General features: G+C 39.2%; 1 protein-coding gene across 1 annotated transcript; it reads left to right on the top strand.

Moving 5' to 3' along the window:
* Positions 1 to 7,007: 7,007 nt before the first annotated feature.
* kcnk3a (potassium channel, subfamily K, member 3a) lies at positions 7,008 to 37,913 on the top strand (the record flags this gene model as incomplete). Its single annotated transcript, XM_079179810.1, has 2 exons — positions 7,008 to 7,290; positions 37,006 to 37,913. 2 exons carry the CDS (start codon positions 7,008 to 7,010, stop codon positions 37,911 to 37,913), a joined length of 1,191 nt encoding a protein of 396 aa, XP_079035936.1.
* Between the last annotated feature and the right edge of the window lie 14,847 nt (positions 37,914 to 52,760).

Below are 52,760 nucleotides of genomic sequence, written 5' to 3'. Positions count from 1 at the left end.
ATATGTTGAACTTATTTGCCTTGAGAGGGAAAACAGGACAGCAGTGCAATCAGTTGCAGACAGAAATCAAGCCAACAAATGTGGCTCACTCATGCGGTCCCCTATGACCATGCATGTGGAGTATCTAAAAGTAAAGAACATGGAAGAAGATTGACAGCCAGGCTGTGGGAGAGGTCAATACAAAAGAGAAATCCTACCTCTAAACACAAGCGAGTATCATATAACTCCCAGATTGAGATTTTATTATTATATGTCTATGTGTATTTTCTTATTGTATATATGTTTTCCTAAACCCAACAGAGTAGTTGTGTTGCCTGAACCAAACTGCTACTGAAAAGAGAAAAAATATATTTAAAAAACCTCCCAGAAAATAATAAATGTAAAAATATGTCTTAGTCTCTTCGGTAAAAGTCCAGCATTTGTCCCATTCATCCACCACTACTCCCTACATATACTTTGTTATTTTTTATACTACTACTACTATTACTATTACTACTAAATCCAGTAGTAATAGTAACTAAATCTACTAAATTTCTTCAGTTAGCTAACTATTGCTAAATTAAGTAGCATATTCAACTTGGGGTGTAGATAGCCGTGTGACTCATCTCACGCAGTTCAAATAGAAACTCAATATTCAACATTGATTATCTAAATTAAAAGAAAGCAATACTCAATATTCAATTTCACATTCATTGGAAAAATAAAGACATGTTTTGTGTGTGACGGAGACAGAAGTGACAGTATAATGCATTTTCTATACAGCACTGTACTGTCATACTTTTTACAGTATGAAACCGTTGTTGCAAATTACAGTAGGTACGTTGTAGAATTACAGTAAAGAGCTGGAGCCTGTAGCTGCCAGCTCTTTACTGTAATTTAACGGGGCAATTTGTTACAGTGTATGTAGGTTCAATATGTGGTGGTTAGATCAGAAATGAATATACTCCCCCAGTTCAAGATGAGCCATCAAAATATCTGAATGCTTTACGAAAAAAGAAAGAAGAGGTATTTTGCTATAAACCTACAAAGAATATATATAAAAAATGTATTCATTTTTGTTTTGGCATATTTGGCATAAACCATGACAAAACAGAACAACAAGGAAACAGGATTGGAGCAAGTTTAAATATATTTATTTTGGTAGAATTAACAGTAGGATTGAGATTATTAAAAAAAACACTTCATCAACTTCTCAACAGCAACACTTGGGATTTGAGCCAAGACAAAGAAAAGTTATTGCCTTAATTGATCTGAAATATTTCATGAATTGCATCGATAACCTCTTTACAAGAAATGTCTGAGGGACATCTAAAGAACAATTAACGTTGTTGTTAGTTAGAACGATATAGACCTGAGAGACATTCAGACGGTCTCATGTCTGAAGAGAAACCCAGCTCGAAATCTAAGGAGCTGTTTCGTGTCTCATTACCATGTATCACCTAGTGGGAAACTGAACGGCAACAAGAACCCCAAATTTACTCTCTTAATCATTAGCATCCATCAATATAACAGGAGGGCTTAAGTGTCAACAGGTTTAAGAGGGGATATAAACAGGAGATAATGGCTTCCTCACATGTATGACAAATGAGTACAAGTGTACTTTCACCATATATAGCTTTTCCTTGCCAAACTGAAACTTTAATTCAACAGTCATATACATACATACATGAAGTATGAACTTTGCATTTAACCCATCATAAGCCATCAGGAGCAGTCACCTGGGGAGCAAGTTGGGGTTCAGTGTCTCACTCAAGGGCATTTTGATATACAGATATAGAGTAGGAGCCGGAGATCGAACTGCCAGCCTCGTGGTTAAAGGACGACCAGCTTTACCCATAATTCTCATATCTTACATCGAAATGAAAGGAAAGCAATAAGCCTTGCAGTTCTATTTGCATAATGAGTTATGTTAATTATAGTATTTTCTTTACACCCACATGAGTTTATTTTTGGCCTCCTGAAGGTGTCCTAATTTCCCCATGATTTCTAAATATGTCCGTGGTATTTTATGTACCATTGATCCGTAACTCAGAGTCAATCCGTAACCTCTCTCCCATTAGGTTTAATGAAGGTCATGCTGTCAATGTTGATTCCGGATCTATGGGAAGAAAAGCTGGTGACAGGGCAGGTAATCACTGCTGAAATATTCATATACAGAGACAAGTGTTATGTAATATCACAACAGCCATGTGACAGCGATCATTAGAGTGGATGGTGTTATTGCAGGCAGCAGGGTGACAGAGACTGAGACAGACTGTGGATGACAGGTCACAAGTAGATGTATTCTTCTAACTGTATAAAACAAGTGTGTCCTTGGAGCAGCAGAGGAGTGGATGTTGACGAAATTCAATCCGCAATTATTTTGATAATCAATCGTTTAAGGGATTTAAAAAAAAGCAAAACTGCGTCACATTCTCTTGTGTCGCTCCTCAATTGTGAGGATTTTCACCTTCTGTTTGTTTTATGTGATAATTAACACTATATCTTTGGATATTAGATTGTTTGGATTGTTGATCAGACCAAACAAGACTTTTAAAGATGTAATCTTGGGCTCTGTGCGATAGAAAACATGCAATTTTCTGAAAATGTATAATTGTAAGCCACTTGCTCATTAATACTGGAAATATACACTGTTTGCAACTGTATAGATTGCAAGTGTACCTTTTATTTTTATTGTGCACATTGGGACCCAGCCTTACTCTAACAATGGGCGTTGCTTTCTTTTAATTTTTCAAATTTGTTTATTTGACAATAGCTCTATTGACATCTATCCATCGACATTTCCCATTAGAATGAAAGTAATATTGGACAACTTTATTGTCTGTTGCCTGTTATACTGCATGTTTTTTTACTGTTAGCATACAATATATTACATTATAGCATCAGAACTGTGATACTATGATGTTAGCCATCCATATTTGGCAGGTCTATCATTTCCCTAATTAGACAGAAAAGTATTTGTAACCTCTCAGATACAGATAATCAATTCTGAAATTAACCAATGTCATGCATAATGATTTTAGGTTTGACCCACAGTGGCATCTTCTCATCCTGGAGCAGGTGTATGGCACTCACTGGGGTGCCGAAGCAAAGAAACAGATTCGCCACTAATTGGAGGGATGTTTGGAATAATTATCAAATGACAGCAGGAACAGCGGCAGAGTCACAGAGGCAAATAATGTGAAAATGAAAGACTTTAATTGAATGTCAGCAGGATTCTGCAGGCCACATTGAACTTCATGTAATGAGATGTAGGCAGCTGAAGGGCACCCCTCTCAGGATGCAGAGGGTGGGGTGCGGACTGGCCAAAGGGGTGATGGGATGGCCCCTGTCTCCTTGGAATTGCCTTAATGATGTCCTCATATTATGGCATTATGTAATGTGCTCTCCAGTAATGTTTAGTCAGCCTTAAACACCTCAAGCCCCGCCAACGGTACGAGCCATGACATGAAACTGTGTGTGTGTGTGTGTGTGAGTGTGTGTACTTTGTATACTGTATATTGTTTCTACAGGAGCTATAGATGTTACTTTCAGTTTGCTTTTCAAAGGAAAGTGAACTGGGAATTTGTAAACGGGACATTCATGACAGAGCATGTCACGATAGGGCTTTCATCAGTGAAATGTTCAAAGATGCTGAATTATTCTGCAGAAATTCTGTTTTGTACTATAGTATTTGAGGACACACCTGCGTATTGTTCCTTTTTTTTCAGCTCAGTTAGAGTCACACATGGTGCCCGGTGACCTGCTTGTCTGTATTGAATCTCTCCTCTTATTACCTGACTGTCTTTGCGTATCACAGAGGACACATTTCAGAAGAGTGCGTCATAAAACCGAAGGCCTGTTCATATGAGAGGCAATGAATCACAACAAAAATCACAGTTTAGAGATGCATAACAAATACACAATGACACTTATTATGTCTGCTGGGGTTTCCTGTCTTCTTGAATCATGTAGTCTCAGATAAAAGTCTCAAATAAATCAAATAAATATTGCAAAGGAATTTACTTTAACAACAAGTAAATACAACGTTGCAGTGTCACATGACATTTACAGTTCTCTGGAGATTCCCTTATTGAAAATGGATGTTTAGTTTTTAGACACCTATTTTGAAGCCACAGAGCATGAATAAAACAACAATAACATCAATATCTAACCAACTTAGTTGTTGTTTTTCCTCAGTGGATAGTCACTATTGGGAACTTTAGCTTTGCAGCGGTGTACTTTTTGGAGGTTTCAAATCTGAACACCCACTAGGTTCAAAGTACATCAAAGCTCTGACTTCAGTGTGGACTTACCAGGCTCTCCAAAATTGCAGTAATGAGGGTCTAGGCTGGATCCCCAGCTCAAACCGCCGGGGGTCAGAACCTGCTACCGGAAAATGTTGTCTAATGGGCCAGTGGCTGCAGGAAGTGATTGCGCTCGTGAGGATGTATTCGTGATTACACAACGGAGGATACTCAAAGAACTGACCGGCCTGCAGCTGATGCCCTGCAGACCAAGGGCCAACATGAGAAACACACATGTTGGTCCTGGCTTTGCTTCGATGCACAGGGGAAAGAGCGATCACTTGAGAGTTCCATGGAGCCAAAGTAACAGCTGTATTCTGTTTCTGTTCACTTTCACACACAAAACCGAGCAAAATGCTAAAACATTTTTCTCATAGAGTGTCCTCCTTTAACATATATTATGCTTAATAATTAATGAATATATATATATATATATACTGTATACAATCAAAAAGCCTTGCATGAGATGTGGTATTAATGCTATTTACAATGCCCTCTTTACCTTCCAAAGAGAATTTTATGAAAGGCCACATTTTTGATCAAAGTGTCATGGATTAATTGATGTATTGATCTGGCCGAGGCTTGCAGCACTCCCGTTAGTGAAGGCAGGATTTATGCGGGCTCAGTCACAGTTGACTTGACTCACCTGGTTATTGAAGCTAGAGCTATTTTTGGCCTGTCTCCCAGTGTGGAACAATTGAAAAGATTGGCCATCAATCAGTCAAAGATTGTGCAGGTGAGGTGCAGTGGAGATGTCATCGTCTGTCACAGGGTGGTAGAACTATGGTTATAGATTTGTGTAATATTAGCTCTTTTATTACTCAAGAAAAAAACATCTGGAGGTTTCAGCAGAGCAACGCTATGGAAATAAGGTCTATGACTCTATGTGTGCAGAAGAAAGCATTTGTTTGGGAGGATAAATCTACAATATTGAAAGAAAAAAAGCACTCAAATCTTATCGGGATTGCCTTGACCTCTTCATAGTCTCCTTGTCAAGCAGTGTCTCCGTCTCTTACTGACATACAACGCATCAGGGAGCCATGACTGGAAACCAGTGACACTGAAGGTCTTGAAATTTGGCCCCAGTTTGACTTTCACTTGACATTTTTGACTCTCTGAGTCATCATCATGTGTTTCTCTTTCAGCTTAGACACACATTAGATTCACTCCACACATACAACACACAAAAAACATACAATATGTGTTTGTTTGACTTTTTTTTACTCTCAAGTTTAAAAAATGGCTTCTGGTTTTGCCTCGATGCACAGGGGAAAGATAAGTCCAAAGAGCGGACATTTGAGAGTTCAATGTAGCTGAAAGTAACAGCTGGGTTCTGTATAAATAGTGGGGAGTCATGTTGAGAGCATCCCTCATAGAGGGAGAACGTTTTTTTTTTATTTGAACAAAAAACAAAAAACCTTCTTACAGCAGTGAATGTGAATGGATATTTGGGCTTTTTACCCCCAGCTGCTCTGCTCAAGTAGCTCAGCGGTCACCAAAACAAAGCTGCTGTATTCTGACATCACTTTGGAATTTATATGATTTTACTCCAAAAAGCAACGAAGTTAATGTTATATCCACTGAGAAGTGACCTCCCTGCCATGTAATACTTTTTTTGGGGTCAGGTTTTAGGGAGTCACAATTATTCACGAGTCGTTTTAGTCAGAAAATATATGTAAATATTGATTGCATAGCTCAAGTTAATACCTTAAATGCCCTTTTTGTGTCATACATTTATTAATTAATGGATAATTATGTAAAACAAGGGAAAAAAGCAAATCCTCACATTTGAATGTTTGGCATGAAAAATTACTTCAGTAATTAATTGACATATATACAATAATATACAGATGCACTAGAGGTAATAAAGGTAATACAAGGGAATTTAATATACCTTAAGACTGTTACTGAGGGTGTAACAAAGAGAGTAAGTAGCAATAATACATTTTTAATTGACTGTTTTAAGGTCATCGTCATTGGATGAACAGTTTTTTGTTGATCAGTTTGTTTGTTGATTGTATGTTAAGGAATTGAGTTGGTTAAAGAATGATCGAGGGATTACACATTTTGGAGGATTTCAAACTTGTTTTAATTGCTGTCTAATTTATGTATTAAAAGATGATGAAAGAGCAGATATACTGTATATACATAGTGCAACATGCTGATATTGTTAAAGTTCACATTCATGCCCGGCCAAACCCCCCAACCAAGAGTACGAATAAATAATCTCCATACCACTGCAGCTAAAATACAACACAATTAAAATGTGCACTTAGTTCACACAGTGGTAGAAGTATTCAGAACTTTAAAGATCTTTAAGTAAAAAGTACAATATATTTGCCTCCAAAATGTAGTGGAGTAGAAGTATTAAGTATAGCATAAAATGAACATACTGCAGGCTACTTGAGTAAATGTACTTCGTAACAACCCAAAGCTGGTCCAATCAGTATTTTAGGGGTTAAACTGTGATTCACACAATTTGAAATGGGAGTGCAGCCAAAGATGGGGTGATGGAGGGGTGGAGGGGGAGGATTCAGCCAGTGGGAGGGAGGGAGGTAAGGAAGGGGGGCGTGGTGCTGAATGAACAGCTCCTCGGCGCATAAAGTAATCAGAGAGCTTCTCTGCTCCGTCAGAGCAGCGGAGCCATGAGCCAGCCGAGCTCCCCGTCCTCCAGACCCGCGCTGACACTCCGCCCGTCCCCCTGACACGCACCACACCACCATGAAGAGGCAAAACGTGAGGACCCTCGCCCTCATCATCTGCACCTTCACCTATTTGATAGTCGGCGCCGCGATCTTCGACGTGCTGGAATCCCGGAAGGAGACGACCCAGAAGGGGGATCTGGACCAGGAGAAAGAGGTTCTGCTCAAGACCTTCAACCTGTCCTCGAAGGACTTTGACATACTGGAGAAGGTGGTGCTGGATTTGAAGCCGCACAAAGCTGGGGTGCAGTGGAAATTCGCCGGCTCGTTTTACTTCGCCATCACAGTGATCACCACCATAGGTAAGACACTGACATTATGTCTCGGAACTTTGGCTTTTATTTTACTGCAACAAAAAAAAAAAAGTTGATATATTTGGTCAAACATCAGTTGCTGATTCATTTGAGGCCAGATGCATGACTGTAAGACCAGATGGCGTAAGCTGTTAGCCAGCTGTTTTAACATCACATCAAGACTAAATCCTGAAAGGAACATCGTAGCAGATACCGCAAACATTTACAATGAATACTTATGGGATCGTTATATTACAATGAGTAATACAGGTTGAGGATATTCATAAACTCAGTGCTCAGTAGCGCACAACAGGTGGAAAGTGGTAGAAATGCCCATATGCTGAAATCAGATATCCTTTCTTGATGAATGGATATTCAGAAAAGTAAAAATAGCAATACTGCAACGTAAATACAAATTCTGCATTTAAAAATAATTATTAATTACTCTAAGTATATAAATAAAAGTACTCATGGTGCAGAACAAATGGCGTCCGTGAGTGTTTTATTATTCTACATTAGCCTATATTGTTGTAAAGCTACATATAATGTTGCTGTTGCAGTTTGTTTGCTTATAGTTTTGTAGGCCTGCTGTGTAGCCTGATCAATAACAATGCATCTTATTTTATAAGAGCATCCTATTGTTTTGTGTAAAATCTGAACGTGCAGAAACTAGCATCTGTAGCTGTCTGACATATGTTTCAAAATGTATAAAAAGTGGAGAAGTAAACATAGAATTAGATGGAAATACTTGAACAAAGTACACAAACCAATGATACTTACTTCAGTACAGCAGCTGGAGACATAGAAAACACGCGGTACGTAACACAATATGACATGCTATAATGATAGCATAGATAGAGGTAATACCATACAATTCCTTATTATTTATAAACTCAACAGTTGCACTATAAATCCCCTACAGCTGTATTTTAATAATATATCATAAAACGATTACACTCTAAAGTCTGATAACATGGCATTAAACTTCCTCTTTACAGGATGATTATATGAGCGACAGCAAAGAAGGTTAAAAATACCATAAATAAAACCATTTTACATAATCTGAGTTAAGTTTATCACATCAGTTTGAAACCCCTGTATTGCAGTGTTAACATGTGTATTGCTTCATGCATACTCCAGAGATATGAGACCTTTTTAAAAAATTGAACCCAGACAAACAGGTTATCATCAGAGCCTTTTATAAGAGGGCATTTTATGGAATTGTGGCATTGAAAGGGGTTGCATCAAAGTCAAAATTGCAGCAGCAAATTAAAGGGCTCATTGAGGACAAGCGTCTCTCCAAGCTCATAACTAAAGGTTGTTTTTGTTGAAGATGTTCCAGGAAACTTAAGTTATGAGACATTCATTTGCCTCTTCTCTTGTGCTCTTACTCATTATTCCTGCTCCAAAAGGTCCTGCAACACCACAAAGCTCCCAGCTCTTTACTCACTTTATCACACAGCGTTTAATCTGAGCCTGTGTGTTATTTAATTTTAACTGCACTCTGCTCTTTGCATAACACTCTGCTTGTAGCTATAACTCCAGAATAGACTTAGTCAGACATGTTAAATATTGGAAAACAAGAGCAACCCAAAAAAAGTATGCATTGTTTTCCTTTGTCTGATAATTTGTCATCTTTAAGTTTCCACCTTTTAAAGCAGCTATATGTAGGTTTTGTAACAGCGACCACTGAGGCCACAGGTGGTAATTACAGGCATTGAATTTGCCTTAATTTCTCTTAAATAAGTTGCTTTGAAGACATCATGTTTACCTGTGACATACTAGAACACAGTGTAACAGGAGCACAAGTAGAAAAAGGGCCATGAAGTCAGCATCTATCTAAAGTTTGCTCACATTAGCCATCATAAACTACTGATCATACCAAACCAAGTAAGACTGAAGTGGCAAAATACTTTGATAAATATGGCATTTTACTGCTTATGAATTCAGCTATTTATTTATTAAAGGGAGATTGTGTTTTTATTCTTATTTAAGTCCCATTGTCTCGCTTTAACATCTCCTTTTCATCCCCTAAAAAGCCGTCCAAACTACCTCCTATCTGAGTCTTCCACCTGTGTTGAGTGGCCGGGGTAGTTGTCAGTAGTGACCTGTGACTTGTAACCCTATCAGATGGAGGCCACTAATTGTTCTCTAACCCAAGCCCGGGTGTCTGTAACCGCATTTTGTAATTGTGAGCCCAGAGGCTGCTACAAACACAGTAATTGGCGTCTCAGCCTGCCATTACGTATTAATGACAACACCAGACCCTCGCTGTTCCGTTGTCCTCCTGGCACACAACATTAACACTGTAGATACTGTACTGTACACTCAATATCATGCAGCCATGACTTGAAGTGAGGTCCAAATGCTGAGCCACGATACTAGGGTGAACCTTTTGAAGCTTTTATTTGAAGCTAAATCTGAGCCACAGATGTGATTTGTTAAAATTGTTCTCATGATAAAAGAAAGGACGAAACTATGTATGTCACCAACCAAAATACAAGAATAGACATGAACCTCTTATTTCCTGTCATATTCTTTGAGATTATTCATAAAGTCATTTTAAAAATGAGGCCTCAGGACATTCAGATCCAACACAGGACACCCCTAGGGACCAGAGTGCTAGAGATGATGTAAAAACATGACATGATGTTCTCTGTATGAAAAATCTAGTAAAACAGGTAACAAGTCAGTCTGAAGCCGACTATTCTGAAATTCATATTGTAACACATTGGGTACCCACATGAGAACACATCATTTCCTGGGAAGCTATGACCACATTTTAATATTTCTAAAATGCACAACCGCCAGTGAACCAACTTACACATGACAAGATCTGGCCCAAGCATGCTCTACTAATAATTTAACATAAGTAATGGAGGGAGGAGAAGTCATCACTTTCCACAGAGGAAAGAGGAGGCAGAGGGCAGGGTGTCTATTTACTCTCCAAGTGTGGAGGGGGGGGAGGATGTGATGTTTGTGAGAAACATCACAAGGGGAGAATAAATGAGAAAGCGCTTTCCAGGTGGAAGGAGTGGATAAAAGTCTGGCGCTCAGGAAAGGTGTCCTCTTGGGTACAAACTCAGTGAACCACTTCCAGGCGTGCACATCTCGTCATCGCTACATATGCGGATGACACGTTGAACTCACCGCCCAGGCTGCTGTTCAAGGTTAGCTACAGACCACATAGAGGACACATGGCACACTGTCTTACAAATATGACATGGCTCATATCTTCTGTGTGCTATCGGATATGAAGTATGACGTCTGATAAGGGCAGGATCATGTTGTGTTATTCTTCTTGGGCAGCTGGCTTGTGTTTGTTTTTGTTCATCACACGCTGACATACATGCCATTTTGTGTAACACACAATATCATATAACAGTATGTTTACACAAACCTATGCAAATCTAATTACACACACACACAAAACAATTTTTTTTTCACTTACTTAGGGTAGTATCAAGTCATGCAGAAGGTTTTGAGTGACAGTGACATTTCTTCTTCCAACCCCAACTCAATGGAGGTGAATGGAATTCTAGTATTGAAAAATGACGTACATAACACGATCTCCTTCCAGAAACAGACCTCTCTATTAACAGTATTGATTGGAACAACTGTCTTGCAAAGGAATTGTTGCAGCGTATTGCATAGCATACTGGATGATGATGCGCCTCACAATCACCGGGTCGAACACCAACGTTCAGTGCTAAGAAGTAAGAAGTAGTTTTTCTAGAGAGGCAGAAAGTAAGGGTGTAGCGGTGAGGGTGGTGGATGGGGGAGTAGCACGTCAGACTTTGAAAAACCTGCAGTTCACATTTAGTTAACTTTATAGTTTAGTCTAGTTAATCTTTAGTAACCTTGCCGTTACTTACCTTACTAAACATTGCCATATATCTTTAAATACATTTTTTCTAGAACCACAATCTTTCCTTTAGCTTAACTATACCGTGGTTGTGCAGGTATTGCAGTAAACACATCGTCCAGTATTGATGTTTTTGTATTTTTTTAACTCATGTTCACACAGTTGTGTTTATTACAGTATTTTAGCAGCAAATTTTAAAGGGTCGGTTCACACAAATTTAAAAGAAAGTTATCTCTAGCTGTGTCTAGCTAAGCAGCTTTCATTTTGTCTGTCCAAGATTTTAGATATCTGTCTCTGCGGTTTCTGCCAAATTCAATGGAGGTGGATAGAATTTAGTTTTGTAATTACGCTCTAGTCTTTTAAAAAAAGCATGTGTTCTGTGGATTATCCAGATTAATAAGGACAATGATTATTGATGTTAACATTTTTTAAATAATAGTCATTTTTTAAAGGAACAACCAAAACAGTTACAAATCACCAGGAGCAAGTGATACACTATGTTTCTTCGTAAGTTGGGTGAACTGACCCTTTAACTACTAACTGATCGAGTTCTTTAAAGTTGTGGAGAATAAATCTAACAAAAGGTTACTTTTTGACTTCTGACCTCTAATATCTACTCTCTGAAGTCATCATCCTTCCTCTTGGCTCATAAACAAAACGTGTTTCTTTTCTTTTTTAGGAAGGACCCTTTAAAGTCACCATATGGTTGTGGTTAGAAAAACAAATCCCTCCTGGATTTTTATTATTGTGAATCACCTCTTGTTAAATACATGATGTTCAAAGATCATTTGGCATCTTTCAGATTAGGTAGACATGACCTCAGTGTTTTCCATAGAAGAGCTCATCGCTTGTAGTCTGTGAGACTTCATAATTGTAGAGAGAGGAAGTAAGTACAGATGCATTCAGGGCATGCAATCCATACGAGTCGCTATACTCCCAACAGGTAGCATCCAGTCACTGTTAAAGCCTTGGACTCTGTGAGGAAAATCTGCTGGTTGGTTTGCGGGCAACACTCCTTTTTATCATTTTAAAAGTGGCTTGGATCAGAGAGCTGAAGCCCTTCCAGCTCTGGTTTAGTTGCTCCGTCACCAGCAGTGCATCCGTTGTTGATGTACTGGAAAGCTACCAAGTGTGGAAGCACATTAGTGTGTGAACGTGTAGCAGGCTGTCGCTGAAAAAGCGCCGCAAATCCCCTCTGGGTCTGTGCATTTAACGTTGCTATATGTGGACTTGCAATGAATAAAATATCTGATCATTTTTCTATTTTTACATTGACTTTGATTTGGCACCAGCCGTTTGAATCATTGACAGCCGTTGAATAATTAGAGGTCATATCCTGAATTATTGATGGTAATTACTTACATTAGTCTCATCATTATTATTCAGTCAGCTTAAGTAAGTGGTTGAGTGCACAGAGAATATAACTCTTACCAGCTATATTCCACACGGACCCCTATCAGCACCAGACAGACAGACAGAGGGAGATACGTACGTCAGCACTTCTCAGAGAGCGTCGGGCAAGGTGACGATACAAATAAATATACAGCTGCATTGCACTCAGTCATCTAGTGATATATTGGTGTCATTAGTGAGACAATAGAGATGCTTCTATGGGGTTTCTCTGTATGAAGGTATGGGGGGAAAGTGCTTCAATCAAAAGCTTTTCATTCAACATATATAAACATAAACGTGCTGTAGCTTTTTTCAAGTATAATCACATCAAACAGAATGAAGACCATTCTTAGACTTTTCTCATCTGTCTGTAATGGAAGTGGATTGTAACACATTTTTTCTACCCAGACAGCGAACCCTTCAAACTTTTGCGATCCTCTGACTTTTCCTCTGGCGCTACCATGAGTTTCACATTTGTGGTTCAGAGAGAAATGTCTCGACAACTTCATTCATGCGCCACTCAGGATTAATTGCAATCATTTTGGTAATCCTTTAACGTTCATCAAGCGCCACAATCAGGTCAAAATTTGAATTGGTCCACCTCTTTTGTTTATGACCAAATACCTGCAAAACTATTCACATTATTGTGCTAATAATATAGTAAATGGCATAGAGATGGTAACATGCTCACCATTACATCTACTAAACACCAGCATGTTTGCATTCTCATTGTTAGCATGTTGCTAGTGTTACCATTTAGTTTAAAGCACCACTGGGCCTTACAGCCACACAGTTGTTCCCAGTGCAGTTTTTTTGTGTGTTGTTTTATGATAAAGACCAGAGCTCAGCTACTTATTGAAGTTCTTCTATTCAGATGAACAAGCCAAGAAATACCGTAGAGGCTTTTTTTCTTTCATGGAACATTTTTTTTTTTTATGTGTGTGTGAGAAAGTGACAACAAAAAAAGTACAGACAAGAACATGAACTCACAAACAGCTATGGGGATAATACAAAGTAAAACAGATGACAAAAACAAACTGGGGCAAAAGCAATTCATGGCACATCTTGGAACAACAGCGTTCTCAGTAGTCGTGTTTCCATTCACATGTTCTCTTGTGCATTTTGAAGTATTGCATTAGAAATGCTGAATGGAAACTGCAAAAATCTACAACACTTTTTGCCTTTGTCCAAAAACAGTTGATGCGCTAAGTGGATTATGGAAACGCCTTTGCTGAATAAGTTCTGACGTAGTGAACGAATGACTCACAGGACTGATCAGCGGCTTCTGCTGTCTGCGTCTTCTTGGATATTCTCATAATGTGCAAATGCTTGTCTTCATCTCCTGACAGCATGACACTTGGCCAACAGTAGCTGACATGAAAGGACTATGTAAATTTGCCCAATTGAATCCAATTCCTGAGGACTCTCTCCATATTGTTCTCGTAGATGAGTAGATGACTTGTTTTGTTTCCAGATGGCAACTGCTACTTCTTCTACTCTGTTTGGCGGATTACAGACATGCCTAGCCTAGCCTAGCCTAGCCTAACTTCTGACCAGTTTATTTGCTCCAAACTAGATGATGGAAAGGTTCCTTATTCCCACTTCTTTTTTTTGCAATATTTCCAAAAGCTCATCAAAATTCGCTTGACAATTGATTGGAAACATGGCTACTGACACCTCTAAAAACTCAGTATTTAGAATTGTTTAAAAATTGCAAAAAATTAAATTAAATTGGAAGTGCTTCATGCAGCCTATCTTTAATGAATAAATTGAGAAGTAATGGTATATAATCAACCAGAGCCGTTTCAGTTTACAGTTTAATTGGATTAAGGAATTGATCCCGGCACTGCTGTGTAGCTGCTGCTGTGTTTTAGGGGATTTGGGAGATAAGGTAACTGTAACTCTCTCTGGTGCTTGCTTACAAGGGCCCTAAAATTACCTTGCATAACCCAATGTTGTGCTCTGCAGTGAACCGCTGTCCTCCTCAATTATCATGCAGACACACTGAGATGTAATGTGACATAAAGCTGTTGTTGTAAAAATTCAAAATGTTCACGAAAGAAAAGGATAGCTCTGTTTTTTGTTTTTGTTCTTTTTATTACAAAACAGACTTTAACCAGGTTGTAAGATCACAAATTACACAGGATGAACGGTATGACATTTATGTGCATGTTAGCAATATGTTAATTAAGAAAGAAAAGTGGACAGTCATTGACTCAGTGTTGCCTCGAGCTGACGGGATGACTAATGTTTGATTGACTCTTTGTGGGATTTGCCCGTCTTACAGTTTGTGTCACTAAGGTTACAAGAAGATCACAGACTGCATAATAAAGACGGCTATAACTGTCCAGCCGAGTTAGACACACTGGTCACGATAGGTGAAGGGGTAAGGAACAAAGGTAACGTCCATTCAGACGTAATTTAAAACAGTGCTGAGCAAGTTGACATGCTGGCAGGTGTGGAAATTGAAATCTACTGTAATGATTATAAATGTCATGGAGGTAAGATGTGTCAAGTCGGCTTCTCTGGATGGAGCGCTCATCCACTGCTGATTAGGATCATTGTTTACAACCTTTTTGGCTCCTTACCCTGTGGAATGATACGTGGTGTTACCATATGGCAACAGTAGCTTTATCTCAATTCTACTAAAAGTTATTAAATAAAATACACATTTTACTGTTGTAGAAAGGGGGCCTTCTACTTTGACATGACAAATACTTGATTACATCACATGATCTTCTCTGCACTTCCTTTTTCTGTGGACACGTGACACTGGGAAGGTTAATGATCTAAAGCACCCAAAGTTGACTAATTGTTCAATATTTATGCAAATTTCCCCCAAGAAAAGAAATGATTGGGGGTAAGTTGACTTTGAATTTTCATAATTAAAACCAGTTTAGATGTGGTCATTTTTTATTAATTATTAATTTGTTTCTATATAGCAACTATGTTATATGGGAATATGTAAGTGAACTGTGTGCATTCAGCCTGTTGAACTGCATAGGACTAGGCTACTCTGAGATGTTTCTTCAAATAACATTTTGCAATTTCAGTCATTTTGTAAGTGTACCTTATTATCTGGATTATAAATTATATCACTGGGTATTTTAAACAGAGGGATCAAGGTGTACAACACAATAAAGGGGAGACCAACATGAGCTGTTGTCCATGGGGAAACCACAGCTTTGTGCCACCTGATCCGGTCAGAAGAGACAACTCAGACCACGGGCCATGCAAGCTAACGAGAAGGGAAGATGTAAAATGCCGGGATGCAAGGCATTGTGAGGAGCAGGTGCTGCAAGGGTGCCGTTTTTCTTTGCTTCACTCGAGAGAGGAATTGTGTCTTCGACTTGGAAATTGGGTTAACATGGAAAAGGTTATGTAAATTTGACTGAAAAACACGTTGAAGATGACTGAATGAAGTGAATGATTTTGAATGAAAATTATTAAATTAAATTTGATGGGACTTTCCACAATTGCGCATTGTTGCAATATGGCAACATCCTTATTTATTAATGACCTTGCAACCCCTAATATCTATCTTGTGACCCCTTGAACTCTCACTCTTTTACGGTGGATAACCGTCCATCTTCCCGCTGTGATCAATGAAAATTGACTGTGATTACGTAAGACAATAGAATACCGCTACTAGCGATGGCACCGAGACAAACACATTGTGATCTCACAGAAATACGTGAAATGACCACGATCTCTACAGCACATTACCTGGTGGTGGTACAGATTGTGTTTAGACTCATTGTTTCGCACGGAACATGAACACCAGTCTTCAGGTGAGAAAACTGAGCTTGACCCACCCATCCACACTCACATACACCAACCTCCTCTCTACAGGGACTTTGTTTAAAAATGTATTTCTGTTGAACCTGTGAATTCACACCATGAAGAAGGATCCTGATTGATTTTCCATTGGCATTGTTTCCATGGTGCCGGCATGTAATTTCAACGCATTCCGTGCCACAGCCACGTAATGTGTTGTTAACGTGTCATGGTCATTTCGCGTATCTCTGTGAGATCAGATTGAACAGGTTTGAAGCCTGTCCTCTCACCATGTGCTGGTTCAGGTTACCAACTGGCCAAAATCCCATGATTTATTTTTGTTTACACCTGAAACCAGACAATAATTATAAAGGAGATGAATGCAACTTTTGACTTTGTTGATTTGTTTAACATAGTTTACTACAGTTTCTGAGTTTACTAAGTGGACCTGAATGAGCAATAAACTTAAATAAAGACGGCAGCGCTCCAGTAAAGTGTATTCGTGATCATATTTATTGTTCTGGAGTTATTGAATAGGATAAATATTACAGAGCTACCAAGTAAAACACACCGACACCTCCATCAGCGAACAGTTGTATAAATAATTAGACAGAAAGCAAACAAATCCCTGTGTGACAAAGTGTTTAATGGATATTGCATGTTATTTCCAGTGCTTGCAACATTCAGTCTCTTTAATTAAAAGCGCCTTAACAGTATTGCTTAGATTTTAGCATCAAAGGACCCAATTTCACTGAGCTGTGGGTCCAAAGTGAGTGTTCAGAGAGAAATGTTGAAACAGCTATTATTGGCTGAGAAAGCTTGCTGCTGTTCTGGATCAGAAGGAGTAACGTCTGAGAAAGTTGACAGAAGTGACTCTCATTGCTGCTGCTGCTCCGTTCACATGACCAGCGAATGTTTACCTATTGTACGTCTGCTTTATGCTCCGCTGCCTCAATGGAAAGTTGAACGCTTGCCTGACTCACTAAACAAAACACGACTTTGTATTTATTAGACTTCATAATCCAGCGGGGGCTGACTGGAGTTTAACCAAATAAAATAGTAAACAGTAGTGAGATCTGGAACTCTTTCACTTGAAGTCTCCTACTGATTTTCTTCCAAAGTATAAATATACACTGAATGACATGTAAAGTCTCTGCTATACTGTGGCAAACTGACTCCTGTGAGGATTATTTGACCAGAAATGAGAACCCCTTTCTCTGAATAGCCTATAATCTCATATCCCGGAATATTGAATTATGTGGGACTCTACAACACAGAGCTTTCAGTGTTGGCTGGACACAGTTGCTTGATTTAATAGGACCATTTGTTTCCTACTGATGGAGTAAATCTTTAAAAATGTATTCATTATATGTATTTTTAAAGCTAAACAATTGCACAAAAATCAGCTTGCACTGTTGTTTCTAGCAAACGTTACTGAAACCCGAGTAAATAGTGTTTTGTTTGGGGACTATTTTTAGCAGCGGATTAACACACATTTAATCAGCTCCAATTAAAGTAGAGTGCCCATGTGCATTGGAAGGTGTGATGTGATGATGTAAGATATCATAAATCTTGTTAGGAGGATCAATTCATTGTTGGTCTTTTCACCAGACTGATGCTGGAATGTATTTCCATGGTCTACATTTGTGCGCATGATATATCATTTTGGTGTTTTTCCATGAACAATAGCAAAGATCAGAAGTGACTGACTGAAGGCCAAAGGAAAAAGTGTTTCAGTGCACCGTGAGACTGAGTGGCTGTGGAAGTGCCATGGGGCTGTGTCACTGTGTTTCTTCTCTTGACCTGAAAAGGAAAGGTATTGGAAACGTGTTCAGTGTGCAGACAGTTCAGCTGGGATATGATTCCAGGAACAATGCTGGTAACAAGTCATTGTTGCTCTTTGCTTCTGCAGCAGAGTATGACGCAGAGAGAGAGAGGCTTTACAAGGAAAGTTCAGGATCAAACAAACCTTTCGCTCAGTGTTGCTTATTAGGAAGGTTTCCACCAAAATGGGAAACTTGTCCTTTGATTTGGCAGGTTGTGATAATTTGGGCTATTTATCAGGCCCCCTTTTCTCCTATAATGAAGCCCCATTCAGACATTCACCCTTTTGTGTAAATCTGATGGAGCATTAACATGTTGGTCTGATGTCTGAATAAGCACCCTGCACACTTATTGACAGGAAGAGTGGAACAGGTGGACTTGCAGGTCACCAAAAATTGAGGAAATTCATCTTTATTCATGAATCATCACAGAACAACAACAAAGATCCAGTAAGAGTGGACTGAAAACCAGGACTTAAATACAAACTAATCTAACGAGGGTATGACGTGCAGGTGGAGAGATTTGCGGGGAAGCCCAGGTGAGGGGAATGAGGTTATCAAGGAGAAACACACTGGGAACAGAGCAGGACTAAGCAGGCTGATTCAGAGGAGGTGTTTATGGAGTAAAAGGCAGTGAAGAAACACAGCATACAGAAAATCAAGGAAGGGAATTGCGCTACTATAATGGATATAGTTGGGTCAGGTGGGTGTGGGTCTTAAAAAAACCCTGACCTGAGCATCACAGGGAGTGTGAACATATCAGAATTCCCATATTTGAATATGTTTGGTTCAATGAATAGCCTAATTGTTTTGTATGAATTATAACTGCAGGCGCAGCCCCTTGCGACGGCTTGACGGCTCTTTCTTTTAATTAATTGATATGCTGCAAATAGCTTCTTATGTTTATTTACAATTCATTTAGGCTACCAGGTAGAGGGCACTCTGTTGTGGCCATTTAATGTACAGATTTGCTTTTCCCCCCTAACATCTACCAATCGATTGGCTGAAGTAGGTAAAACTTTAGTCGACCAAGATTTTCTTTGGTTGACTACAGCCCTACTATGTAAATGTCCCGACAGTAGTCTTACTGTCAGACATAGTAACATTTTCGTGTGACATGAATGATGTCAGAATATTATTTGTTGTTTTCTACTGTTAAGTTGACCTTGTTTGAGGCTCTGATTGTCTATTTTCAGTCAAATCTGGCAACACTGCCTACAGGTCACTGATCAAACTCACACTTACAGTATGACTCTCAACAATAAGTCTTCCTAGAGATTTAGTCGCTCAGATATTGAATGTTTTTGTTCTCCACACTGCTTCAGTTCATTGGCTATGAAAGCATTAATCAAAAAAATCCATGCAAACCATTTCATATGAACTGACTGAAAGGACATTGCGTTGTGTTTATGCACAAATGTGGGAGAAGGCACCGACAAAAGCATCTAGACGTCAATGATGCTTAGGAGACACAATGTTATGGCCCTCACTGAGCCGCAAATTGTCTGTTTATTTCCTCGAGAACTGTCTGAACGCGGATGGGAACACGAAGCTCATTATATGTACATTGGTGTGCGTGTGGTGTGTATCTGTGTGTCCTTGTATGTTTTACTGCGTTACAGTAGTGATCTATTTATATTCTCCCAGCACACCAACACACACAAACAGCTCAGTGCAAGCCAAGTGTCCGAGAACCAATATCTGAAAAATGGTCAACTGACAAATAACACACAAATGATAGCCTGCTGATTAAAGTTGCAAATTCAATCATAAAACCAGTTAAAGCTGCATTGCAGGGGGAACAAAAAAAACAAAAAACTAGCCTCTGCTGCTATAAAAAGACAAAACACAGCTAGTCACACAACCACACCAAAGAAACTCTCCCTGAGGAACTCACAATGTCATGAAACACAGCTCTCGCACACATTTCTCCCAGACAGAAGGGGGTTTATACCAGCGTTGATTATGTGCCCAAAGCACTGAGCTGTCTCCCTCCCCAGCACACAGAGATGGTGGAGGAGCCTCTGTGGCATTTTCTGCCTCACTGAGCCAAATGAAAAATCTTTCCACATCAAGCATGTAGGTTCCTCAGCAGCGTGGAAATCTTCTAAACACGGAGGTGAGAGGCGAGGAGCTAATACTGTATGTTTATGGTTCACACACAAAACAGAGCGCTTTCATTGCTGTCCTTATCATAACAACCTGAAGTGATTTTCTCACAACTCACTGGCTCCTGACGGCTACAACCTTCTCCTTGTGTTGAATGCTTTGGTAACCCGGGTGTTGTATTAGCTTTACGCTACTCCAACTGGCTCGGAGCAGTGGAACGATTCGGTCGGACAGTGCCAAGCCACAGTAGCTCGCCTGGCATATATATATATATATATATATATATATATATATATATATATATATATATATACTGTCTCCTAGGGGAATTTGTTTTCCAATTTGTTTCCAGCATCTGCTTAATCTCTCAACAAGCCAACCTGGATGAAGTGGACTGTCACACACTGGGGCCTAATGATAATAACAATAACAGTGATAGGTGAGTTGTGTTTACCCCCGAGGGCTGCTATCGGAGTGCGAGCTTATGAGTACACATTTAATATCCATACAAAAAAAACACAAGCACCCTATGATAACCTTGGGCTAAAACAACAGGCTGCTAACCTGTTTTCTGTGTAACAATCCTAATATCACAGCTGTCAGTGTTATGTGTCTGCTACTCATTCACATGCTGGTTGTGTGGTGGAAAACAGTGCCAGAGTATTTATTGTTCTTGGCAATTTGTTCCAGTGGGTACTGAAGAGCAATCTGATTGGTCAAAGATGCATTTCAAGCAACTGGGTTGACCAATAATGACACTGGCTGCCATGTTTTTTGTTTTTTTTAATATAGGAACCACAATAGAAAAAATCTTTCAGAAAGAATCAGCTCAGTATTCCCAGACATGTTGTGGATACTGGAAAATTCTGCACCTTACAATTTAAGCCTAATACCAACATGTGTTGGCAATGAAGGAAATAGTTATGACCCAGGAAGTCCAGTTTGAGTAACAGATCCATTCATTTGAAGGCTTATTTAATTTTTTATAAAATTAAATAAGACAATTGGTAAACAGTAGAAATGCAGCGTTAATGTTAGAGTAGCAAGTAAACAGGGTTTGAACTTCTTTCTCAGCTCACATTTTGTATTTGTTTCACTACTTTCACGACTAAATTTTATACAAACCAGTGAAACAATGTTAAGAAAGAAAATGTGTGCTGCTATTCTCATATTTAAACTATTACCACACCTCCCCTGTCTCTATGAAGGCTGTCTCTTCCCCCACGCTTTTGAGTGTGGCCAATTATAACAGCAATAACAATGTTTGCCTTCTGCCATGGTTGGATAAGACGTTGTATAATCAAGACTCAACCCGAAGGGTGTGGAGTTGAATTCAAGTTTTATGCAGAAGGCTAAAGTTGTATCACGGTCCAGAAACGTTGCTATTTTATTAATTATAACCATAATCTTTTCCTTGACTTTAACCAAGTGTTTTACTCACCTTAAACTTGCCTTATTGATAGTTTATTTCAACCCTGTCTCCAACAAAAGTACGTTCTTGTACAACTAAATTAATATTCTTAATTACACTTTATGTGTATTTCCTCTTGGATAACGGCCGCAGTTTAAAACATGTGGTTAATGTTGTAAATTGAAACAAAACAGAACAAAACAGAAACATAAAAAATTGCTTGGTTAGGTTCAGTCAAAAAATCGTGGTTTGACTTAAAAGAAGTTTTTTTGTTCTATAACTTTAATTACAGACATAAATTAACGAAAGTCAAACCTTTGGTTTCTCACAGGACACAAGCAGCGGTCTCCTGGGTGACAGTCTTTGTTTCACTCATCCGTCCATCTTGACCTCCTACATAAACGCACCTCTGCCGACAACAATTAGAAATGTATTTGTGATACGGGAATAAGTTTCCCTCGAAACGTAATTTACAATGCAGTTTCATTGTATGGAAACATAATTTAACCAGGCTGTTTACATACCATAACCAAGATGTTCCCTAACCCTAAGCATGCCATAGTTGCCATATCCAGATACTGAAAATGTAAAAACACTGACATCTAAACATACATGAAACATTGTTATCTCTGCCCAACGTTGGTTCACTATGTCTGTTCCTGTAAGCTGCATAGTACTTAATTGACTAAGACGAGGGCTTTTTACTGTGAAAACTGTTAAAGGGACACTCAATATTTTTTCCTTTATCCAATTTTGGCCATATTCAATTGATAAAGCCTCTGAATAATCCTATGTATTTGTTTTTACTACACTAATGAGGCAGCACTTCTCACTTTATAGTAATCCAAATACAAAGCAGGGAGCTTTTGAACTCCTTCTTTGGTGTTTGAACAAAAAGACATCTACACTAGCTTGCCAGTAATCCTACCGGCTATCATTGCAGCATTAAAGAGTAATGATATTCCTGGTCTTTGGTTACTGTACTCTGTGTAACCCTTCAGTAAGAAAACAAAACAGTAAATGTACTCTAGTTTTAGAATGAAAAGATGCCGATGTATGAAATGTAACCCACTGTACACACTGGATGTCCCCGCACACACTCGTATTTTTGCCTCAGAGAAACAGAAAACGGCAAATAATAACTGCGGTGTGCCACAAGATGAATTTCAACACTATCCTTTGTTGAATTCATATTAGACACATTATTACTGTGTCATGATCTAATAAATCAGTGGGACAGTCTGGCTGTTTGGGCTCCTAATGAATATCAGGCTGGGACATTGAGCGAAGTGACATTTGCGTGTCCTTATTATAGTGGTTTTATCCTCCAGACTGTCTGAGTTTGCCACTTAAGAAATACCACCAAATAACTCAAAGTTAAGACACCTTTGGAAAAAAAAAAGCCAATTACAAACATTTTTCTGACGCTTCAGTGTGCACACGATTCATGACAAAAGATTTTACTTGACCTGCTTGGTATTTAAATGAATTAAAATAACAATGGCACTGATGTAATAAACCTTATCTGTCCACTTCTCCAAGTAGGTTAAAACAAATGCTAGGGGTGGATTTGCAGATACTGTGTGACCCGGTCTGGTAAGGTGAACCTGCAGATGGAGCGGAGGTGGAGCAGACGCTCCCCGTCTGTCTGCTCCTGCCATATGGGCAGCCTGAGGCACTGGTTACCTCACCAAGGTGACAAGAAGACCCGACAGTTATAAAACTGGACGGTCATTCACACTGAGTTTGGACAAAGTTATACAACTCTACGTGGTTCAATTTGAAGTTTGTCCGCAGCAAATGCTAGCATGTATAATAATGCGGTGAGAAGAAACAGCACTCAGGGCTTTAAGGTCATGTCAACAAGGATGAACAGTCACTCTCTGCTTGTAATGGAGATTAAAACTTTGACCTTACAAATACACAACATTGTATGTAAGCTACTGGCATCGTCTTTACCTCTTACCATTGTAACACTTTACTTAAAGGTGCAATGTGGAATTTCTGCCCACCTGCTCCAAACAAATAGGGGGCAGCATTTCCTCCCAATGTTGGATCCACACAATCTAAATTCAGTACTCTGATACAAAAAAAGATAGCCAACCACTAACTAACAGCAGGTCAAGAATACGCAAAATTCGACCAATGCACGGAAACTATGAATAAAATAAGTGCTTTATAATCTTAACATGTGACGTTAGCAAATAGTTTACGTTAGCCATTTGTGTGTTTATGCCACTAATATGGAGCTGCACAGTGTAAGAACGCTTTGATATTTTGTTTAAACTACTTCAATAGGAAGAGAGTGGGTTGCTCCAGAGACAGACCTCCAGTTAGTAGCTGCGACTGGAAGTCAGCAACTACAAACCCCAGCGCCGGGAGTCACAGCGGTTTGGTGTCGCTGGCTCTAAACTGTGTAACTGCAGAAACAGTTGAGGAGTTGGGGCGTCCAGGTCCGTGATCAGATCCCCAGTGCTAGCGTTTGCACCGGCTGGATTAGAGCTAATTGCAAACCGCTAACTGAAGGAGGCTGACACCAAGATAAGAGTGGTTTCTGCCACTTTGGCTTTATTCCAATAAACTAACCATCAAAACGTACACAGAGCCTGTACCTTAAACGTGGTTGACAAGCCCTCTGGGTATCTCTACTTCTTGGTCCTCTCATGTTGGACTGAGGACAGACTGGACGTTACAAAGACTCACTATCGTCTCTCAAGGTAAGTTGCAAGAGAGTTCTGTTACAACAGAACGGACCGCAGCTAGTCAGCATGCTCTTTCAGTAGCTTTACAACACATTACATAGAGATGACATAATGTCAACACTGCAACCTCTTCACATTCTATTGATAACGTTAGCCCTTTTTTAATGTTTAAAACTAAAATTCTGGCCAGATCTTACACATTGCATCTTTTAAAGAGTGCATGCAAGTTTAAGAAAATTTAATAAATATGTTGCACTTGAAAAATAAATTTGGTATTAAGTCCATGCTGTGAAATACAGCAGAGGCTCTCTTGCATTAGGTCAACTAGCGTTCATTGTTTGATATTTTATCAGTTTTGCAGCAGAACAATGAAATAATCTGAAAATAAACAACAGACAACGTTACGTCAGCAGTGCAGTTATGGGGTTCATATAACACCTTTATAGGATCCATTACTTAATTTGATTGCATTTGGTCATTAAGCCAGGTGCCAGCATTAGCCTCAGGCATGACGTGACATATGATATCTTTACAATGTGGCAACGAGCCCAGTCAGGCCGCTCAGCCTGGACATTGATGGGCACACATGTCACCAGTAAAAAGCCATTGTCAAAGGACCACACACACTCTTTGTGAGAGTGCTGATGTGTGCACCGTGTGTGCAAAGCACACAGAATTTCCTCATATGGGTTTGTGCATGTGTGTGTACCTTCAGTGAGAGTTATTATCAGCCTCCTTTTCTGTTAATTACAATTTATGTAAAGCCATTGGACTCGACTCGACTAATATTGAAGTCAAAACAAAAAGAAAAAATTAAAATGAATTATTTCAGTCAAACCAGGAATGTGTGGAGAGTTAAAGCGTTTCCTACTAGCTCCCTACCCACATGTAATTGGCTTCAATAAATATTATTTGTCTTATATTTCATGGTCACGGTTTCTTAAATTTAGGAGGTCAGCTAGAAGTTGGAACAAAATATCGTTTGTAAAAATAAAACTATCTACCATATTGCACTATAAAAACATCTTAAATGAAATAGTTTGTATTGTAACATGAGACCTGAAATAGAGCTTAGCTAATTAGCCAAGTTTTTAACAGTAGGCTACAGCTAGCCAGGCTCTGCCCAAAGGTAAATATAAAAAATCCACCTACCAGCACCTCTGAGTTCATTCAATAATGGTATCATGCTTCTCAATTAACTGTCTAGAAGAAATGTACCAAAATGTCTCAATATTCTTTTAAAGTAGCCACTCATGGGTCATAAATATGTCCTTTTTTATTGTAAATACATCACAGAAGTGAGCATTTCTTTGATAAGGATATCTTAAATGGGGTAATTTATTGTGAAGGACATAGGCCTATGTGCTGAGTGGGATATAATAGAGGCAGAGCACAAAGTGTCACTCTGAAAACCACGCCCACTGGAGGGAAAACAACCCACACCACAACCAACGGCTGAAACGCTAACAACATGCCTGTAGCTAAAAACATCAGATTTCAGAATGTCTACCAAGGATGCGGTTAATAACTGAATTGATAGATCAGACAGGTTAGCTATTAGCAAGCTACTGTAGTTAGCTAAATGTATGGCACTTGCAAGTTGCTCGTATAATACTGCATAGCTTTCTGATTTACCCTTTTCTGTTTTTTTCTAACAGACGAAAGAGACAAGAAGGCACCTTCATGCAATCCAAAGTTAATGGAAAGCGCTGAATTGTTCTCCCCTCCGGTGTGGGCGCTCTGACTCTAGTTGTAAAATAATAAAAAAAAGAAGTCGGTTCTCTTTGGTGGACAAAGCACGTCATGTAAACACTGTTTTCTAATTCTCCTCAAACATTGGCATTGCATTCTCTCTAATGGCTCTAGTCTAAAAGAACAACATACGAATGACAAGGATACCCTGCGATATGTACAGGATGTAATTTCTGTTTGCATTTTTCAATTAAAATGCTTTGTGTTACTAGACACTGGTGTTTATCATTGTGCCTACGTGTGTTCCTCTAATTTAATCCAGAGTTTTTTCCATACTGTCTTCCTTTTGCTGTGTAAACTGATCTGTGTGTGTTATGTGGTGCCTCCCCTTTAGCCAACACATGTCAGTTTAGGACAGCATCTGTTCCCTGAGAGCAGCTGAACGAGCTAAACTGGGGCCAGAGCGTGTACGCATATCAGAGGAATCAGGTGTCAGAGCCAGGTGACTGTGCTGCAGAGGCTGTGAAGAAAGAGCAAATTTTAGACTGATGGGACAGAGAAATATATAAAGAAAGGAGGGTGGGAAGTCTGGAAGGAATATAAATGTGGCTGAGGGAAAAGAAGCAGCAGACATAGCAAGACAAGCAGCATCTATTTTTAAAAAGAGCATTCAACTGAATAAAACATGATGGCGCTGCAGTCTAAATTAACAGAAATCACAAGGCAGGCGTGAAATAACCATGTCAAACAGCAGGCTTGTCACATATGCTTTGTTTTTTAATGACACCAAGCTGAATGATTTCCACATCTATTTCCACATGTGATTTCTCACACCCTGCAGTGTGTCAGGAATAACTACCATCACATTTTGTTTATGCTCTACAGTATCAGCTCTCTTCACCGTCTCGTGTGTGCAAAGACAAAACGCTTGTTTGGAGTGCAGAATGCTCAGAGGCAGTTAATAATGTGTGAACCACACTTGGCTCAGTTCCTAGCCTTCATGTAAGTGCGTCTCTGCTCTTTTTATAATCCACTGAAAATTATCGTCATCATCCTCACCATCATCATCAGCAGTGACATCTGTGACTAATTATGCCCACTGTAGTCTGGGCAAGGGCTTCCCAAACGTCTCTGTCTGACGTACTCCGACAGCCCTGTCAGATTAACTCCTTCATCAACATGCATGTCCCGAATTTGTTCGTGGTGATTGATTTTAAACTGAATGATTATTTTCAATCGATTACACAGAACTCTCAATATTTAGTTCATTTTGGTCAAGTTTGCAGTTGTAGGACAGTGAAAGAACCAGGATGTATCCAGTACTTTTAGCTAAATTTGGCAATATAAAACATTTATCCATTTGATATTTCAACACTTTATCCATTACTGTTAGCTAACCATAGAGCAGGGTATGATTTAGGGTGTGGCTACCTTGTGATTGACAGGTCGGTACCACGACTGTCTGGGAGTTGTCTCTGTTTTCGTCTGACAACTTTTGTGTTTTTAGTTCATAAAAGTTAATTGTAACATTAAGGTCGCCTAAAAATGTCTCTACAATCTCGTATCACTTTTGGTGATAAAACTAAGATGGTGACGACCAAAACGTCGAAGTTAAGGGTTAAAAAGGTTAATCTAAAAGGCAATGGGTTTGTCTATGACCAAGTCCAGTTTTTATATACGGTCTATGGTCCATCCCAACCACCTCCAAACACAGACGTTGTCCTTATAATACATCACCTAACTTACTTAGCAGCAGACCTGTACGTCCTGTCTCACAACTATGTGGGTTATATGACTAATCAAATTAAAGTGCATTACTTAAGTACGAACAGTGAACGAGAACAAACTGATCTATGCCAATGGTTTATCTATTACTATTACTATCTATAATATGTATTTGAATCATCTACCCATAACTTTTAGCTGTCTATTTAAACCATTTAATGAATATTAACTATTTCAATATCTCTGCTCTCTTGCGAACTCACATTTGAATTGCAGCGGTGTTAAGCTACATTATTGTGGATCTATTAGGAATAGTAATTTTATTCTCCATTTGTTGGAGAAGTGGAGCTATTCCACAATCTTTCCACGTACCCTCTAGGGTACAAGTATCTCTGGATGGGAATCACTGTCCAGGCTCATTATGGAGTCAGTAGACAGACAATAGGGCACATTGCCTCAGCAATCATGTCGTTATTCTGTGTATTTCTACTCGTTTTGACTTCACATTGTGAAGGACGGTATATTTTGCCCTCTTGACAGCTGTTTACAACATGGGTTTTAGCATCTATTCCAAAAAGAAACTATTTCATATTCTAGTATTGCATTGCACAACATGTTCTCGCTTTCTCTCGCTCTCTTTTTCTCTACTTGCCCACACAGGCACACTTTTCAAGCAGATAGCCCAAATGGAGCACTTGAAACTGATACGTCTGTTATTTGAGTTGCCCTCCTAAAAGCCTGGAAAGAAATTGGAGTTCCTACATTAGCAATGACTACAAATTAAAGACTTCCTACCATCCAAATTACATTTTAAAGCTTTAAATGTGCCTTCTATAATGGATCTTTTTTTATGGACAGTGTAGAGCATAAGTTATGTATTCAAAAACTGTTTCCCTTTATTTCCTTTTATATTTCATCCTCCTTTCCTCTCCTACCCTTACCTCCTCCTCCTCCTCCTCCTCCCTCTGCTCCCCCGTTGTGTATAGTATCTGTGTATGTGAACCCCATTTTAGTCCAGCTGTGTTGTGAGTTTTAAAACAAGTCCATATCAACTGTGTATCAGGTACATAAATCATGTGATTATTTAATTAGTTAACTCCCACAAGGATCTCACACTCTGCATGGAATGCCTTGCTTACTGACCTCATGGAAAACTGTAGCCTGCCAAGGTTTCCTTTCATATCCCCTAAAAAGGAACCTTAGGAGTACTGTTGGAAATAAACCATAATAGGGATTTTCTTTTTTTTTTTTACAGTGAATGCAAAACATAAGACTAAGATGGTCTGACACACACTGATTGTTGCTTTTGATTTTCAGATAACGTGTGAATACATGTGAGTGAATTGCGTGTGATGATTGGAGGGGTTTTATTACAACACTGGTACATTCGGGAACAGAGTTACAGCTCTCTGACGTCTGGTCGCTTTGGTCTTCAGGCTTGCGATGCTTTAATGTTTGGGCCTCAGCTGTGAGCTGGACGAGAGCACATGCTCCCAGGCCCGATTTGGAGCCCACACAGGGGTAACCGAGTTAAAGTGAACCCAGACAGACGCTTATCCCGTATCCCCCGCTTTCTCTCGCTCTCTTGTACTGGCTGGACAGGTTCATCGTTCACTGTCGGGGCTTATAATGAAAGTTTGATTAGAGAGATTATTCTTACTATTTTACAGTCTGCCGACAGCAACAACAGAGTGGTGTCATGTTGACACAGCTGACATCATTGCAATTCCATAAGTATACCCCTGCAAATATTCTGATCCAAGTTAAAAAGTATAGTGTACAAATGACTGATGTCTGAAGTCATTTAAAGGTACAGCCATTGATTTATTTATCTTAATTGTGTACATGATGAATGAACTGCATTTATATAGCCTCTTGCCTTATTCACCCATTCACACACACACACACACACACACTCACAAACTGACAACAGTGAGCTACCCTAACTTTAGCCAATTAGTTCTAGTTGTATAAACCTAACCAAACATAAAATAGCAGATCAGAAACAGGTCATATGAATGATATGCAGTGGTTTTGGGGGCTGACAACCAGTTTTGTCATTTATGTTAGATATGAAAGTCTGGTGCATTGAGGCCTAATGTTAAAAAATATGTCTGTTTTTATTGTTGCAGGACAAATAAACTTGATTAACTGATGGCCCTTATATATAGGCTGCCATATCTTACTATTCAGTTTTGTACCTTTGCTGCCTGACTGAATAATACAGCTTTAAAATTTAAAAAAATAGTCGAAAAGGCTTCTTTTATAATCCATTGAAAACAAATGAAGCAACTAGGGCTTTTTTTCTAGATTAATAATTTCACTCATTGACTTTAAATATGAATAATGTTTCCCCAATAAAGCATATCCCTGGAGTTCTCACAGACATTACACAGACGCTGTCAGCAAAACCTTGTGGGTCAAAAGCCGGACGGAGTAATGGACAGAGGCGGGAGGACCGGAGTTTGTGTTTGAGTGCCTGAATAAACAATCACGGGGTCGTCTGGAGTTTGAGGTGTCTGTGAGTGAGAATTGATGGAGGTGAGGGGGTTCACATTCTAGATAGAGATGGGACATCATTTCGTGGGAAATACAGGATCACAGTCGACTTTGATGAAACATCTTTTGGTGTTTTTTGTGGAAATCCCTAATGCTAACAAGTGGACAAGAGTTACAGTGTGTCGGGTCGTGTAATGATGTCTTTGGCCAGACGCAGCTGGAGATGAAACGGAGCTGCGGAAACAGCATGCTGGGAAGCAAAGTGGGCCTGTGCCAAACGGATGACATGATGGGTGTTTATTTGCACGGTTGTACAGAACATTCCTCAATCTGCGCAGCATTTTAGGGATGGCGTAAACGCAGATAAAATGACGTCATGCCAGGATTGCTGCTCGGGCCACCTGTACTGTGAAGAGCTAGACTGGCCATATACGGCTGAATATTTAGATTCTGCGTAACACCTCTGAGCACACTTCAGCAATGCAGAACAAATTTGTTTACTGACAGTCGTGTCCTTTTTAGTAGAGCTGTAAATTAACTACTGCAGTTACTCAGCTTCAATAGGAGTTTTTAGCTAACTGCTGACATGGGAACTTTCAAAAGTTTGTGCTTGTATTTCAAATATCAGTTGTTTTTGACATTGAAATGTAGGGTTTTAGTTTGAATTACTCCCATGAATCTCTGTAAACAGTGTCTTTACAGTATATACCTTCCATAATCAACATGAGAGTCGATCAAAATCTTGAAACGATCATCAGTCACCTTCGGTTATCACCATATACTCACAGCAGTAAGCTTTACAAGCAGCAGCAGATGCTTTGTGTGAACCAAAAGCACAGCAAACTATTTCATCACAATTTGTTATATGCTAGATCATAAGATCTTGTTATTCTGCACTGTCTGACCGCATCATATACGTGTTTATCAGCTTATTCAGCTCTTCACAGAAGCTTCATGATGTTCATTCAATGACATATTTCAGACTCAAGACATGCTGCGCCGTTCAAAACATTGCTCATCATGTATACACATTTCCCCATAATTCACATATATTACAAAGATTTAGACCAAACCTCATCACTTTTATGGATGACAGTGAAGACTTTGTGAGTTTATCCGAAAGTAATTAACAACATGAGATGGTATCCGATCGTTACAAAAAGACAACAGTATCCAGTCGGCTACTGTTTTCACCTTCACCTCTGAGTCTGCAGTGAAACCCTGCACCACACACTCAACACGCACGCACACACACACACACACACTGATAAGTGTGTTATACAGCGTGACACTGTTTGGTCTCCAGGGTGCAGAGATGTCTGAGGACATTATCAGTCACCACTGAACCCCAGAGAACTGCGCTGCCACCAGCATGTCTGTTGCTGAGTCCACATCCTGAAGTCTCCTCTCCAGAGACTCTGTGGAGACTTTTTGTTCGAGGTATATAACATGCAATGTTTCATAATTTGATTTGTAATCCCGATTTGTAAGCCCTCTGGTGTGCACATATTTATATTTCATGTTATATTTGTACCATCTGAAAACACATATTTCACCTTTGTTGTTTTTGTTTGTATGCTGATGTTTCTTATTATTCTGATAAATTAGCTCGGATAAATGTGCCGCCTCTTTGAGATTCCTGCCCCATTAGCTGAGGTGATGTGCTTGATGAATAGGTTGTGCTCCTCATCTTGTTGGCGAGAACAGATTGTTCCTGGTAATCAATGAAAATGTAATTGAGTGACAGAGAGCTGGAGACCTGACAGACCCATTATGCCATTCTTTGATGTATTTTCAAAGCCTGCCTCATTAATCAGTATAATGAAGACTGTGGATGCAGTGGGTGATGCTGTGTTTTAGAGGTAGATACCACGAGGAAGCAACTATACACACTGAGCCGTCATCTTTGCAGGTAAACTAGGAATCACAGCACCAAAAGGTGAAACAACAGCCGGCATCTATGATATTATTTGCATTGCTACAGATGAGCAGTGTTGTAAGATAACATGTATTTAGTAAATCTGAATGAAGGTGAATGTGGCACATCATTGAATAAAGAAGTGTGTCCATCTGCTGAGATGAATGAGAGGATTCAACATTGTGAAATTAGAGGGGAAAAGATATATTAAAGACTTTGAACAATAAATCTTCAAATTTCATTGGCAAAGATATTGCATGGGGATATTTCTGCTCTCTGTGAAATTATTTGTTTTGAAGCCTTTAGTATAGTCTGTTGCTAGAGGCTTTAAAGTAAAAGATTGGCTGTAAATTATGATTTTGTAATGAGAGGCAGCAGAGAGGAGGGAATTAGAGTTCAGAGTATGGTGCACCTGTGTTCTGCTGACATGCCCAAGCCTCGTCTGCTTGTCAGTTTTGCCTAATAGGTCTTTCAAAAGCTCTTATCGCTTTTCAATGTTGTGCAATTTTCATATTTCCTTTCACATGATAATTACAGAAATTAGGTTATGAGACAATCAGCCTCGGGTTGCGGCAAAGTCTTTGATTTTCCTTTTGTATGTTGCAACAATTCTTACACAAATTGAGAAACGGAGCTAAATTTAGAGGGAATTACTGTTTCCATAGGAAAAACCTGATAGCCTATAATTTCCCAGATGTCTCCTCTGTGGGTTTTTTCCCCGTCTCTCCACTAAATATGTGCAAATAGTTGCAGCCAATGTATTGAGTGTTAATGCTTTAGCTTCAGCCGGTGCAAGAGTCTGGGGTTCTCCAGATTCAATCAAACCTCTTTGTTAGGTCCATTGTTTTTTTCACCTTTCAGAGCAGTTGTAGCTGCACTTTTCCTCTGCCAGTGATAATGACTGTAATCCGTGTAAACAGAGCGAGTGGCCCTGATGGCATTTCCCCGCGTGCCAGGACAAGCCGTGGAGACGTCCTGTCTCATGATAACTTTGTCACTGCTGCGGGGGAGGCAAGGGGAGGAGAGGGGAGGAGAGGGGAGGAAGAGCTTGTCACGCGGGCCTCTCCCCTCTCTCACACGGCGGCCGGAGCGCTGGGCTTGTCGCCTCCAGCTCCTGCGTCTGCTGTTGACGAGCACTGCTGTCACTCCAGTCGTCCCCGCATCTCGATAAGCTGCTGCCTGCTGCTGACAGCTACTGACAGGCCTGCAGCTCATCCTGTGTGCTCACCTGAACACAATGTCCTGCTCTTTCTGTAATTAATGAATGGTCAACAAGTGGATTTACCTTATTTACTTACACTTATAATATATTATACTTCTTAGAGATAGACTGCTAGAGTAACATTTTAAACGGGAAATAACACAATCTTCCTCTAACCATTTTAAAATACACTCAGGGGTTTTGCTTCTACAGTGTTTGATATGACCAGTAGGTAAAGGTAGCCATAATTAACCAATGTTATTGATATTGCTGTGCCACTGACAATCATAGGTCAGTCTTCTATCTGTAATTCTACAACTCTTCTGTCTGCCCAGTCGGCGAGAAAAAATGGCGACATTGTACGAATCTGCAAACCACAGCTATGTTGAGCGACACACATCGCATTAAGCAACTGTTATTGAAACTAACGTGGTATAATAGCAAGTATTACAAGCGAGTGGAGAGGTGGTGATGTCAGTCAAAACATAGGACCTTCACAGACGAGGCCGCTGTTCGTGTCCCATGTAAAACACTTGTTGCATAACATTACGTAAGAAAGTGCGCTTAGGATGGTTGTCATTTATTTACGCTGGTCACGTTGTTATGGTCGCCACGTTACTTTATAACGTTATTATTTAAACACAAACCATCATCTTTTTCAAACCTTTCCCAATTTGTTTTGTTGCCTAAACCTACACAATTGTTTCACAATGTTAACCGTGTGGCATTGGGCGTTTCAGCAAGCGTGATACGAGTCTGATATAATGTGTTATGAAACATATTTTTGATTCATAAACTTTGACTGTGGTTTGCAGACATGTACAACGCCAACATTTTGTTCTGGCAACTGGGTTGCTTATGTACTTGCTATGCTATGTTTAGGCATGTCAGATAACAAATATGTGTTTTTTTTCTCAGACCTTCATCAGGTAAACTTCATGTAGACAAACCAGAAAGTGATGAACAATGTGTTGGGTGTTTTTGAACTGTCTTATACAAAAGAAGCATGTTTGTATGTGATTTGTATTAAAAGATCTTAACCTACCTAAATATGCCCTGGCCTTGACCAAAATGCATCCTCACTGAATCTTCATCAACTATACTAATTTACACTAAACACACCAAAAATGTAATCTAAACAGTACTGTCATTTTGTATGGGATGTGATATGAAAAGGATTATTGTTCTGTTATGGATAAATGGGACTTCTATGATGGGCAAAACATGTAGTACTTCATACACTGGGGGTCAATTCTGTGTACCTGTTGGCTGCTTGTCAACACATTGGACAAGTTCCCTGATGAGAGGCAAATGACACAAATCAAGATGCTGAAAATTTGTTTTCATATCAAACAGTATTTCCATTGGATTCAGCCACGAGTTAAGTCAGAAATAAATACTTGTGCGAGGTTGAAGTAAATGCAATTTGGAATTATGATATTTTCTGAAGCAGTGCTTGAGGGGAGCAAGTAGAAGTAATAATGCAAATTTTCCTCAGAGGGTTGTGATTTTAATATATATTAATGATGGATCAATAGAACGCGTGGATATTTACAGACCTGTGCTGTAATGTTGGAGAGCAGACCTACCATATAGAATAATGCATTTCTGATTAGCAGTATCCACTGGAGTCACTTATAATACAGGCCAAAGGAACATCATTTATGTTGTTGTTGTTATGTTGTAAGAATTGAACAAATTATACAGCAGTGATTCACACCTAGGGGTACATGTACCTCTGGAGGAAATGCATCTGCAGTTGCAGCAGAGGGGTGATTGAAATATTGTGCAGTAGGTCAACTCATTTAAAAAAATGGGAATTTCAAATGATGGAAATTAGTAAGCAAGTGAGAAGAGACGTTGAAACGGTAAACTTGAAGTAATGGATGAATGTTATTTACAGTTAGGTCAAATTAATGCTACCAATAAGTATTTAGAAGAAAGCAATTACCCGTTGGGGTAATTATATGTAATGCATAAATGGTCCGCTCGCTAAAAGTAACAAATGAATGGATGCGGCTAAGACGGTTGACAGTTAGCAAATGATGAATGCTTGAAATAGATAAAAGTATTGAATAATAACTTGAAATTGTTAGCTAGATAATTGGTTAATGGTCAGTAAAAGTAATAAAAAATGGTTGAAGCGAATAGAAGTAACGGATAAATTGCTAAAAGTATTGACCAAACTTTTGATATAACTATCTTAATGGTTGATCCAAGCTAAAAGTACAGAAACCTTAATGGATAAATGGTTGAAATGTTCAGTTGTCTTTGGTCATCAGAGAATCAGTCTCCTTGGTAAAATGGTTTTAATAAATCTACTACTCATCAGTCATCGCTCTGTCATCAGAAAATGGGATGAGTGTCTTTGTGGGAATGAGATGAAAAATAGGCAACGCTTCTAAGAAGCAAAATGTCTTTTTGCGCCTGTCAGGTTTTTCCTTCCACAAGGAGATACATCAGTTGTAATGGCTCTCATGTTGGCAGCCCAACTGGGAAAGCTTTAAACAGATTTGGCACCAGACAGACAGATGGCTCAACCGCACGGATCAGTGTGACAATAAAACCAGAGCCCAAAGAATTAAATCAACCCCTGGAGTAATTACATTCAAACTATTGGTCAACCTTTTCCATTTGCTGATCCCATCGTTATCGGGGACATCATCTGTCGGCTCCTGTGTGCAACAGGTCCCCATGTGGGGAATATATCTCAGCCGGTAATGATGTTGCATGCAAGGGGTGCCGTATATAGGAGTGAGAGGATGACGTCATAAGACAAAAGGTTGAGGCTTAACCTGAAATGTACCGGAAGGAAGCACAAATCCATCCTGAAATTCATGAGCTCTACAGTTTGAGTGCATACAGAATCAATCGGAGTCAGTGTGAGTCAGTCAGCGTGAGTCATTCCTACTTTGAAATTGGCTGGTGGTGAGCAGTCGACAGTATTCTCCACCCGGCCATTTCAGTCACTGACAACACAATAGATCTATAGAGTAAATGGTTTATTAGTCAGTCACGGTTTAGTGGGAAATACATTGTTGAAAAGCTCCTTCAAACTTTGCCATGTTCTGCATTAAGCTGCTTAACTAACTCAGAATTTGTATATCATTTTTGGGGGCTGAAGACTCAGTGGAGCGCACACACACACCACGCTGCTGACTCATTCTATTCTGCCACAGGGCTGTTATAATCCAAAGATTCAAACAACTGCAGGACAAAGAGTGATTTTACTAAATAAACAAAATAAGGTCCAATATTTGCAATGTATCCTGTAGTGTCCTGTTTGTTTGATCCGGAAAAATGTAGAGGCCTAATTAGGTGCAAATGTACTCATTAGCTGAAGTCACTCTGCAGAGACCAATCGTCAATGAATTATTCAGGTCCTTTCTCCCATACAAGACATCAATACTTGGCCATTCCCGCCACGCTGCTGTTCATTCTCATCTTCAATTGCATCCTGCCTCTGTCAAATGAAGAGTCTTTGAATTTATGAGATGTGCTGCTCAAAGAATACAAATCGTTTGTATCTGTCTACTCCCCTGTCTGCTGCTCTGCAGATTTTATTAGTTCTGCCCTAGTAACCCTGCTCCTTTCTTCTTCTCTCCCCCAGGATATGGCCATGCAGCCCCCAGCACATATGGAGGGAAGGTGTTCTGCATGCTTTACGCCCTCCTGGGCATCCCTCTCACCTTGGTCATGTTCCAGAGCGTAGGTGAGCGTATCAACACCTTCGTCAGGTACCTGCTCCACCGCCTGAAGAAGTGGATTGGCATGAGGCACACTGAGGTCTCCATGGTCAACATGGTGATCTTCGGCTTCATATCCTGCACGACCACGCTGTGCGTGGGGGCACTGGCCTTCTCATACTTTGAGGACTGGACCTTCTTTCATGCTTACTACTACTGCTTCATCACGCTCACCACCATCGGCTTCGGGGACTATGTAGCGCTGCAGAGTAAGCACGCTCTGCAGAACAAGCCGGAGTACGTGGCCTTCAGCTTCATCTACATCCTGACGGGCCTGGCTGTGATCGGAGCCTTCCTCAACTTAGCAGTTCTGCGGTTCATGACCATGAACGCCGAGGACGAGAAGAGGGATGCCGAGCAGAGGGCTCTTCTCGCTCACAACGGTCAGGCAGGTGGACACATCCACTGTTCCGCAGACCAGGCCTCCTCCTCCTCCACGCCATCTGGGTGTGGCGGAGGAAATGGAGTTGGAGGTAGTGGAGGAGGGACGGCAAGCCGGGGTCTACGTAACGTTTACGCTGAAGTGCTCCACTTCCAATCTATGTGCTCCTGCCTTTGGTACAAGAGTAGAGAGAAGCTGCAATACTCCATACCCATGATCATCCCACGTGACCTCTCCAGCTCGGACACCTACATGGAGCAGGGGGAGGCTTTTTCCAACCCCCTGCACTCTAACGGCTGCGTGTGCAACTCGGGCATCAGCTCAGTTTCCACTGGTCTACACAGCATCAACAACTACAGAAGACTCAATAAACGCCGAAGCTCCATCTAAACCCGGAGGATTTCATGCTTTAAGGTCAAGTCCCACTAAGGGGCCCTTCTACTGTGGTAATAAATGAGCTGCAGACATCAGGAGGACTGAACTCCAGTCCTAAAGAGATGTTTGCTTCTTTCTGGCACTGAAGAGCCTAGTGCTGCAGCATCCAGACTCCATGTTTTGAACCTCCATTAGCTAACCACAAACCATTTAGGACTAACATCGTTACTGATGTCACTGAGAAATAATGCTTATGGTTGTTTAAGACGCATTCGTTACACAAACTCTGGAACTGTTGCTGTCAGAAGACAGAAAAACATGTGCAGCTCTCTCTGCGCCTCTGAATTCTAACATGAACTATCATGAGATTGAATTCAGTATTTTCTTTGTTCATAAGATATAATTTCATGGTCTGATGTGAAAAAGGACAAATTACACTGTGAGACATGTTTTTAAGAGGGATTGTGCATTATGTCCCGAAATGAAGAAATATTTTATTGAATAATCTTAAATACACTTTTTCCAAAAGGAGTCTTTGGTTGTAAGTAATATACTCACTGCAGTGAAATGAAATAATGTATATGTTTGGACACTTCACTAGTTCTGTAGGTGTTAGTGAGGAAAAGCATATTTTTTTAGTGAAAGATTTCAGAAATATTGTCAGTGTCTTCTCCTGTGTGTCTGTAACTGAAATTCAGGTTCAAACCAAACATTCTTGTCTGTTTCATCTTCTTTCCCTCCACGAGAAAACTCACATTGACGGCATTTAAATGACGGTTTTGATGGAGGGTGATCGAGCATGTTTGGCTTAAATGTCTTGCTGAAGGTTTGGACACTTGTAGCTGTCGTGGGAATCAAACCTGTGACAATGTCTCTAACCACTTAGGCCTCCCTGCCGACCCTTTCAGACCTCATCACTATGAATTGGTTTTTCATAGTTTCTTCCTGCACATCAAACTATTTAATGTACTTGTTGCTCGTCATATGTTTTCATATAGCACAACTATATTCTGATAGTTTATCTTAGAGCATGTAAGCTCACTTTGTGCAAAGTCGAGATATGTTATTCACTGCTGCACCTTAGAAGACAGTTGTATATGCTTTTGGGCATTCAGCGCACTATTTTATTTTTTTATTTAATGGAATCACATTATGTTTTGTTATGAGAATGATACGCCCTAATTCATTATTTCTTGTGTTATCAGTCTGCAATGTTTGACTCGATACTCTTGTGTTATTAATGATTGAGAATAAAAGCTAATCTCACTTGTAAAAGTTTGCACCTCATGCACTTAGGGGGTCTTTGCTCCAGCCCACCTAAACAAACTTGATTCAGCCAAATGAGGTCTTTATGCAGTGTTTCGTTTTGTCTTTTCTTGCATAATCATGATTATTATTTCTGTCTTTTTTTATGTAGTTTTACTTTACAATTTCTCAATATTTTAGTCATATCACATTCATTTCAGTCACATTTTCAGCTTTTCTTTGTCTACTGGAACAGTCTTATCAACATTGTTATTGTGGTTCATCCCTCATGAACTGAAAGAAGGACTGCAGTTGGCTCTTTGTGTGGCTATACATTTACCATGTGTTTTTTTTGTTCAGTCATAATAAAATATTATTTAAATTAAAACAACTGTTTATTCATTTGAGTGTCAACTGATCTAATAACTGTTATCTTGTCATTCTTTTTTTATTTTGCCCATTGTTATGTGATATCATCAGTGTTAACTCCTCATCAAGGCTTACTAAAGGTGTAATGAATATGGCTGTTAATCATTTACTTTGTTGAGAAATCTACTGCAATGAGTGTTCAAATAGAGTCAACTCCTACTGAAAACAACATAAAAATTCAGGGGACACCAGAATAATTCACTAGAATGACATTTGGCTAAATGCTTGTTGCACACGTAACAAGTGTTAGGATCACAGTTTTACCCGTCTTCCTGCTTCATCCTCAGTTTTTCAGTTCGGCAGCTTATCAACACTCAGTTCTGGGTTCTTCACCCTGCATCTCACCACATAGCAGCTTTTAGGCATTTTTCTGTGGTTTTCTAGCTGACTAAAGAGACAAGGAGGCACCTTCACCACAAAGTCAATGAAGAGCGCTGAATAGTTTTCCCCTCCGCTGTGGGTGGGACTCAGTTGTGCTCAGTTTCCAGAGCAGACAGTATTAAAGACAGCTGTTTACAGTGTAGCCTGTGTCATTCTATATACATTCAACATTCAATGCTGTACATATTGCAGGTGAACTGGGCCATCTCAGCCCTTTGTACCACCAGGGAATAAGTACTGGACAAACAGAGATGCTATCAACAACCATACAGAGCCAGCATTCATCTTTCAGAAAACATTGTTGGTCCTGTTTATGTCGAAGGAGTCATAATTTTGCTAATATTATTGTTTTTCACTGATCTTGTGCCTTGTTTTATTTTGCCGGACATGTTTCTGTTTCTGTTTCTACTTCCTGTTTTCACTCAAGATTGGTTTTGTGCTCAGGAAGTTGCTTTTTATTTTATAAAACATGTGGTGTATACTGAAACATAACATTTTAGGGAAATCCATCTTGTCAAATGAAGTACAGCACACACCTACCATGTGGCTATGGTCTGTTCGGACACAGTTGCAGCAAAACTTGCTCATCGCTGCTTTTATCATGACTAACTTTTCAGCGAGGCTTTGGTGCCACGTTACATAACCAAACCATGAACTCTTCCACTCCACTTACAAGGAGAAACGATCAGCTGAGATCTCGATGTCCTTACCTTTCATCCTTCACCAAGCGAGCCCTGACATAAGGCCTGACATGCTCTACAGCTCATCTTCATCTTCACATCATCTGTCGTTCTGATTTAATACGACACCAGCACACATATAAGAAGGCGTAACACACTTAACAATTAACAACAACATAGATGTTTGACATATACGGTAATCAATGACCTGAGATTAGGTTTGTTCATGTCTTGAAGGACCAACATTCTGGGATTATGTTTTGCAGGCTCTTATTTTGGATGATAGAGTTCATCAGGGAAACATTTCTGGCCCAATTCCATTTTCTTCATAGGCCTACAGTGTATTCTCCATCTCGCCAGCAATATTATGCATCAGGTTTTCAATTACCAGTATTATGCAGATGAACAGCAATTGTTTATCCCAGTTTCTTCAGTCAAATCTAATAAAATGTTGTTACATGTTTCGTTCTGCACAAATTCTTACCCAAAGCGTGAACCTACAGTATGACTAAAAAGACACTCCTGGATGCTCCAAACCTGAATCTGAGTGCGGTTTGGCAACATAATGTATTGAATAAAAAGACAATTATTTAATTGAAACAAGAAGTTTGAAGAATTAGAAGAAATCTTTTCAGATTGAGGAGCTTAGACTTTGGGGGATTTAAATGTCATGATACCACATCCAAATACTGTACATATCTTGCTAAAATAATGCCCCACCTTTTAAAGACCAGTCAGTGTTAACGTTCATTTTAAAATATCAGGAAGTTGCAAAGAAAGGTTATGTTATCATGTGGCGGCATTTTGCTGTATGGCATTTTTCTTTTATGGGGTGTCATAAGCAGGACTGTACCCAAGATTTTTGGAAATACTAAGGTTAAGAGTTCAAAGTCCTCCAGTGCAGCCATGTCTCCTTTTTGATAGCCACCAAATAACCATGATAATCATCATAACATTCTAGTGGACAAAAGAAACAGTTACAACATCTCTCAATGGGTATTTTTTGTGCACTTCAATGGAAGCTTCTCCTTTACCAAATTCTCCAAAACGATACTGAGAACATCATGATGCATGTTTTTGATGGTTTTGTTAATTCAATCTCTAATTGTTTCAGTGTTTCGGTCCTGCACTATTTATCCAAGTTTTGTAGCGCCATCCAAACATCCGAAGATGTCATTCTCAGTCTTCTTTAAAAGACACTGATGAGCTACGTCTGTAGAGCTGTGTAATATGAGCAAACTACAGAAAATGCATGAATCTATGAGTTTGAGGACACAAATGACATCTGACAGGCCGCAGTACCTCATGCTTGGTCAGCCAAGCATTACAAAATATACTGAAGACATTTTCTATCACAGTCCTGCTTATATACCATTTGATGGCATTAATATGAATTGCAAATACATATGTACATACTGCCTGTCTTCTTATATAGGGCATTTCAGATAAAAGTAAAGATTCTTAGAGGGGACATATAAGCTGAAAAAATCAATTAATTATAGTAAATAGAGCAGTCTCTGCAACAGAATGGCTGCTAAAAAGCCATTTCACTAAGAAACCAGCTTTGCCTTTATAGAGTAGAACAGTGAGTACTGAGCATGCTGTCAAGTCAAGGAATTGATTTTGAGGGAAGAAGCCACTCAAGTGTAATTTAACAAGAAGGTTAAAAGGTGGCTGACAGGAAAGAAAACACTACTCCTCAAAAAACATCTATGCCTGAAAATGTGTGAATTCTCTGTCATCATTCTTTCTTCAACATTTGCAAACACTCGGCCACCTCCTCCTTTTTTTCCTTCAAGCTTTTCCTATCACTCTTTTGTCTCCCGAGATTGGCAACTTGTGGAACACGCAGTCATTATTTCACAGAATAATCTCTGGATGAGTCCTTTTCAGAGTCAGCAGAGCATATTCACATGCAGGAATGAATGAAAGTGGAGAGGATGGCGGTGTTTGTTTAGTGGATGATGGGTTTCTAATCTTTCCAGAGCCTCGACCTCTGAATGTCCACTATTCAGTTCCTGACCCACCTCAATCCCATTGCATTGCATTAAGCCAAATCATTTTTCACAGGAAAATGAAAATACTGCCAGGACCTTTATCTCACGAGGGGATGCCATTAATGGCCTGCTCCACTCCCTGTTGTTAATCACGCAGAGAGGAAATGTCTTTCTCTGTGCAGAAAACCATCTCTCCCGAAGAAAGTAAGATGGTGGGCATTACCAACCGATATGTCAAAATGATGTTTAAACCATCGCTATTTGCTTTGTTGAGATTGACAGCAAAGAAACACTTTCTGTAAATCGCACACTAATTGTTGCCACACAAACATAAACACCACAGGCCCAGTCCCAATCTGTAAAATGGGAATTTTTTTCCTTCGTACATTTTATCATTTCTCATTGGCAGGAAGGTTTTTCTTGCAATTCTCTTGTGTCACATAAACATTACTGCATTTTTGAGATGTTGCGTAAACTAGTTCGTAAAGAGGAAAAGAGAGACTCACTATCAAAGCTGTCAACGCCATTAGAGCTTCATCTTATTGAAAAACCATTGCCAACATGTTTCGGGCCACAGATCTTCCCCAGAGCATAAACCAGTTCCCGATTTACATTTTATATTTTTATTTGTTTATTTAGTTTGAAGATTCACCCTTGACCTTTGCAACAGCAGCTTGATGAAATTCCATACTTACCGTCTGGTTGCCGTAGCTTCATATTTACAGTACAGGCGTGAGAGTGGTATCAGTCGTCTCATCTAACTCCAAGCTAAAGAGAAAATACTTTTCCTAATTTACATGAGCGGTTTACTCTGTTTAGTTGTGATAGAAGGGTTGGCTTTACTGTTCAGCATTCCCATTTAACTGTCTGCTGACATCAAGCTCAGACAGATGTCTCATGTCAAGCAAAGGAAATAATAATGATGTAAATAAATCTAAATCCAAAATGACACATTGAACACAATCGTGTCTTTTTGCTTCTTGTGAAATCATGACATTAATATTTTCTGTTCCTAATATCAGTTCTAAACAGTAGTTGCTGCGATCTCACTGAACATTTACTTTCTCAACAGAAAGAGATGAAGCCAAAACGCCCCTTCACTCTGATCTATAGGTTGTTTTTTTTTTATCTTTGAATTTGAAATCTATTTAGGTCAGATGGCTTTACTGGACCAAGACAATAATCAGTGTTTCCAAAACATGATTTCTGAGAATGAAATCCAATAATTGAGTGATAATGTGCCCTTAATAAAGTAGTTAATCAACCAAATCCATTGCAACTAAAATATATAATGACAATTTGAATGATATAATAGATATTTTTGTTTGTTTGTCAATAACAGACCAAGACTAGAGAAAAAACTTTCATTTTCTCCAGGTAACACCTGGAGCTTTTCTCTCCCTGTCACCAGATGAAATGTTGGGATGTTTGTCATAATGGATCTTTCTCTTCTATTTAACTCTGGTTTCTTGCTATTGTTGTGCTATTTGTGAAATGTGAGAGCAATCACAGGGGGAATCCACATGCAGATGCTTTGTATGTGCTGTACAAATCAATCAGAAATAAGCGCTACACAGATGATAGATATGATTTAATGACACACATTTCAGTCAGAACAGACTGACCTTGTTCCATCTTCATTTTACACCTGAATCAACTGGACACGTTGGTTCGAGGCATCTGGCTTCCACGTTTCAGATCGTCTGTACTGTCATTATTTTTAACTAACTGTAAAGCGAAAATGGCATCCAGCAACAGGGATGCTGGAGAGGGTCTTATGTGATGGTCTGACATTAGTGGTGTTACATAACTGTGACCTCCGGCTCTGCAGGCACGACTCCTCCTCCTCCCCCCACCACCACCACCACCACCTCCTCCCATCTCCTCTGTAATTATTCTGCTTACATGGCTTCAGACATGAACCCAGCTTTGTGGCCAAACAGGCTGTTGGCACTTGGCGAGATGTTCCTCTGATCAGTTGATGCCGTCAGCTCATACGAGAACAAACGGGAACACTAGCGACATCATTCAGGATCAGACCAGGAGCCATGTGACTGATTTCACTGCAATCCCTGATGTGCTGCAGGGGAACTGTAAAGCTGTGAGACCGATGATCTCCAGTCTGTGACCAACATGAAGCAGCTACCATTGCGCGGAAGATGATTTCATTTAGAAGGAGTTGCATTTTCTGAAGTTGGTCCAGAAAATGCATGGTACAATTTTTGTTTAGATTATTTGTGTCACTTTCCCTGAGCCAGAAGATAATTTAAAATCCCTCTGATTGACCTTAAAAAATGAACGAAGTTGAAAGTGGTCCCAACCTTTGGGAGTCTCGAAACAACAGATGATAAAATAGATTAGGAAAGCAGAAAGAACGTATTTCTGCTCCACTCAAAATTTTGTTTCTGCAGCTATTTTATTTGTCTTTTGTGAATAACTGGATGACAACCGGTGACAAGGCTTTGTTTGAATGGGTCAAAGGCCAAAACTTCTCTTCTTGATGTAGTAATATTCTCAATTTCTGCAACATCTCCTTACATTGTCAATGAGGCAGTCCTGGAAAGTCTTGAAATATGAATGCAACTGCAAATTATTAAAATTTGTTCAAAGACTAAACGTGTGTCGCTACACACCAGGGAACAACCAGTTAAACGGTTAAAGGTGTGCGTGTGCTGCTGCTCTCTGTTCTCCTCATTCAATAGTCTTTTATTTATATGATAAACAGTGTTTTTCCGTCTGTAAATATCCTGCCATGTGAGACATCCTTTGCCTCGGCAGACCAAACCTGGTGAAGAAAAAGCTGTGGAAAAATACACGTACAGGTCTTCATGTGAAACCGTTGCTCATCTGCTGTTGGATCATCAGAGGGTCTGTTTCTGATCAGAAGCAATACGCCACTAATGTGGAGGTTTGCCAGGTTGATTTGATAGAGCTGCACTGCAGAGGGACAATCAAAAGAGAGCATCACAGCCATCGGGCATCACAAAACCTGCCTGTTCTGCAGTAACACAATCTGCAGAGTAGTTCAAAGGCCTAACAGTCCTTCAAACATTGAGTATTTCCATTCAGGATTGAAGCTGTTGAGGAAGACTTTAAAGAATTGAAGTTGTTCACTATCGTTTACATCATCGATTTACATCATTTCTTTCTACTCATACATCTTACTGTAATATGTTTAATGTTCTTCCTACCTATTCCTTCAGAGACTTTTTCTTTCCCCAACGTCGCAGTGCATTGAGTTCGAACTAAAAAAGCAACACCATCATGAGTAGTCAGAGCTTCAGGAAGACTCTATCATATGATGTCAAGCCTGTAGGCTCAACTCTGCTTTGACTGCCGAAAAGGTTTGTGTTTCATTCTTTTTTTTCTAAAAACCATGCCACATGTCTCATTACTATAATGTGCGTACATATTTAAGAAGCAAAGGTGTGCATCCTTAGGCCGTATCAACACCTTATATTGTAACATGCATATTGAAAGAGAACCAGTTTATATCCAATGCAAGTCGAGCAACAAATACAGTACAAACTGCTGTGTGTTGTGGCGGATCTCAAAGCTTGACATTAAATTACTTTGAAGCATATAGTCCAGGTTTCTGACTCCTTACTCCGAGCCTAAGGTGTGTGTAAATGATTGAAATAGGTATCACATCGCAGCCGTCATGGCACAATTTCAATTGTGCCCTTTTATCTAGAAAGAACCGCTGAGAGCCTTGGAAATGTTTCTGACTTCAGCATGGATTAACATCAAATCTGCAGTGCTGCTCCTGTGTCACTTGTGATTAGGTGTCCTCCAAGAAGATCTGCCGGAAAATTTGCCAGGCTCTCCGTACCGCCGCACACCCTGGTAATGTCGCGAAGCTCCTCGACGGTGAGATAATCAGATATGAGATATGAGCTGAAGTGACTGTTGTGAAATCCATACACAAAAAGCAAAGAGACATTCTGCACAATGTATTGTTGATGGATTAGTGATGGAATTAACACTATTGATAATCATCTTGTTTTTGTACTCACAATCACAATTATCTTACCAAAACAATATTTCTCAAAGAACAAAACCACTTACAGAGTAGTGTTGATATAATAAAGGCTCCATTAATAACCCATACGCCGAAATAATGGAGAGTCAGAGTCTCGAGCACTTTAGCAAAGATCTCAAAATAGCCCTAATGAAGCGTCCTATAATAAGGAAGTAGCAGTGGAAAATAAAACACTTCTCATATCAATTTTAAGAATCACACTCATCCCTCAAAACAAGACATTGGCAAAGAGATTTCTTCTAATCGTGCTGTTTATTTAGGAGGGAAATGTATATGAATCAACAATGATTTTAAAATGTAAATGTAATTATTAAATTAGCTCAACAGCAAATTTACAGTCACAGTCCCACCACAACTAAATAGAGACTAAAATGATTTAAAAATAAACAAATAAACTATTCACAGTAAATTACAAAAGAAAAATATGGAAATGATTTAGCTGGGAAGAGCTTATGTTTAACTTTTTTTAAAGCAAGACTCACCCCAACCTTAATTATATTTATTTGGACCATCACTTGAGAGTTGGTACAACTCCTTTATCAATAGATAACTAAAAGAGGATTTAAAAGCATTTAAATGATGTACCCAATTTTAACATTTCACATCTTAACGGAACATTAATGTGAAACATGAACATGTTCACAAAATATTCCAGCCACACTTAATGTTTGAGAGAAGAGATCACTGCTGTTGGTAAGCTCTTGTTTTATTCATAAGAGAATGTGTTTATGTGCAAGATGATATTACCTTTAAGTATCTTGTTTGCAGTTCAGTTAAGGACCATAAAATGTGGGATTTTAAATCACCCATGGATTGAAAATGTGCAGAACTAGCAGACATAAAAGCCATAATGTATATGTAACGATTTTGATCTTTTTTTTTTAAGAAAATCTCCCAAGGGAAAAATGAAAGAAAATTTGAAAATGGGGAATAAAAGATATTAAATACTTTGACATGCTCTCCCAGAACAGTCAAACCCTCACTTCCGCAAAGAAAATGACCCTACTCTCTGTTCCCCAACTATAACCACCCTTCTGAGGTCTTAACATTACTTTTGAGTGGGCTCAATGTGAAAGAAAAGTGAATAACAAATGGGTAATCTCCAGGTAGGTTTTTTTTTCTGTCTCAAGAATTCTATCCATTTTAGTCCTCCTCTACTTAAAAATCTCAAAGGGAAAAACTACTTAATGATTCCTCCAAAGCCTCTTCTCACCATGCAGGGAATTAAGAGGGCAGGTTCTGGCTGCTAGAACATTGAGCACCGCTGGAGAGCGATTGCGTAACCAACGACAGCCCACAGCGGCTGATGCATAATCACGACAGCGACAGTTACTGTCCTGGTGTGTTGCTGATACAGTGGATAATACAGAGAAGACGAGTGGACAGGGGAGACAGCGGGTCGCAGGTCAGGCGTGTCTGCGTCAGAGATTTTGTCATATTTTACAATACACAGCATATCAAAATTCTTTTAATTAACGTTTTGCAAAGCCAACAGTAAAGTTGCAGTGTAAAATATAAGGTTGCAGCCTGCAGGTTGTGTGGATGCTGAATGAGAACATGCTGTTAAGCTATTTAACTTGTTTTCTTTCCATAGAGTCTGATTGTAATGCTTTGCCTGCAATGATTCTCATTTGATAGTTGTATTTTTCTTTTAATTCTGTTCAGGATTTGGTGTCGTTACAAATAAAAGAAGCTTTCCATTATTGCATGTCAATAAACCAGCATTCAAATCTAACAGATCTTGGTTTCGGGCGGCAGATCTACAGTCCAGCAGTCATAGTTATATCTCACCCTCACACAAGGAGAATCTGTCCTTGTGTTACTGTGGCAAAATATGGTTTCCAGCTCCTGACCTCACTCGTGTTGCTGCGAGCCCTGATCTGTCATGGAACAATGGTGAATAATATGTCAATCAACTGAAAACTGTGAGTTTTCTATATAGTTTAGTTACAGATTTGCAGACGTAATTTGACTTTCATTCCGGAATTAACTCCTGGCCTATTCGTCTGTCCTTTCTCATGCACGTAAGATTTTGCAAAATGGTAAGAATGATGTTCCAACAATAGCTCTGCCCGCAAGTCTTGTGTCTCCAGAGTTCATGGTGTTGTTTATTCTATTCTGGTATTAATAGTTCATGCAATAGTAGACACAGTCAACACAGTTAGTGCAGAGGCTCAACAGAAGTGTCAGATAAATTATAATGATGAAAATATGATTTGGGGATAATAAGAATGAAATCTCTTGTAATGCCAGTTGTTCTCCAATTTGAAGCACAACTTTTTAACATATTGTTAAAGTTATGGTTGAATCATGTATTAATCTCCATATCATGTTCTGTAATGAGACAGTAAGGATTTTCCATCGAGCAAAATAGACAAAACAATCTCATTTACTTTCTGTATATGAAACAAAAGATCTTCTCCTCTTTAGGAAAATATGCAAATTACTTTTTCAAATCATTATTATTTTTTACTTTTGTTGTTGTTTGTGTGTGTGTGTGTGTGTGCGTGTGTGTGTGAGACAAATGAGTGGGTTCTCATTTGTGCTTCAAACATTATAAAACTAAATATGTAAAACTCTGCGATTTGTCGCTGCGCGTTAATTTCAACTTGCATTGACCAAAGAACAATAAGTCCATGTGAGCCCAGGTGGTCGTTTTTGTTGTTACTTTATGTCTTCAGTGTTTTAGTCTGCAGGCTGTTCAACTGACTCTGCGGGTTATAGAGGAGCTGATCATGTGACCTTCACATGCACATTAGTAAACATGCCTTTTCAATGGATCATCTACATGGTTTCAGTTGCAACTTTGATTGAGATGTAAATTTGAGGTCAATTAATGGATGACTGAATGGAAACATGTAAATAAGCCATTGTAATTATTCATCTCCACAGTTTAAGGAGAATTTGACATTTGAATGTTTTCACCACCTTTTACAATTTAACTACATAAAACAATCAACTCTCATATTATTTTTTTATATATCAATACATGTGATTTTAGTTGCATTGTTCATATTTGGAAGATATCTAAAGCAGTTTTGGATTGCAAGAATCAAAATAACTCTGTGACTCAGCTTTCTTAGTCATATATCAGAACATTTTTACAGCAAAGAAAAAAGATCTAAACATTCTCACATGTAATTAAAGGTAAATAGATTATATCAGATTATGTAAAGCCTGTCAGTGAACACATTTGCTTTCATTTGTCCTCAGGTGAAGAGTCCTGCATTTGCTCTGGACAGAGCAGATGCACATGTTATACAACAGCACGATGTCACAGGTTTTCCAGTGATATCAACAAAGTATGCGCAGGTGAGCATTGCTCAGCGGTGATGCTGAATAATTACGCGGTCAGGGAGGTGAACAGTTCTCACATGAAGCTTTTAAGCTGTGACCTGCCTCAGTCTGCTCAACAGACCCTGCCATGTGACATTTCAGTAGCCTCAGATGAGCTGCGTGTACATATAAAGTGCTGCCCCGCCACCTTTCCCTCCCGCAGGTCCAACCTCACGCCACTGGAGGTTGGCTGTCAATCAAATGTTTCCGGGCCATTCAGCATGAAATGGTAATGCTCCCGGGCACTCATATTTTTTTCATGGCTGCCACAGATGTTGTGATTCTTCAAGGGCACGTTTAAAGAATTAAAGGCTCGCTGAAGATGATGTTTTGCATTAAATCCTGCAGTACATGCATTTTAATAAATAGCTACTCTCGCTTTGAGTAGCTGAACCTTTTATGGCAGGTGGACGAAACCACAAAAGTATACATACTGACAATTTGTATTATAAGCGACTACAATTTCTAAGGTAGAGAACCCTGTCATGGTTTTAGAGGTTAATGCATCATAAATATACGTCTGATTACACTTTCATTACCGCCAAATGATTTGCCAAACAGTATGCATTTCTTTATTCTCTCGCCATCACAAATACATGTAAACACAAAACAGTTTTTAATGGTGAATAAAAAAATGTTTACCGCAAAGAGTGCACGAAGAAAAGCATTATTGTGTCCAGAACATGATGTCATTTTTGAGTATGAACCCTATTGACACTAGCATGAATACTCAACACAATTCTTAGTATTAGTAGTATCAATACTTTTGGTATCGACTGCCCACTAATGTCATTGGGTCTCTTTTTTTGCTTCGTCCAGAAATCTACAGACCACAATGCCGTGAAATTTGTATTTGAAAAATATTTCTGGCCCCCAGAGGCTGAATCTCAAGCACACATTTTTAAAGTTGTTAATAAGAAATATAGAAAAATAATTAATGTTGAGGATGAAGAAGATATATATATATAAAGTTAGCCACTGTCCTGCTGTAGAAAAATGATCCAGCTCTTAAACAAGTCCAATTCCCAGGTATCTTCTTTAAAATGACATCCTAGTTCTATGTGACACAGAGGAAATCTACAGTAGTCTGAAAACAGCCCCAGGTCTTTCCATTCATAGAAGCACTTGAACAGAGTTATGATAGATACATGTAAAGTGGCTTTACTTGTGTCCGCAGTGAGAGGAGAGATGAGACGCTTCACAAAGTCACAGATCAGACAATGCCTTGATGTTATCTGTTATACTTTGTATTGTAATTGCCAGTAAGTTCCCACAATCACCTGTTTGCAGGTTAATAGTTGTCAATATAGCTGATGTCAGCATAACAGTAAAATGAGTAGTAGTGAAAGCAGATGGAGAAAAAAGCCAAAGTGTCACGAACAGAACATTATAGGACGAGTGGTAAAAGCTGTATTAGTCAAAGTTGTAGGGTATATTTTTCTTAAATGTTTAAATTAAATTAGACTGGAGTGATGACAGAGGCTGTGTAAAAGATGGACCAGGGCTGGCTTCATTTCAGATTTTCCAACAGCTGTTTATAGCAAAAGAGGACAGCCAGCACTAAATGAATGGCATTCTTAACTAAGGTCATAAGATTTTAAAACTCGTATTAAATCAAACACAAGCCGCTGCCTTTGAAGCATTGAGATGCATTACTAAATCCGCTACAAAACAACTCTTGTATTTCATTAATTTGTTATGAATAACCAATTATTGATCTTTAATACAGCTGATGATCAATCGAGGAAAAAAATAAGAACTTTGCATCATGAGTTGACATTGTGTCAGATGGGAGATTAACTCTGTTGTGAATGTACATGTGGTGTGGATTAGTGGATTAGATGAAGTTTGCACAGAATGCAATGTATGTGCACACATGCTTGACAAAGATGTATTCTTTTATTTTATATCATTTTGTAGTAATATATTGTATTTCATATTTTATTTATATTTTATATTTTATATAGGTTTTGAAAAGCCTAAAATTGGCATCATACGCACATGGGCATCCTAGAGGAAAAGGGAGTGCATGTTCTAATTTCAAGCAATGTGAGGCCACAGAGGGGAGAAATGACTGTGGGCCCACTTTCTTATCCTAGATCGTCTATCCGGTCTTTGACGCCCCCTGCTGTTTATACATGATGCCTATCATACTTCTTTTGAGATCCCCTCCTAAACTCCTCTTTTATTGATCTTGGAAATAAAAACTAGCATTTAAGTAGATCTAATGAAAAAACAAACCATGGTACACATAGCATTTTCATTGCAAGAACATTTAATAGAACTCCTGCCAGTGTAATGAGACTGCAGAAGTAAATAGATGGCATTTACTGCAGTTTCTCACATCAGGTATAAACTTATACTCCATTCCAAATCACATACTTTTTATTTTTACTTGTAGTACATACTGCAGCTGTCCTTACAATGTATGCACTGTTGCATGCAGTTTGCATTCAAGTCAAGAATTAACTTTATACCTCAGCTATTTGTTATTTTGATATTTACTTATATATTGAAGTCACAAATAGGCTACTGGCTAAATAGTAATAGGCTATTGTTTTCTTTTTATTGAACTAGCAATATGGACAAGTTTAGTTCCTCTAGTTTTTTAAAACCATCATTCATTTCTTTCACATGGCTTTGCTTTATTTTATGAACTTTATCAAACATTGTATATTTTTATACAACTAAGCTGGGGCTCAACGGTAGATCAAATGAAGCATTAAAAGGTCAAATTAGCAAATTAAAATAA

This window comes from Pholis gunnellus (assembly GCF_910591455.1).
Source record: "Pholis gunnellus genome assembly, chromosome: 19".
Lineage (NCBI taxonomy): Eukaryota > Metazoa > Chordata > Actinopteri > Perciformes > Pholidae > Pholis > Pholis gunnellus.
Note: the sequence above shows the minus strand (reverse complement) of the source record. Positions and strands in the feature narration are given on the sequence as shown.